Source organism: Primulina tabacum, chromosome 4 (assembly GCF_025594145.1).
Source record: "Primulina tabacum isolate GXHZ01 chromosome 4, ASM2559414v2, whole genome shotgun sequence".
NCBI lineage: Eukaryota > Viridiplantae > Streptophyta > Magnoliopsida > Lamiales > Gesneriaceae > Primulina > Primulina tabacum.
The window spans coordinates 44,342,107-44,414,195 of record NC_134553.1 but is presented as its reverse complement, the minus strand read 5'-3'; the positions used below and the strand labels follow the sequence as shown (position 1 = coordinate 44,414,195).

Sequence of the window (72,089 nt, the reverse complement as noted above, 5' to 3'; positions counted from 1 at the left end):
ACAGCAGAAGAATAAGGAATGTTTTTCATTTGTTCCCGCTCTAGAACATTCTTTGGGCATTGGCTCAAATTGAATTTATCGCCTTTCACAACGGGAGCTATACTTGGTGAACAATCTTTCATCCGATATCTCTCTAAAACTTTGTTGATATAGGTTTCTTGAGACAGACCTAGAATACCTCTAATTTGGTCTCTATGTATCTTAATGTCAATGACATAAGATGCATCGCCCATATCCTTCATATCAAAGTTTTTAGAGAGGAATTGTTTCACCTCATATAACAGACCCTTATCATTGGTTGCAAGTAATATATCATCCACATATAGAATAAGGAAACAAATCTTACTCTCACTGACCTTCTGGTATATATATTGATCCATGGGGTTCTCAACGAATCTGAATGAAGAGATAACATCATGAAATTTTAAATACCATTGACGGGAAGCTTGTTTCAATCCATATATAGATTTCTTAAGCTTACAAACCAATTGCTCACCATTGCTAGAGAAGAATCATGCAGGTTCTTTCATATAAACCTCTTCCTCTAGTTCTCCATTGAGAAAAGCTGTTTTCACATCCATTTGTTGCAAATCTAAGTCAAAATATGCAACTAATGCTAGAATGATACGAAGAGAATCTTTTTTAGATACATGAGAAAAAGTCTCCTTATAATCGATTCCTTCCTGATGAGTGAATCATTTAGCAACGAGTCTTGCTTTATACCTTTCAATATTGCCTAATGAGTCTTTCTTTGTTTTGAATATCCATTTACATCCAATGGCTTTTACGCCATCAGGCAACTGAACAAGATCCCAGACTTCATTAACTGCCATAGAATTCATCTCTTCTTTCATAGCATTAAACCATAGTTTTGACTCATTACAACTCATGGCTTGTGAAAACGTTTCAGAATCATTTTCGGCTCCAATGTTAAAGTCTGATTCTTGTAAATACACAAAATAATCACTAGATATTACTGATCTTCTTATTCTAGTAGATCTCCTAAGGTTGTTTGGTTGATCAACAATTTCTTGTTGTTCTTCATTAACAATTTGATCTACTGGATTTTCATCAGCGATTTGTGGAACTTCAGTAACTGGTTGACTAACACCCATTTGGTCTTGAGGGGTGTGAATAACGACCAATCTGTCATTTGAATAAGAGGGTTGTGCATTAATGTGATCATTCTCAAAAACTATGTCATGATCACTCCCACTAATCAAGTCATTTTCAAGAAATTTGTCATTTCTTGATTCCACAATTCTATTGTTGTGAGATAGACAATAGAATCTATACCCTTTGGATTTTTCGACATACTCAATGAAATATTCACTTATAGTTCTTGGGTGCAGTTTCTTTTCATGTGGGTTGTAAACTCTTATTTCAGAAAGACGACCCCAAACGCCTATATGTTGCAAACTTGGTTTCCAACCTTTAAATAATTCAAATGGCGTCTTTGGGACAGCCTTAGTTGGAACATGGTTTAATATATACACAGTTGTCTTAAGAGCTTCAGTCCACAAGGATTTAGGAAGTTTGGAGCTACTTAACATGCTCTGCACCATGTCCAGTAATGTTCGGTTTCTCTTCTCAGCTACGCCATTTTGGTCCGGAGAACCAGGCATAGTATACTGGGCAACAATCCCATGTTCCTGGAGAAACTTCGCAAACGGACCAGGTGCTTGTCCATTCTCAGTGTATCTACCGTAATATTCTCTACCTCTATCAGTTCTCACGATCTTAATTTGTTTTCCACATTGCCTCTCCACTTCAGCCTTAAAAACCTTAAAGGCTTCAAGTGCTTCGTTTTTATTATGAAGCATGTAGATATACATGTATCGTGAATAATCATCAATGAAAGAGATGAAGTATTTCGGACTTTGCATGTCCATATCTGGACAACAAATATCTGAATGTATGATTTCTAATATTTATGTACTCCTCTTGGCACTTTTTTTAGACTTATTGGTCTGCTTTCCCTTAATGCAGTCCACACAAGTCTCAAAATCAGTCAAATCTAAAGTACTAAGTACTCCATCATTCACTAATCTTTTAATCCTCTCTATGGAGATATGTCCCAATCTCCGCTGTCATAGTATAGAGGAATCTTCATTTATAACACATCTTTTAATATCTCCTTGAACATGCATAGTTGTGTTATTATTTTGTAAAGAAATAAAGAAAAGACTATCAACCATTGTACCATTTCCAATAAGATTTGATTTATAAAACAAATTTATTGATTTATCCAAAAACTGAAATGAATAACCAAGGGGTACAAGTTTTGAAACTGAAATTAAATCCCTAGAAAAACTAGGAACATAAAAGGTCTTTTTCAATTTTAAAATATAACCACTATTCAATACTAGGCAGCAGGTCCCAATAGCCTCCACATGCGAAGACATCTTGTTTCCTGTATAGATGCTCCGCTTATTTTCTATTGGTTTCCTTAGGTTTTGCATACCCTGCAAGGTATTTGTAACATGGATTGTAGAACCAGAATCAATCCACCATGTGTTATAAATCATATCAACCATATTAAATTCATAATAGACAAATGAAGTAGGAATACCTTTCTTTTCAAGTCAATCCTTAAATTTATTGCAATCCTTCTTAATGTCTCACGTCTTTTTACAGAAGAAACACTTGGATTCTTTCTTGATGTCAGATTGGGGTGGAATTATTCCTTTCCCTTTTCCCTTGACTTTGGCTTGCTTCTTATACTTTCCTTTTGTAGTCATAAATACATTATCACTTGTTTCCATCAACAACCTTCCTTCCTCTTGAACACACATGGTCATTAATTCATTAATTGACCATTTATCATTATGTGTGTTGTAGGAAATTTTGAAGGGTCCATATTGCTATGGAAGAGTGCATAAAATGTAGTGCACAAGAAAAGTCTCAGACATTTCCACTTCAAGTGTCTTGAGCCGAGCCGCTATGTCCCGCATCTTCATGATATGCTCTCGTACACCTCTCACACTGGTGAACCTTAATGAAGAGAATTCCATAATTATGGTACTGGCTAGTGCCTTATCTGAAGACTGAAACTGTTCATCAATAGCCTTCAGTAATTCTTTGACATTGTTATGCTGGTCGACAGAACCACGCATACCAGCAGAGATTTTGGTCTTTATGAACATTTGGCAGAGTCGATTAGATCGCTCCCATTTTTCATAAAGATCAACATCATCCGGAATGCTGTTTTCAGTAATAGCATGTGGTTCGTCTTTCCGTATAGCATAATCAATATCCATCCACCCCAATTGAAGAATAATTCTTTCTTTCCATATTTTATAGTTATCATCCTTTAGTTCGGGAATATCACATTTCATATCAGAAAAACTCGCAGGTTGCATAACTGCACAAAATATCATATGCTTAAAATTTTGAGACAATATCATGTTTTACCAATGTAATTCATGCTTTAAAAATCTAGTGACATAAAAATTGCATGTGGGCTAAAATTTTAATTCAATAAGATTTTTTCTATAACTTTATGATAAAACTATCAAAATGTATTTTCCTTAAGTCCTGTGGGTAAATTAAGAAAAATATAATTTGATATTTTAACCTAATTAGTTATATAAATATAATAAAAATCCATGTGGGGTAAAATTTTATTATGTTTATATAATTAATTACAATTGATGTCCATTATGCGATCAAATCCACTTAATGCACAATTTTTTATAATTAAGAATGATGTGGCTATTCCTCAATTATTTAAAATTATACGGTTCACCGGACAAAATTTTGGCTTTACTTTAATACTTTATATAATAATTATTTAGTAACATAATCAACATTTTTCAAGAGTGCTCCCAGGAAAGATAGGTAGTGCTAAGGCCCTTTAAATACCTAACTCCTAGTCAAAGCAACATTCCTCAGGGAGACCAGTGGCTAGTCAAGGCAGTTTAAATCGATCTATAAAAAACTCCCCCAAATCATGTTTTCTCATGTCACCTTTATAATTATTATTCACTTTAATTATCCACATTTATGTGAATCTTTATAAACCAAAATTTTTTCATTAAATAACTTTATATTCACATTTTTTACTTAATATAAACAAATACGTTCTCCATCAGTTTTTCTCTTCAATTAGAGTAGTGATAAAGTGAGGATCACATTTATGTGAAAATGCGGGCTCCTCATCAATTTTTCTCTTTTATCAGAGTAGTGATAAAGTGAGGATTATATGTTCATTTGTGAACATCTGAAATATTTTATTTTATAATATTATATTCACATCTTACTTTATATGTTCATTTCAAAGTATAAACAACTTAATATAATTTAATATGAACATATTGTGAATATTGATGTACGAATTATTATTATTATTTTTAATATTATTTGCATTTTAAATTTCAAGAATAAATGCAAACATAATATTAAATTTGCATGTATACATCAAACACGTATCCATAATATTTGACATTATATCTAACATGCAAAAAATAATTTCTAAACATGTATTAGAAATTACATCGAACTTGAAATTATTTTAATGTGTACAAATTATTTGACCAAATACTATATGTATACCGAATTATACATATAACTTAATAACACATTAATTATTATTTATTTATTATTATTAATATTATTAAATATATATATATATATATATATATTAACCGACAAGCAATCAAAATATGTGGGTCCCGCATTTAAATAAATTTTTTTTAAATAAAAAAATTTCAATACCGGCCATCCCTTTGATTATCTGAATTCAATTGCAATGTGCTCCAATCAATTAGCAGCAAGCTTTAATGATATTCACGTGATATGTTTCATTGATATTAATTATTTGAAATTGAAGGCAACTCATTGTATATCTGCAAATAATATTAAATTTGCATGTATACATCAAACACGTATCCATAATATTTGATATTATATCTAACATGCAAAAAATAATTTCTAAACATGTATTAGAAATTACATCGAACTTGGAATTATTTTAATGTGTACAAATTATTTGACCAAATACTATATGTATACAGAATTATACATATAACTTAATAACACATTAATCATTATTTATTTATTATTATTATTAAAAATAATAAAATAAATAAATATATATATATATATATTAACCGACAATTGCAAGCAATCAAAATATGTGGGTCCCATATTTAAATAAAAATTTTTAAAATAAAAAATTTTCAATACAGGCCATCCAATTTATTATCTGAATTCAATTGCAATGTGCTCCAATCAATTAGCAGCAAGCTTTAATGATATTCACGTGATATGTTTCATTGATATTAATTGTTTGAAATTGAAGGCAACTCATTGTATATCTCTTCGTCTTCAACCTCTCCACTTTCAGAAAAAAGTCACGACCTTCATGGTCTCATCCAGATTTTCAAAAAATTTACTCCTCTTATCAAAATTTGAGAATCAAATTTCCAAAGAGTTCGTTATATATGAATTTCAAGAAAAAGAATATCAGATATTTTCAAGGCAGAGGTATCACGGCTCTAATACCAAATGTCAGAAATTTTTTCAAAAATTCATGTTTCTAAGTATATATGAACATGATAAACAATATGCGGAAGCAGATCGAGCATTACCTCCAGCCATCGAAAATTTGTAAGTTTTCTGATTTTCCTCCCGGTTGAAGTCTTCTAAGCACTCCACCCTTTCGATAGATGATGTATATTTTTCTTATGAGGTGTGTGCTTAGGGAACTCAATCGTCTCTATTATAGGCGTTTCTCATACCATCGATGAGTGTATCGGGAGCCAAGATTCAGAAGAAGAAGCGTGTACGCATCTCAGTTTCTAAAGTTGAGACGGTGCATGTATTTTTGTCAAAAGTTGTAGGCAATGACCGTCCCCATTTCCTACAGGTCTTTCCTTCTTCTGATTAATATGGGTAATTTTTCTTACAAATGTAGCTACTATCGGGCTTTGGAAGCAACTTCATGCACAGATAATTAAGCAAGATCTGCAATAAGTCGTATCCACTACAACATAACTATTTATAACTGCTGCACTGAAGGGGAGAAAATTTAGTCACATAAAGTACACTCGCACTATTTTGATCATGGTAATTTCAGCTTTAGTCATGTAAGTTGGTATGTTTTGTATTTTAGTCTTGTAACTTGTCAAAATTCGATTTGCATCCAGTAAATTGGTTTTTTTTTGGCTTTTTTTTCTCGAAACCACTAAATAAACCAAATATTGTTTATTTGACACTGATGTTCTCTTATGTGGCACACGTGACGAGAGTAAAGCTTATATCACACATATTAAAGTATATATAAACAAGGAGAGGAAAATGAAAAAACTTTTTCTTCCTAATTTAATGTATTGAAGGTCATTTTGCTTTATTTTTTCATTTTATTTTTTCTAAGATGAATCTTAGCATGAGTAATATAAGTTCAATAAAATTTTTTTAAAAAATTAAGTTAAACGATAAAACTTGTTAGGATCAAGCGCTTACCACTAGGCCAAAAGCTATAGCTGTTAGCCAAAGTGCAACTTTATTTCCTTATATTTGTGAGACAGCGCATAGTGCACTTACTTGGGTGAGCGCGGGTCGGGCTGTTAGGCCCATGAGTCCGGTGAGGTGTGTGTCTATCTGCCGGTGCTATCTTATATCCGTTAGAGTATCATTTCTCTACCGTCGGCTCTGTACCCAGCGGAGACGGTATTACTCGTTAAGATCTGATGTCACTCTTTTACGGTCCACATAACCAACCAGATCAAGCGACGCAACGTCAGCAGCTTGACGCATGAGAACTTCCAGTAGGTCACTTATCTCAGTACTCTCACTCATGCACGTTTAACCCATCTCCTCCCAGAAGTATAGAAATATGCTCTTAGAAGACTTGAACTCATGACATCGCTCCGATACCAATTGTTAGGATCAAGCGCTTACCACTAGGCCAAAATACTCTCACTCATGAGTTGGGTTAAACGTGCATGAGTGAGAGTATTTTGGCCTAGTGGTAAGCGCTTGATCCTAGCAATTGGTATCGGAGCGATGTCATAAGTTCAAGTCTTCTAAGAGCATATTTCTATACTTCTGGGGGGAGATTGGTTAAACGTGCATGAGTGAGCGTACTGAGATAAGTGATCTCCTGGGAAGTTCTCATGCGTCAAGCTGCTGACGTTACGCCGTTGATCTGATTGACTAAGTGAGCTATAAAATAGTGACACCAGATCTTAATGAATAATATTGTCTCCGCTGGAGACATGGTCGACGATAGGAAAATAATAAGATTTATCTCTAAGAGATATGAGACCGATCAACCCCAATTCTCCTACCTCTATTTCCTTAATTTCCAAATCTCTTTCTCCATTCAGTATTTTTCAATTATTGTCCGGCTTTAAAAGTGCTCGTGTTTGAAATTTTTATAATGTCATATTTTACATGGTACCAAAATTAATTTATAAGACCGATACCTTATTGCTTAACATATAATATTATAATATATCGGCTCTGTCATTTTTAAATATTCTATTTTTATAATAATGTATATATTATATATATATTAATTTGAAGCTAACATTTTTTACCTTGAATACTTTTTTTTTTCAAAGATTGCGAAATATATATAAATATAGTAATCATAGTATGCTATTGAGAAAAAATAAATATTATGAAATTTTAAAAATCATTATTAATATTTCGAGTGAAAATAGCCCGTTAAATATTAATATTTGAATCATTTTTATTATTTATATGGTTTCGTATATTAATGAAATATTAGCGTTCTTGCTCATTTTTTTTATTTATTCACGTCTTGTATTAATTTATGTGTCAAATTTTATTTGTTGCCATGAACACGCTTGTTATCTTATAATAAATAATTAGATGCATGTTTATCATTGAAAAAACTATAGTTTTCTTAATGAAGAAATGTGAATTAATTAAGTCAAAAACTTGTGTAAGACAGTCTCACGGGTAGTATATTTTTGTGAGACGGGTATCTTATTTGGGTCATCCATGAAAAAATATTATTTTTTATGCTAAGAGTAGTACTTTTTATTGTGAATATCGGTAGGGTTGACCCATCTCACATATAAAGATTCGTGAGAGCGTCGCACAAGAGATTTATTAATTAATTACAATGTATGAAAATGCAGTAACGCTTGTGGAAATAATAAAAGTTTATATATCAATTTGCTATTTAAATTCATAGTTTATGCGCCATGTTTTTTCGTTCTTTATAAAAGTATAAAATTTTGTTTCTGATAGAAAGATAAAAGAGATCATATGGAATCTGCATGTTAATTAATGCCTTAATTTGAGAAAATAATTTTTTTGTCCATTAATGTGCATAATTTTAGGTTTTAGTTCATTGAGATTTCAAATGTTAGTATTAGTACTCTAACTTTTAACTATAGATTATTTTGGTTCAATTACTGACGTAAAATAAAACAAATCATTTCTAATATATCTCCGTAAGTGTATATCATTATTTTCTGATGTTATATCAGCACTCCATATACCCGCGAATTATGATCGAAAGCAAAAAGAAAAAATGAAAGTCAGTGTGCCTAAATAGACTGAAACCCAAAAAAAAGAGTAGGTCTCTTGTAAGACGGTCTCATAAATCTTTATTTGTGAGACGGGTCAACCCTACCGATATTCACAATAAAAAGTAATACTCTTAACATAAAAAATAATATTTTTTCATGGATGACCCAAATAAGATATCCTGTCTCACAAAATACGACCCGTGAGATCGTCTCACACAAATTTTTGCCTTAAAAAAAGTTAGTTGGACAAAAATGTTAATTTCTATAATTTTTTCTTAAAAAAAACATGAACGAAAGCCTAAATACCACCATTCAACCCCCCACCTACGGAAAAAACGCTTTGTTTTCAGCCCTATAAAAACTCAAACAAAAACATATGAAAAATATAGTAACATTTCCCCTTTCATTCTCGTGTCCAATCTCCTCGGAGGAAAGGAAATTGAATTCAAGAATTCATTTCCTCTCCATTTCAACGTCCAAATTATAAAAACCGCTATGGGTTGTGGAGAATCGAAGCATGCTGTTGCAACAGCCAACACAACTGTTGCCAAAAGCAAGAGCAAAAGATCAGAATCCAACAGCAACCCACCTGTTCAAAACGTTGCCGCGAATGAATCTGTAAATGCGAAGGAAAATGAAATCCCAGAAGCCATATTCGAGAAAAAAGAAGGCGAAACCTTGGAGGATGGAAAGAAAAATACCCTAGCAAAACAGGAGGATATCGGAAATGGAGCATCCGGGGAAGAAGGAGAAGGGAACGCGCAGACGTCTTCGGATTATAAAACGAAAGAAGACGGTGCGAAAAATCAAGAACTGGAGAAGGGCTGCGCAAAAGATCCGGAGAATGTTGTTGCAGGTGGCGATGAAGAAGAGAAAGCAATGAATTCATGTGACCATTCGCACGATCCCCCGACTAAAAATGGTCAGTGTTCGAATTTTTCTGGAAAATATTTTTTTCCCTGGTTTAATTTTACATTTTGATTATTAAATTTCCAAATTTTAGTGATGGTATACTCATTTTTATTTTCCGACTATTTTGATCTAATTAATGAGTTAGATAGAAAAAATAATTTTATATGAGAAAATGCTGACGTGAGATAAAAAAATCTCGACGTGACATTGAAAATTGTTGACTGTCATATACCACATCAGCAACTAAATCAAACTAGTCGAAAATTAAAAGTTAGTGTACCAAAACAAATTTCAAAAACTTAATGAATCAAAACCCAAAATTGAACAAGTTAATAGATGATTAAAAAAATAATTCTCCAGAATTTTTAAGAGTTTTTATGATACAATATTTATCTTTTGTTGCATGGATTTTTTATTTTTTTATTTTTAGTAATGTTGCATGAGGTTTTAATTATATAATATAAATATATTAAATCCTTGGGGGAGCTGTATCAATTTAATGAGTTCGTTGTTTCTGTATGCAGAGGAGGGACTTCAATTGGAGTACAAAGAGTCTACCTCTGTAGGAGAAGAGGTAATCTCATCTAATTTGTTTTGTTCAAAAATTAAACTTTTTTTTCTAAATAATTGTAACAAATATTTTCCTCGATTAAAACATATCATAAATCGCGAAAAAATTAGTTCAAGTTGGTTAAAATTATATTTAATTTTGTGGGTCGTTACTTATAACGGTTCCAGTTGATATTACAGGAAAATGCTAATGCGGCGGATTCGAAGACAAATTGAAGAAATTGCTAATGTTCCTAAATTCCAGTTGTCATTGAGAGGACATGGCGCTAATGAGCAAATAAAATGTCTAGTACTTGAAAAGGGAGATTTAAATCTTTATATTTGTTTGGTTATGGTGTTCTAGAAAATAGTATGGCTTTTTTTTTTTATTGAAACGCAAAGAATGTCCTAACTATTATTTTAATTTGAAGAATTAAAATTTCTTTTTTCTTATATTTAATATAATTATATGAAAATTTTAATTTATTTATTCCTTGATTAAATAAATTAAATAGAGACATGCATGTACATCCTATATCAATCTTAGGACTTCGATTACTCCATTGAAATTTGCAAAAATATAATAATTGAGTTGAATTAATGTACATTGAATATTTAAGAGTAATATTCCTGCTTCATTCTTATTTTTATTTTTATGAAGTGAAAAACCGCAACGGCTAATCTTGGATAAACCCCAAATTAAATAATCATTCTTATTTTCTTCGTAAAATCGAGTGTTAGAGAAATAAGTAGATTAAGAACAAATAGTCCGAGACCGAGGGCTTGGCCCAGTGGTCTTACCGGAATTCTCCATGTATTGACTCAAGTTCGAGTCTTCTCCACCCCTAGATTAGGATATAAAAAAAAAGAACAAATAGTCCTATTTTTATATATATAATAATAACAATAATTGTTCTAAAAGATACCTACCGCCTATGATTGTATTAACTTTAGAATTTTTTTTATTTTTGTAAAAAATCGTTCGAATCAATTTATATGAAAGTGACATTGATTTTCTTTTTAAATTCGATCTATAAGAATTATCGGAGAAACATAGAGATGAACAAGAAAAATTAAATATTTAGATAAAAAAAAACCCTTAGAGACCCTTCAAGCGTTAGACGGTAAGTGTCCATCAGTCAACCTTTTATCGCCTTTCGAAAAATCGATAATGATAATAACTTTAAAAATCTTTGCAAATGAAAGAAGCATGTACTCAATACCTATTATCCACGTTGGAAATTATTTTTCACTAGACTAGATCTTGACCGTATGGATCTTTTGATATGAAAAATAATGAAATAGTATTGAATGAAAATAAATGTAGTGTTCGGCACAATTGCAACGATGGTAATCTCACTTTTTAAATTATCATTTTCAATTCAAATTCAAAATCATTTGAAGGCAGTTAGGAAGAGATTAAGTTCACACATACTGATCTCAGAATATATATTTAGGTAGTAGGACAAATATCATAATCGGATAAATGATCGAACTGATCTATTTTTTTAAAAATAGTTCAGTCAGTTAGACCAGAATATTTTTATATTATATAAATATTAATATAAAATAAATAATAATATATTTAAATTTTAAAACCTAAAATATATATATACATAGACAAAAAAATATATTTACCAAAATTAAATAACTATATACATATATTTAAAATATCAATTATAATTATATATATTTTTAAAAAAAGAAAAACAAAAGATTAAGTAAACTTAGACTGCTAAAATAATATTTTTAAATAATCATATATATATATATATATAACAAACTATTAAATTTAATATTTATAAAATAAAAAATAAATTTTTTTCAAAAAAAAAATAAAAATAAAAAAGCGAAAATCGGTTCAATCACTTGAACCAGTTTTATGATTCAATATCGGTACGATCGGTTTTTGATTTCGGTTCGGCTACTGACTGAACCGAATTAACCATAACCGAACCGAACCGAAATATTTAGCCATAACCGAACCGACCGAATTAATTTTCATAACCGATGAAACCGACCTGAATTAAAATCGGTTAATTCGTTCGGTGACCGAATTAACCGATTAGTTTTAAAAAAATTTGTGATTTAATTTTAATTATATATGTAATTTTTCTTAAACACTATAATCTATACAAGTGCATAAAAATATAAAATCACACACATCACAAATGTAGAAGTTTTGTTTGAAGACAATTAACACATATTATGTCGATTTTAAAATTTAAAAATATATAAAATTTGATAAATAATAAAAATTTATTAAATAATAATATTTATTATATCGGTTAATTCGGTTAACCGATTTCAAAATTTTGAAAACCGTAATCGAACCGAATTAATCGATATAACCGAATTTTTTTAATTTGGAAACCGAATTTCCGAATTGACTCGATTCGATCGATTAATTCGGTTTAACCGAACGTTTGCTCCTCCCTATCTAATGCTACCAAGTTCTTTAACTTGCATACGTCATTCGGAATGGATCCTGCCATTTGGTTGGCCGCAAGAGATAAACCCTTGAAGTTTCGATAACCCTTGAACCGCACTCGCTTTTAGCCCATTCATATAAATAAGTTCTTTGCTCCACGATTTATTTTCTACGCCCACGCCCTTCGTCTTGTTCTCCCGGCCAAGTGTTCCTTTATCGAATCGAAGTCTTTCAAAACCTCGAATGGCGAAATCCTCTCGAGCGAAGTACTCCTCGGACGAATCTACGTCCAATTCTTCGGAGGAAGAAGATGCTGCCAAGGATCAGCTCAACGATGAGGATGATGAGGAGGAGCTAGAGGCCGTAGCTCGTAGAGCCGATGATTTTGACGAGGAGGAGGAGGACAACTCCAACGCCGCTGCTCAAGAAGAAGAAGACGAAGAAGTGGTGCGAAATTTACGCCTTTTGCCTTAGCTATGTGAAGCGGGTGGTGGTTTACATGTGACACTGAGGTCTACCTGAAATATGGGTGTCTGAATTAAGAAATTGTGTGAATGAGTACTTTGTCCCAGTTGGTAATTTTTTTTTGGTGGCGATCTTTTAAGTGTGCTGGTAGGCATGTGAAACATGTGCTAAAATGCTATTTGGGTCTCTAAAGCGCACCAAGATATGTGCTTTACACCCAAAGCGCGCACATCTCATTAAAGGTTTGTACCTTGCATGTCTCTGGGCGCAAAGGGTTAGCCAAGGGACGCACCTCGTGAACTTTTAATTACTGTGGTTTAATGTATTCGATTATTTATGTTTGGGTCTGGGAATTTAGGCCTTTCATTTGTTGGTGACGTGAATACAAATTATTTAATTGTTTTTTTCTCCGTCAGCTGGTATTTGAGCTTCTTGCATGCCTGAGAGATTGAGAAGATATCTTTGCTAATTCTTTGGGTATTTTTACTAGTTTGTTTATGGCTTCTATGGTTATACAGGATGAAGATGTTGTAAATGAAGTGTCCAAACGTGAAAAGCTCCGGCTCAACGAAATGCATCGGTTGAAGAAGCAGAAGATAAGAGAGATGCTAGAAGCCCAGAATGCTGCTATTGATGCTGACATGGTTTACTTTGTGAAAATAGTTGTTAAGTAGTGTAATCACAATATTGGTTAATCATCTAAGATTTTCAACTGGTCTGTTTTGAGCAGAACAACAAAGGAAAGGGTCGATTGAAATATCTATTACAGCAGACAGAGTTGTTTTCTCATTTTGCTAAGGGTGATCAGACCTCCTCTCTGAAGAAGGCAAAAGGAAGGCGAGTGCCAAGCTCATATTTCTTCAGAGCGTTTTCTGGTGTACCTGTGCAATATAATATCTATAACATGATTTACGTGAGATATATAAAGTGGAAAAATTACTACTTGAGCAGTACGTTATGGGAGAATGAACGAATTCTCTTGTTCATTTGAAGCTCTCTTTGAATGGAAAATTTACTCAACTCCTGGATTTACTCTGAATCATTAGGTACCAACTATCTAATCAAAATATTTAGTTGACTCCGACACTTCTCTTAGTCCAGAAGTTTAGGACTTCTAACATGCTCATTAGACAAACTTTCCTATCGAAAGTGCTGTGTATACATACATGTCCCCAACTTGGTCAATAGCGCCACAAGAGATCGCCTTGGTGCTGCCATTAGCTACCAGTTTCTCCCTCTGAAGGGTTGAAAATTCTAGTAGGAAAGCCGTGAGACATCAAATTTATTATATTTGCATGACATGCATAATGTATAGACTGATGATATATCAACTCATTGCTAGAATTTTGCATTCAAAAGATCCTGACGGCTGACACTTTATGGAGATTGCTTTATAACACTTCCAGAAAATATTGCATGATTTGAGGTTCCATGTCGGATTGAGATTTGACATTCTGTGTTTGATGCTATCAAACTCATTTTATTAACAGATAAGTGGGGATGTTCAATTAGGAAATCGTGGAAGATCTTGTAAATCGAAAGAACATATTTGGATACACCACTGAACTATCATCACAGTGGACCCCCTACAAAATATTTTAAGTCAAGGACTGGAACAAGCCATAATGTGCCTGCGTTCTTTGATTGTTTTTGCAGAGGGCGCCATGCATCAAAGATAACTGAAGAGGAGGAAGATGAAGAGTGTCTCAAAGAGGAAGAAGAAGGTCTTTCTGGCAGTGGAAATACAAGACTTGTGGCACAACCATCTTGTAAGACTGTTGTGCTTCATGGGGTGGTATTCCTCGTTTAATTTCATGAATTAGTGTTCATAACCTTGTCACTCTTTCTTGCAGGTATTCAAGGAAAGATGAGGGATTACCAATTGGCTGGCTTAAATTGGTTGATAAGATTGTATGAGAATGGCATTAATGGAATACTTGCTGATGAAATGGTAGGAACTGAACATGAGTAAGTATGTGCCCTCACTAACTGCTGTAATATTTTTTATTCAATTGATAATGTCCTTTTTTCCTTTCAAATTTAGGGACTCGGTAAAACATTACAAACCATCTCTATTATGGGATACTTGCATGAGTTTAGAGGGATTACGGGCCCTCATATGGTTGTTGCTCCTAAATCTACACTGGGTAATTGGATGAATGAAATCAAACGGTTTTGTCCCATTTTGCGATGCTGTGAAATTTCTTGGAAATCCTGATGAAAGAGTATGCCTACAGTACAATTGAGATATTCGATTCTCTTATAGATGACCTAATTTACATAATCATCTCACTAATGCTCAATTTCCAGAGATATATACGAGACGAGTTGCTAGTTGCTGGCAAGTTTGATGTTTGTGTGACAAGTTTTGAGATGGCCATTAGAGAGAAGTCTGCTTTGCGCCGATTTAGTTGGCGATATATCATTATAGATGAAGCTCATCGAATCAAGAATGAGAACTCTCTTCTCTCCAAAACGATGAGACTTTATAATACCAACTATCGGCTTTTAATAACAGGAACACCACTTCAGGTACTTTTTATTTATTTTCTAGTTCTTTAGGTCCCTTGGTAAATTTTTTGCCCTATTTGTCAATTTTGATAAGTATTATGTGAATTATCTGATCTATTGTAGGTTTTTATCTGGCATAGCTCCTACGATCAATTTTTTGTTGATTATTTAATATGATTTTGTAGTTCTGTATCCCCATACGTCTCTATCTCAAATTTCTCGAATTTTTTTCCTGAAGGGGATTTGTAAATCTTATGTAACTTTTACTATATTTCCAATTCTTGAGGTATATCACATATAGGTAAAGAACCCTACAATACATTGCAAATCATCTCAAACTGCTTTACTCTTTGGGGTAAACAGGGATATTATCAGTCTTTTATCAGCTCCTTTGTTTTTCATACTCTGTCATTTTTGTTTAATTTTGGAAGTCCGTGGTGTGCATCAAGTGTATTTATGTACTGACGTAGGTTCTTCATTTGTGAAACTGTATTTATATGCAGAATAACCTTCACGAACTCTGGTCCCTTCTTAACTTTTTGCTTCCTGAGATATTTAGCTCTTCTGAAACATTTGATGGATGGTTCCAAATTTCCGGTGAAAATGATCAGCAAGAAGTTGTCCAGCAACTTCACAAGGTATACCCTCAATTTATTCTTTAATAAATTTCATTCTATAAAAAAGTTTGTGCTCAGGTTTGATGAGACGTGAATTGTGAATTTTGAATTTGTGTTGAACAGTGTCTTGTAAGACAACATTTGATGATTTAAACCTGAAAATAACTTTTTTATTTTTATTTTTACTTTTTATTTTGTAATACCAGGTTCTTCGGCCATTCCTCCTTAGAAGATTAAAGTCTGATGTTGAGAAAGGTTTGCCTCCGAAAAAGGAGACAATACTAAAAGTTGGCATGTCTCAAATGCAAAAACAATACTACAAGGCATTGCTACAGAAAGATCTTGAGGTTGTAAATGCTGGCGGAGAAAGGAAGCGCCTGCTTAATATAGCAATGCAGCTTCGAAAATGTTGCAATCACCCATATTTATTTCAAGGAGCTGAACCTGGGCCACCTTATACCACTGGAGAACATCTTATAGAAAATGCTGGTGTGTTCCTATCACTATCTTCTTAAGAATATATGTTTTTCCCATTATGATTGCCTCTTTCGTCTTTGTCTTCATTTCATAAGTCATTTTATCAAAATATTTAGTGTGTTCCTTGCAACGTCATTGGAAAGAGTGTTTCTTCCATTATGACCGCCATTTTTTTGACTGTCTTGATTTGTGAATTGTTTTGTCATTGCAGGAAAGATGGTTCTTCTTGATAAACTGCTTCCAAAATTAAAGGAGCGTGATTCCAGGGTTTTGATATTTTCACAGGTGACCACGCATAAAAATATATATTTTTCTCTTCCGGTACTTTTTAATGTTCTAGTTGTGTTTTATATGAATTTTTTTTCAATTTTATGCATGTATTCACACAACTTATGGTAGCTCATTTAAAAAAAAAATCTCCTAAAAAGATGTGTGGTTTATTCCTGATTGATTATGAGGTTGTGGCGTACCAAAATTGGGTTTAAGCATTGACTATCAGTGCTATGAGGAAGAAATCTGTATCTCATGTCTCAAATGGTGTTTCAGTATATACTTTTTAATGTCATATGATTCTCCATAAAGAAAATGTTTGACACTCAGCTATATAATGAAAAAAAATGTGTCAGTCACATAGTATGTGAAGTATGATACAGCAATGCTATTTGTAATGTCAGATTGACTCAAAAGATTGTTAAATGGAAAGGCCTGAAAATTTTGCTCTCACTTTCATATGGTTTTGTAAAGAACTCAAGAGCTCGACATGTGTGAGCTTCATCAAATATTTTGATTTTTCAATTACAGAAACAAATATGTTGAGGTGGTAAAAAACTAGATGGAAGAAGCATGTGTTTGTAATGGAGAACAATACACGTAGTGTGAGGGAGTTTTCTTAATCAGCACTGTTACAGAAATTGTTGTGGGGGGTGTGAAAACCATAAGATTTTATAGTATACAAGGTCTTGGTAAATCGGTCATAGTTATTTGGGGCGCAAGGCTCACTAAAGCGCTAGGGCGCAAAGCGAAGTGCAAATGAACATCACAAGCTTGAATCTTTGGGAAACTTTCTGCCCATAATGCTTTGCAGATTTTATTTTTTTTGCTTTCTCACATACTGTTTTGCTCAAATATGCTGCACAAACAATCTTTCTGCACGTGTTGCACATCAGTCAACCCACAAATATTCATGCACAGCTCATGCAAGGTTTGCCAACCACCAAATCTTTCAGTAGTTTGTATTCTTTCCTCAATTTTGTTGGATTTGCTCCCTCTTTATTCTTTTTAACAACATTACAATGTGATTTTGAATTTGTTTACGAAACTTTTATCAGTTACTGTTCAAGAATTTGTCCACTACGTCATTTTCATCAGCAAAGCATTGTGGGAGATGATAATAGGTATATTAAACAGGTATATGACAGAATTCAGAAAGAATATTACCTTTGAGGCGTGGATCTTAATTGAATTGAGGAAGCAGCGCTGCACTTGGAGATGGAAATAGGTATATTAAATAGGTATATGGCAGAATTTAGAAAGTGATATTACCTTGAGGCTTGAGACGATCTTGAATTTGATTGAATGTTGAGGGCGAATAGCACTGCACTTGGTTCTTGGGAGATGAAAAATCATGCATCCAGGGTTTTTTTTTTAATGTTAAATAGGTTTGAGCTTGCCAATTGCGCTTTAAAGTACTTGGGATTGAGTTAATGGAGACCCATTTGCTCAAGCGCGCGCTTCTGCGCCTTAGGGTTTCTTCTCGCCTTGGCAGAGGCGCGCGATTGAAGAGATGACCCAGGCGCAATCGGTGGGCCTGGCTGTGCCTGTCTCAGCGAGCGCCCATTGATAGCTATGAAACCGGTGTCTCATCTTGTCATGTTTTTTCTGTTCTTTATTTTTCTGCAAATTCCCCTCGAATTCATCTTTATTGTACCAACAGATGACAAGGCTGTTGGACATTCTTGAAGACTACTTGATATTACGTGGATACTATTATTGCCGAATTGATGGAAATACTGGTGGAGATGATCGAGATGCTTCCATTGAAGCCTTCAACAGTCCGGGAAGTGAGAAGTTTGTCTTTCTACTGTCAACAAGAGCCGGAGGACTTGGTATCAACCTTGCTACTGCTGATGTTGTCATTCTTTATGACAGTGATTGGTGAAACTTAGCTGCTTCCCCTGTTTGTTTTTACGTCATGACCTATTCTTTTACATTTAAACATTTCAAGCCTTGGTCGTGTTGAATGGCAGGAATCCGCAAGTTGATTTGCAGGCCCAGGACCGTGCTCATAGAATTGGACAGAAGAAGGAGGTGCAAGTCTTCCGTTTCTGCGCCGAGGTTTGTTTCTGTACCTACTTGGTTTTTAGAATGGGTCTTCCTCGAGGTGTAATCACTCATAATTTTCTCAAATTATTTGCAGTACACCATTGAGGAGAAAGTGATTGAGAGGGCCTATAAAAAACTTGCACTTGATGCTTTGGTTATCCAACAGGGACGATTAGCCGAGCAAAAGAGTGAGACTTTCTTTTTCGAATAGGCTTGCTTTGTGGGCCATGGCACAATTATGCATTTGCTAGAAATTGACAATTTTTTGTTCTGTTGCAGCTGTTAATAAGGATGAGTTGCTGCAAATGGTGAGATTTGGTGCTGAAATGGTTTTTAGATTCGAAAGACAGCACAATAACGGATGAAGATATAGATAGAATTATTGCCAAGGGAGAAGAGGCTACAGCTGAACTTGATGCAAAGATGAAAAAATTTACTGAAGATGCTATCAAACTCAAAATGGATGATAGTATGGTCCTCTTTTGTTTAACCCCCTTCCCGGTTAAGATGCTATCAAATTCAAAAGGAATGATAGTATGGTCTTCTTTTATTTAACCCCTTTCCCGGTTTACTAATCTAAATGTTGTTTTCTTGTTCAAATTCTGGCATGTTTTTTGTTGATAAAGCTAATTTATGTCTTTTGCCTTACTGCAGATGCTGAGCTGTATGCTTTTGATGATGAGAAGGTATATCACAAGCTTACGGCTGATTATTGCGGTTTTTCATTTACTTTCCTTGAGTTCAATTTTTTTTCTGGTCCTTTCTTCTTGTATGTGTGAAGGATGAAAAGTTTGACTTCAAGAAAATTGTGAGTGAAAATTGGACGGAACCACCAAAAAGAGAAAGGAAGCGGAAGTATGTTTCCTCTATTCTTGAAATTATGCACTTGAGTAATGTATGCTGTCGGTTGACGTAGAATTTCTTTATTTTCTGTCAGTTACTCTGAATCAGAATACTTCAAGCAGACAATGCGTCAAAGTGGTCCTGCAAGACCTAAAGAGCCACGAATTCCTCGCATGCCTCAGCTGTATACATCTCGCCTTCATTATGTTTGTAGATTTTATCCATTAATTTCTGTATCTGAATGATTTTATCCATTAATTTCTGTATCTGAATGTTTTTTTATTAGTCATGATTTTCAGTTCTTCAACACTCAGCGTCTTAGTGAACTGTATGAGAAAGAAGTTCGTTGTCTGATGGTGGGTTTGTCTTTCTGTTTGGTTTCTCTTTTGTATATCTGCTTTTGGTATCTGTCTAATTGGTTTCATGGCTTCAGCAATTACATCAGAGAAATCAGGTAAAAGACACAATTGATGTGGATGAACCTGAAGGTATGTTCTTTTATCGAGATGCCATTGTTCTATCAGGTTTTGTTTTGATATTCTCATGGTATGTTGTTCTCTACCTAGATGTGGGGGAGCCGTTGACTACTGAAGAGCAGGAAGAAAAGGAGCGGCTGCTGGAAGAAGTAAGTTTTCATTATATTCAGTGACTTCAACCTTCTATGCATGTCATAACCTGGAAACTGTGGTATGCAGGGATTTTCAACATGGAGCAGGAGAGACTTCAATACTTTCATCAGGGCTTGTGAGAAGTATGGTCGAAATGATATCACGAGTATCAATTCCGAAATGGAAGGGAAAACCGAGGAAGAGGTTGAGAGATATGCCGAAGCTTTCAAAACCCGTTATAAAGAATTGAATGGTATGCATTAAGTATTGTTCTATTTAAAGCTAATTTTCGAATTTTGACGAACATTCATTTCTGGTTTGTTTTTCCCACCAAGAGTTGATAATTCTCTCAATTGTTTTGCTTTGTAGAATATATATATTTTGAGGATAGGAAAAATTTTATAGTGATGATGGATGATTCATTTTTCTTATGAGTTAATGTGGAATATAAGATTTTTGTTGAAATGATAATTACCTGCAAGGGGGTGGGTATTATATGTAAGTGATAGGCAGGTTCAACATCCCCTATGAACTGTTGGCAGGTTCCGTTTGGGGAATTGTAAATGTGCTTTTGTTGTTTAGGCTTTCTTTCTCGACTTGAGACATAACACCCATTTCTTTTGAATTGGGTTCTAGATTATGATAGGATTATTAAGAACATCGAAAGAGGAGAAGCTAGAATTTCGAGGAAAGATGAGATCATGAAGGCTATCGGGAAGAAATTGGACCGCTACAAGAATCCATGGTTGGAACTGAAGATCCAATATGGCCAGAACAAAGGGAAGCTGTACAATGAAGAATGTGATCGCTTTATGGTGAGGCTTCCAATCATGATATCAGCTTATTTGAATTACATCTTGGATTTGATCTTCCTTTTTAATTGTTCCAAAGATATGTATGGTTCACAAGCTTGGATATGGGAATTGGGACGAGCTGAAAGCTGCCTTTCGCACTTCTCCATTATTTCGGTTTGATTGGTTTGTAAAATCTCGTACCACTCAAGAACTTGCGAGGAGATGTGATACACTTATCCGGCTGGTAGAGCGGGAAAATCAAGAATACGATGAGAGGGAGAGGCAAGCCCGTAAAGAGAAAAAGTTAGCCAAGGTATTCACTCTTCAAAAAAGTTAATCTTCACGCGGCACCTATCTGATCTATAGCCTAGAAATGTGATTTTTGTGGATGCGACTATTATGTCAATATTTGAACTGGTGGTGATGCTTTAGTTTTTTGCAATTGTGTTACTTAGTTATTAAAAATAAGCAATGCACACGTCCATACTCGAGGGTTATTGATACTTGACCTTAGCGTATATATACATGTTAAGGTGCAGCCAATTGATGAGGCACGTGTCGTGGGTGGGTTTTAATAACATATAGGTGAGTCTTAATGCCAATGTGCGCTTGTAGCGTGTCTCAGTTGAAAGAGTCGTGTATTTTAAATGAATCTGATGTTATAGTCATTTGTATTTACTTTGTTTTTGAAGAATATCTATTTTATCATTGTTCAGTTGCTTGTAAATTATACTTTGTATTAAATGACCTTTTTTTAATATAAATTTTAAAATGTTAAGTTTCACTTCAATAACACATTCATCTCTACTTACTCCTTGAGCCTATTTTCTACGATACAAGCGCCATAGTATGGCATGCATCTCTAGTAACTATGATTCTTTTGTTTCTGGCAGAACACAACCCCCTCTAAGCGTTCCGCTGCTAGGCAGGCTACCGAGAGCCCTCCTTCCAATCAAAAGAAACGAAAGCAATTGTCAATGGACGATCATGTCAACCCGGTATTCTTTTACATCGATTTCTCTTTGGTTTCCTCCACTTCATTAATTGATCTGCGGCTGAGTTATAGCTGGTTCATATTTGGCAGGGAAAGAAAAGAAAATGACGACAGATTGCATATTTTGAGAGAATTTTTCCTCTATCGAAATGGGAATGCAACTTGCTCCAATTTTACGTACCTGTTTGGCTTTATCCCTACATCTTGAGGGGTTATATCAGTTATGCATAACAGATCAGCAAGAGATTTATGAATTTAGCTTAATGGTCAAGGAAAAATCAGCATAATCTTTAGTCTATTACCAGTAATAGATAGCAATCCTGGTGCCATAATTCTTAAGCACATGCAAGATTTTTTCTGTATTAGTATCTAATAGATAATGAATTTGAGTATATTCTTATTTACTTAGAAATGATGTATTTATTGGTCAAAAGAAAGAAAGAGAAATGATGTATTCATGTTTGTATGTATGTTAATTACTTGGAAAACCAATCCAAGGTTAGAAATCTACGCAGTAAAAACTGACGTGCTGCATATTTTATTTATTCTGTACTTAGAAATTATGTATTTATGTTTGTACTGCATGATTCAATGGTATAACCCACTGCATATTTTATTTTTTTTTTAAAAAAGAAGATTATTTCTTGCATTACTGATTTACTTGAACCCCTTGTGATAATCTGACTTGTATATATATTTTTTTTCCCGAAAAATGAAGTCAATTAATCAGATGTTTCAACTGTATATTATTATTATTGTTATTGTTATTGTTATTATTATTATTAAAATATAATAAAATGTCATAACCATGATATTAGCAATATTTGCTTAGTTAGTTTTATATTTTTACCTATATTTTATGAAGATAAATATAACATACGTTTTATTCGTTTATTTGAGTTAAAAAAATCAATCAAGCTAGAATATATGTGTTTTCGTGACAGTTCTAATCTAAATGAATATCATTATATTTTTTATTAAATAAATAAGTTAATAATAAAACAAATAATTAACTATTGCTTGGACGTGCTTATGGTTGGTTCCATGAGAGATATTTATAGAAAATGAAAGAAATAAAGGACAGAATTGAAGATGACAAAATGGAACAAACTCACAAAATGATTGATTATATAATTACGTCGATTAATAATACCATTTGCACCAAAAATAAATTATTAGCTAAGAAAATGTGAATGAAACCCAACAAATTAGAAAATATTTTAGGCTCTTTGGGGTAAAAGATTTTGAGCGGTTAATTGTTTGAAAGATTGGCCAAGTCTTTAGACTCTTGAAACTGACAATGAAATCCAATTGCAACTACGGATGTAAATGAATCAAACCTCGATTCGATAAAAGCTCGTTTGAGCTCGTTTAATGAGGCTCGTTAAGATAAACGAACCAAGTTCAAGCTCTACAATATTCGGCTCGTTAGCTTGTGAACATGTTCGTTAGTAAATTTATAAGTATATCTTAGATGAAAAATAATAATTTTGATATTTAATTTATGATTTAACACATTAATTATGAAGTATGTAGAAAATTCTATTAAATTTATTTATTATAATAAATTTGACAAATTTTAATAAGAATATTATATTTTTTTCTAAATGTATAATTTATCTTTTAATGAATTTAATGAATATTTAAATGTACAATTCATATTTATTGAGCTTGTTTAGGTTCGATAAAAGTTTGAATAAGCTCGTGAGCCATGAATATATTTGTTAAATAAAGCTCGAGCTCGGCTCGATTATAAACAAGTCAAGCTCAAACATTCAAGAGTTCGGCTCGGCTCGACTCGATTACATCCCTAATTGCAACAACGTGAAATATTGGAAATTGTGAGAAATAAGTGCATGGAGCTGGAAACCGCAGGCTGAACAAAAGGAAAAGATCGACAGAAGATGAAAGACACAACTCAATATATAAAACTCAAAAAATGCTCCAGCAACAACTCTACAGATTTTAGTTAGTAATTTCAAGTATTTTCATCATTTTATTCCATACTCTAGCTTTTCTAATCTAATTTCATTCCAATTTCCAGCAAACTTTATTATAATTTTTATGTTTAGTGAATTCCTTGTGATTTGTAGATACATAATCATGACATGAATTTATTTTTTCGATTTTCATATTAGTTTCATTAGTTTTTAGTATGGACGTAAATGAGTCAAACTGTCTGTGAGCTATTTTGAAACTCTATTCGATAAAAGCTCATTTAATTAGGTTCGTTAAGATAAACGAACCAAGCTCAAACTTTACAATATTCGGCTCGTTAAATCGTGACCATATTGGTTGATAAGTTAACGAGATGATAATAGTTTTGATATTTGATTTATTAATTTTGCACATTGCTTATGAAATATATAGAAAATCTATTAAATTTACTTATTAAAATTTACTTATTAGAATAAATTTACAAATTTTAATAAGAATGTTATATTTTTCTCTAAATATATAATTTACTTTTAGTGAATTTAATGAAGATTTAAATTTATAATTTATATTTATCAAGCTCGTTGTTAAATAAATTTCGGGCTCTGCTCGATTATAAACGAATCAAGCTCAAACATTCAAGAGTTCGGCTCGCCTCATCTCAATTACATCCCTAGTTTTTAGCGTCATATTTTCATTGAAAATTAGAACTAACGATCAAGTTTGGGATTCACTTTAGTTTGATTTTTAGAAGTTAGATTTTTATGTTCTTTTACACAAATTGGTGCTTTTAGCTCTGTCATGCCCGCAACATCGAAAAATTGTGCAAACAAAATTGACAACGCCCAGTGGGACCAAAATATACTGCCAAGAAGAACGGTACTTGACTAGGGAATGGGAAACTCGAAGACGGGTGACTCTCACCTCCCAAGGTTCACATTCCAGACAAACATGGGGAGTTGGATCAAAAATACTTTTGCACATGTAGAAATGTATGCGGAGAAAAAAGTCCAACTGAAGTATGATACATGCAAATGGTTGTATGAGATGGGGAAATGTGACTCAATTGTGATGCATTTGTCTTCATATGATGGATTCCTCTTTAAGGTTACCGATTTTTTGGTCAAGCACCATGGGGGAGTATGGTTAGCATATGGCTTATAGTTGTCACAGATAGAAACCCGCAAACATAGTATGCAAAGAAATATGCATGAACACAAATGGCTGAATGAGAAGAGAGATGTGACCTTGGTGAAATGCGGCATGCAAGTTTAAATATAAATCGGACACAACATGTTTTAAAGACGTATTGGCTCATTATAAAGCTGTTATGAGGAGTTCGGCAAAAATAAGGTCTGTCAAAAATTGTCCCGGTAATACTTGCCACCAACAAAAAACGTTTTTGTCAAGGGCGTATAATTTTTGTTTGATTGTGGCAATGATGTTTTCAATTACTCTCTGATCTTATGAAAGAATTTAGCATATGGTGAAGGAGTTTCCAATGTTGTAGGCTGATCAATAGCTCGAAATAGCTGCATCAAATGTGGTAATGCATCAAACTACCCACCCCGTCAGGTAAATGGCAAGTACAAATGCAAGAATCCTTACGGGTTGACCCGGCCCGAATCCTATGGGTCAACCTAGATCGTACGACCCGGCCCGAATTCGTACTGTAAATTTTTTTTTTTAAGAAAAAATTTAATCCAAATTTTTGATTTTCTTCTAAAATATTTTTGTTGATCAAAACTGGGAAAAATCGAAATCTTATACCAAATCCTTAAAATTTACAACCAAATCCTTTTACCAAAACTGCAACTTTAAAAGATTTGATTTTAAACCAAAATATTTTACAGATATGAAAACATATCAATATATTTTCCAGATATGAAGCCATATCAAAAAGTTTTAAACAAAATTCTATTTTTCAGATTTGGATCCAAATAATATCCAAAAACTTTAAATAAATCTAAATGATTCAAGCATGAGTGGCTCTGATACCACTTGTTGAGGAAAACCCATAAACCACATAATCCATCACGTTAAATCATTAAATATTTGACTGAAAACTTAAGCGAAAGCGTAACCGAAGCCATAATCCTGAATCCTTTAAAACGAGTCTTGATCTTCCAGATCTACGCGCTCTTTACTTGAGAGAATCCTTTAGTTTCTCTTCAGAATCATTTTCTTAATGGGAGATAGAATAGAGAACGTGACAACGCGAGATCTGGGGGCCATGTCCCATATATATAGATAATTTTTATCATTATCTTATGATATTTATGTTTTAGCCCATCATAATTACATTTATGCTTCTACACATTAAAGACTCACAATCTATTAGATACATTAAAGCCCAATAACCCATAACCTTACTTGATCACTTTGTTTTGGGCTTAACTTAATAAACAACCCACAACTGATAATTATTCACGTATAAGCCCATATAAATAAAATTGATCCAACAATATGTATTGCTCTCCATAACGTATTTTTCGCTTTAAGAAGTGTTATTATGCGCCAAACCTTTCCAATCAAAGTTCACTATCGAATGTTACTCCTCAATCGGCGCACACAAAATATTATAGCAATTTTGCCCAAATAGAATCCATTCTTATCACCACCCCATACCCATTTGTCTTCCCACTGTTATTGTGGAGCGGTATGTTAAGAATTAGCTGTCTATTTTTGGAGTGAACATCTGCCCACTCTCAGTACGGCCTATCATCCTCAAACTTATGGCCAAACAGAGAGGACAATTCAAACTCTAGAAGATATGCTGAGAGCATGTGCTCTAGACTTCAGTGGTAATTGGAGTGAATATATGCCCTTAATCGAGTTCTCATATAATCATAGTTACCACAGCAGTATCGGAATGGCACCGTACGAAGTTCTGTATGGACGAAAGTGCCGATCACCACTATATTGAAGTAGGGGAAAAAGTCATCGTTGGACCAGAACTGATCCAAGAAACAGTGGATAAAGTTAGTATGATCAAGGATAGACTAAAAACTGCACAAGATCGACAGAAAAGTTGGGCTGACCTGAAAAGAAGACCAGTGGAATTTGAAGTCGGAGAAAAAGCATATGTGAAAGTGTCACCCATGAAAGGTGTGATCCGATTCAATAAGGCTGGAAAACTGAATCTCAGATATGTTGGACCTTTGAAATTCTAGAGAAGGTGGGAACACTTGATTACAGATTAACACTTCCCCCCGATATGGCAAGGATCCATAATGTTTTCCACGTTTCGCAGTTAAGAAGAAATATTTCCGATCCAATTAATATTCTTGAAGCTGGACCACTGTTGGTTGAGGACAATCTAAATGAAGAACTGAAGTATGAAGAAATTCTAATTCGAATTGTGGATAACAAAGACCAAGTACTGAGGCGACAAACTATTGCATATGTCAAAGTACAATGGTCCAATCACACTGAAAAAGAAGCTACTTGGGAGTTGGAAGAAAAGATGCGAGAACAATACCCTTATTCTCTTTGAGGATCATGTATAGCCAAGTTTCGAGGACGAAACTTCTCATAAAGAGGGAGGGATGTGAGAACCCGAATTTCTAGCAGTAACTAGCATTTTTTTCAGTAGCTAGCAATATCCAGCAGCAGTGCAAAAAGTTCAGCAGAAGCTAACAATTCCAGCAACAACTAATATTTCAGAAGTTGGTATTTTTCCAGCAGATAGAATCCAGCAGCAGAGGAGTTCAATAACGTGAGATTTCAGCAGACAGCTACTGATTCTGCTTATGACTTGTAACTGAAGCAATTAACATGGAATAAAGGCTGTTAAAATCAATTAATGACATATTATGGCCGTTAATTGAGAGGCTAACAGTAAGAATTTTGCCTATAAATAGCACCCTCAAATATTTGAAATGGTGTTACACAAATCTTGAGTTATCACTTGAAATTCGAGCTAAGAGAGTGCATTTTCGAGCAGAAAAAAATCCAGTAGCGAGAACAGCAGATTTCAGACTTCAACCGAAACTCCTAGCAAATTACTGTAAGTGGACTTATGTATAAATATCTTGAAATCAGGTTTGATAACGTCTGTTTTGAAGCAAAGTATATGTATTTTTTATTTCTGATCTCTGATTTTTGAAGCACTTGAAACCTAGTGAACTAATGGTAGGAATATATATTCTGAAACATTCCTGATTCCTGATTACTGATTACTGGCCTCACCCCTTAGAGGAGAGAACATATAAGGGATTGATATCAGTGTAACAATGAGATTCACAAACGTGCTCAATGCTTGCTTGCTAAATTTTAAGTTCTGATTTCTGAATACTGATTCCTATTATTACTGAATACTGATTCCTGTTCTGAAAGTAAGAGTTTATGTATATCATTCGTATTACTGTTTCTGTTTGAAAATGATTTTGAAAACGGGGAGTTATTCCCGCCCCCGCTTACTAAGTGACGACCATATTACTCACCCACCAAACCCATATCAGATAAGAACGAGGAAGAATTATTAGAAGAAGAAGAGCAGAATCAATTCTGGGGCTGGTGAAGAAGACTGTTATTTCTCAGTTTTGATTTATGTTTTTGTATTCCGCTACATCTGTTAAGACAGTGTTATGTCTGATTTTACAATTCCGCTGTAAAACATTAGTCATTTGAGTTTGTATCAGACATTGAAATATTCAGTATTTATGAATAAAAAGACTGGTTTTTGAATTTTGAACTTCTGAGGCTTGTTGTTTTCGAATGTAAATTTGAGAGCAATGTCGGTGTCAACCAACACGGTCCCTGAGGGCGTGACAGAGCATCAAACGGAAATTAAAAATGAGAAATATGAAAAAATATCACCATTAGTTACACGAAATAAAAAGAGAAAGAAGTGTAACAAATTAAATTAATTGTTTAATTTGTATTAAAATTTATATGTATTTTTATAATACAATTAAAAAATTTAAAATAAAAAATAATCATAATTTTAAATCCTAGTAATTTAGGTTTTTTTGTAAATATATATTAATATATGTGTATATATATATATATATTAATATTAATTCAAATATTTAACATATGATGAATTATATCATTGAAAATTTCGAAAGAAATCCCAAAACCTTTTTTCAATTATAGATCAATCTCTTGTCAAAGAAATGGTTGTTTTTGCGGTTCTAGCTACCCAACACATCAAAAGTAAAAAAAAAATAACATTTAAACATTTTGAAAACCCAAAACTACTACTATCTCCATCTCAATTACATAAACCACATATTTTTTTTTTTGTCTCAAATATATAGACTCGCACCATATTTAGTAATATATTTTCTAATCTTTTACTAATTTATCCCTATTAATTACGTCTTGAAAAATATTAGACTATTTTTTGAATGAATAAAATAAAGATAAAATATGAAGTTTTAATTTAATTTATTTTTCTTAATTCGTGTGAAGAAAAAAAGACTATATAATCGGGATGGAGAGAATACATCATTATATATATAGAAGAAAATGAAATATAAATTTTGCCTCAACGGTTGAAATTATTAGGATCGAAAATGTGTTTAGAGGAGATAAATAAACACGGTTTAAAAATTTTAGAGCTCAATAGTCCGTTCTTGAAAGGTTCAAAAATGAACCAAATACGAGAGATTATATCAAGTTCAAATTTCAAATCGAGCGAAAGTTACTCAAGATACATGTGTAATGATCAATAATACTTCTATTGTTTTATCTTATTTCTTGAAATTTTTTCGTTTAAGATAGAATATGAATTGAGTTTTCAAATAATTTCAAGCACATACGAAGATCCAGTATTATTCACATAAAATAAATAATTAAAATCTCGTATTTTTATTTTGTTATTTCGGTGATTTTTTTGTGTGTAGATGAGTTTAATATCATATAAATATCGATAAAATTGAAACAATATAACTACTTCAATCCACTTAGAATGCTATACTCAAAGTACCCTACATAATTTTCATAACAATCTACTTTATTCTCATACACGTGCATTGTTAAATATAGTCTCTTTGGTGATTATTGTAGATGATAATGGGTTTGAGTAAACTAAATATAGCTGGTCAGTATAAAGATATGTGGCAAATTATAGAATTTAAAGGGCGCGATAAACAATAATGTTGGAGAAATCGAGCACTACAAGCAGGGAAAACAAGGATTTTTATCTTGTAAGTTTATTTGTTTTGAATTTTAGTCATGTAATTTGTCAAAATTTGGTTTTCATTCAACAACTTTAAATTTTTTTCTTTTTGTCTTTTTTTCGCCTGGAGCCGCTGAGTCATTGAATATTGCTTATTTGACCTTTATGCTCTTTTACATATCTCATTATGTAAAACTGGTAGGAAAGTCCATTTCATTTTGATTATGTAGGTTTTAATATATGTAATTTAAGTTTTATTATCGTCACATGGGCCACATAGAAAATCATCGATGTCAAATAAAAAAAATAATCGCTAGCTTTAGTGATTTCAGACACAAAAAATAAAGACCAAAATAAAACAAAATCAAGTTATAGGATGAAAATTTTGACAAATTACATGATTAAAATTCAAAACAAACCAACTTACCTGACCAAAATACTAATTTTCGTTACAAACACAACATAGCAAGCATAAAGATGTGTGACTAACTAGAGAGAATTTCAAAATTCTTATGTGTGAATTTCGAGTTATGGGGCCTCCTATTTATAAGCGCAGGATAAAATCCTACCATAATTAGATTGATACACATTCCCTATTTACGGGATAATCTTTCCATATACGTAAGATTATTATTCCCTAAATAAAACATTTCCAAAATTCAAATTTATGGCTTCTGGACTGGATGGATGAACGTAGACTGTTTTCTTGTACAGGTTCGTGATGTATCTGGATTGTATTGCAAATTTGTTAGCTTCCTTATTGAGAAAACATCCTTATATACGATATATTCTTTCCAATTAGGTGGATATCCAGCCTTAATTTACTGTGTATCTTGCACTGGATTTCAATTTCCATGTATTTATTGGCTTGGAAGATTTTTTGCATACCATGTATTATTTATATTTTCGAATTTATTATAACTCGAAAATAACTTCTTTTACATGTCTATATTTCATTAAATAATTACCTGCCAAAAAATTTGGGTCCTCACATCTCTCTTTCTTTATTGGAAGTTTCGTCCTCGAAACTTGAGTCGACTTGACATTCGAAAAGGTAGGGATATTGCTTGTGCATTTTCTCTTCAAACTCCCAGGTAGTTTTCTCGTTCTGTGTGGTTTGACCATTGAACCTTGACGTAGGGAATGATACGTCGTCTAAGTATTTGGTCCTTCATGTTCACAACATGAATAGAATTATCTTCATATTTCAGCTCTTCTCCCCATGTTACCTTTGATCATGAGCAGTTCAATTTCCATAACATGGCCTGGGTTCGAGGTGTATTTCTTTAGTTTGGACTTGTGAAATACATTGTGGATTCTAGATATATCTAGTGGCAATGCTATTCTGTAAGCCAACTGTGCCAATCTATCCAGAATTTTGAATGGTCGTACATATCGAGGATTCACTTTTTCATCTTTACTGAATCTAATGATTCCTTCAATAGTGATACCATTATATAAGTTTTTTTCACCCAATGTGAATTCCATTGGTCTCCTTTTAAGATCAGACTAACTCTTTTGCTGGTCTTATGCAGCCTTGAGTCTGTCTCTGATGATGACCACTTTTCCATTTTCTCTTGGATTAGTTCTTGCCCGGTTATGTACTGTCTCCTCTATTTTGTCCTAGTACAGTGGTGATCGATACTTTCGTCCGTAAAAGACTTCAAACGGAGTCATTCCAATATTGTGTGATAACTGTTATTGTAAGCGAACTCTATCAGTGGTAGATGTTTATTTCAATTACTACGGAAGTCTATGGCACGTGCCCTTATCAAATCCTCTAGGGTTTGAATCATTCTCTCCGTTTGACCATCATTTTAAGGGTGATAAGTCATACTAAGAGCAACTCTTGTTCTCATAGCTTTTTGAAAGCTCAACCACAAACGTGACACAAATCTTGAATCTCTATCCAACATTATGATTGTAGGCACTTTATGTAGCCGCATAATGTTATCCATGTATAGAGTTTCTAACTTGTCAATATTTTAATTTCTTTGGACGAGCAGAAAGTACGCAGATTTTGTGAGCCTATCTACGATTATTCATATCATGTCGTGTCTTTGAATTGACTTTGCCAATTCTACTACGAAATCCATGGAAATATAGTCTCATTTCCATTCTGGGATTCTAACTGTTGCAGTAATTCTACATGTCGTTGATGATCGACTTTCACTTGTTGGCATATTCGTCACTTGGATATAAACTTGACGACGTCTCTTTTCATTCTGCTTCGCCAAAAAATTTCTTTCAAGTCCCTATACATCCTTGTACTGATGGGATGGATTGAGAATGTTGACTTATGCGCCTCTTACATCATTTCTTATCGAAGATTGTGGATGTCTGACACACATAATCGTCCTCTCATCCCTAGGATTCTGTCTGGGTCCACTTGAAAATTTGACGACTTTATTTCCTTGGCTTGTTCTTTGAACTTCTCTAGTGTCATGTCTCGATTCTGATTTAACTTGACTGCTTCTCGAAGGAATGGTTGCGCAGAGAGTGATGTTAGATTATCTTACCCATGTTTTTTTTTTCACTCAAAGCATCGACTACCTTATTTGCCTTGTCAGGGTGGTAGCTTATTGTCAATTCATAGTCCTTGATTAACTCTATCCACCTTCTTTGCCTCATTTTTAATTCTTTTTGCATTAACAAATACTTGAGGCTTGGTTGTCTGTGAATATTTTACACTTGACATCGTAGAGATAGTGTCTCCAAATTTTCAAAGCAAAGGTCACTGCTGCCAACTCGAGATCGTGAGTATGGTAGTTTTGCTCATGCGACTTTAGTTGACTAGTCTGTCTTCCATGAGCACGCCTCAGAGATCTTTCTTTGATGCTTCGCTGTAGATGGTAAAATCCTTGTCCTCCGTAAATACTACCAACATTGGTGTAGATGCTAGCTTCTCCTTTAATATTTGAAAGCTCTTTCACATCTTTCTCTTCAGTTGAATTCATAGTTATTTTGTGCGCGTCTCGTTAGCGATACGACTACTGAAGAGAAGCCCTCGACGAATTTTCGCTAATAGCCTAGTAATCCAAAGAAGCTTCTAATTTCGGTTGTATTCTTTTGCCTCGGCTAATCTAGATTTGCCTCTAATTTCTTTGGGTCTACCGATACTCCTGATTTCGATCTTACATGACATTATTCTGAATGCTGACATTGGGGTGTCTTCTGCTTTGACTTATAGCTGATGATAGGATGTCCTCAGGTCAAGCTTGGAGAAGACTGTAGCTCATTTAAGTTGATCAAAAAGATCGTCTATTATTGGAAGAAGATATTTATTCTTGATTGTGATCTTATTGAATTCTCTATAATGTATACACAATCTCATACTTCCATTTTTCTTCCTTACAAATAGGACTGTCGCTCCCCAAAGGGATACACTTGGCCTAATCTGTTTTTTTTTTTTGTCTAACAACTCTTGGAATTATTCTTTTAGCTCATCGAGTTCATCTGGAGTCATTCGGTACAGTGCATTGATCATCAAATACCGAATTTATTTCGAAATCTAATTCACAGTCAGAGATCATTCCAAGAAGCTTTTCTGGAAAAACATCCGAAAATTTCTCCATCTCATACTTTGTTCACCATTGCTAGGTAAACTTCTTCTCCTGATATTATGGCTTTCCAAGTCTAGCAAACAGAAAAATGTATTTTTGTTCCTTGGCATCGCTATGGTACCTGATTTTTTCTTGGTTCGGGGTTCAGAGTTTGACATTTTTACTCTGGCCATCTACTATTGCTCTTAGATAATCAGTTCACCCCTAGTATGGCGTCGAAATCTACCGAAGTGAGTTGAATAAAATCGGCACTGAATATATGCGAATTGATACTTATTTTATCTTATCTTGAAATTATCTCAATTATTATCTCAAAACTTAAAACTCAAATAAAATATTGAAACTTAACTCAATATCGATCTACATCTTATTGACTTAAATCCCAAAAATTATAGTCCTAGTCGTTACCTCAAATAATTATTATTTTAATAAATCTTACTTTCGTCAAGACCATGAGCTCATCACGCTCTAACACGAAGGAGTTCATTGAATGTCATTCTCTTTGAATCATTCTTAGTACGACAAAATTCAAAACTTATTGTACTATAATTTTCTTGATTTCCACCAATATCTCATAACTTATTTTATTTACGTAAGATCACAGCCTACTTGTTATCTCAAAATAATATAAATTCCTTAACCTGATGATATTATCTTACAAGATATTCCAAGGTCCTATATATTTATAGTTAGCGCTTAACATTCTTAATAACCCAAACATATTGCTCACACAGTTAACTATCGACACAAACTCAACTTTTATATTGAAATACCCAAAACTTATTATATACTTCTTATATCAGATTTTCGCATGCTAGTTTTTCATAAATAATTTATCATCCCGAGTCAAATCTTTCATCTTAAGTCAAAAGCTTAACTCAACTTATCTCTGATAGATATATTCCCAAAAATATAGACAAATATTAATTGTCCCCATAATACAATTCCATAAAATTTCGACAAGTAGTTCAAGAAACACGTTGAACATGATTTTTTGAGAAAGTTTCCAATAGTAGAACGTTTGAACATTGACCCATGGATAGAAAGAATACGTCGAGATAATTCTATAACAGTTGATGGAATTAAATTCTGAGTTTCCTACGAAAAGTTATGAATTCTACGAAACTTTCCTAAAATAGCGAGAACGCGATTTCGGAGGTCTAAACGAAGGATTTTCACGTTTTCGGACTATGCCTCACAACAAAGTTGTGAATATTACTCGTTGGGCCGTTTCAGAGGGAACTGCATTGGTCGATTTTAAAAATTCCATCGAAAATTTTTTTCCGAACAATTTCCTTCCCCAACCGGATTATGAACCTGGCTGCTCTGATACCACTTAAATGTCACGCCCCGAGACCGGGGTTAGTCGACATCGGCATTGTCTCACAATCACATAATTGCAAAACAACGAGCCTCGTAGTAAATCGCAATAACCAGTCTTTTTCATAACACGTAATCGTCTTTACAATGTGATGGAAATAAAATGCGGACGCGAAATACATGATGATAAAATTAAAAGACAGAATAAATTCGACTGGTCTCAAATGGATTTGCTTCATCACCATCCCCAAAAGTAATCTTGCTCTTCATCCTCGATTTGTTCCTCGTTCTTATCTGGGTGGGAATGTAAGGGGTGAGTATTTTGGGAAATACTCAGTAAATGGGGGCCGATCGTGCATAACGAATATCGAGGATATACATACGAATAAATTATCGTAATTTCAATATTAAGCATGTTGAATCAAATACTAATAAAAATGCGAATATAGCACTGAAAATCATATCATTTTCTATGGTTTTTACTGATCAGTCCCCTATATGTTACTCCTCTAAGGGGTGAGGCCAAAGGAACGGTTATTATAACCCACCGCATCAGGGCCTAAACAAAGCATATCAAAGTTCGGAATTTCCTTTACCATTTCTAAATCAAATCATTTCAGTGCATTTCAAATAATTCAAACATGCTTTCAAATATTATAACTGATATCGAACAACGAATAATTCAGGGAATTTCATACCAAATGAAAATGAATATATCATGCCGATCGAATTTTCAAAGTCATATTTAATTTATTTTCGAAATATATATCATGCTCACTTAAAAAGAAAATAAGTGTGCTATTTTGTATAATAATATCAAAAACCCACTTACAAGAACAAGTGTGGCAAACAAAAACTAACTTACGGAAGAATATATACATAACAAAAGCACACTTACAAAGGACAAGTGTGCAAATTATAATATAGCAAAAACACACTTACGAAGGACAAGTGTGCCAATTATAAGATAGCAAAAACCCACTTACAGTGTTTTGAATGCTAAAGAAAAACGTGGATGGTGTTGCACTGGGTATTCGAATTTTCTTCCCAGTCCGGATTGCGGCAGGGCTTCGCTACTTGAGGATGAAAGCTTCGAAAATATGGAGGATGCTAGAGAGAATTTCAAAATTCTTAGGTGTGAATTTCGAGTTATGGGGCCTCCTATTTATAGGCGCAGGATAAAATCCTACCATAATTAGATTGATACACATTCCCTATTTACGGGATAATCTTTCCATATACGTAAGATTATTATTCCCTAAATAAAACATTTCCAAAATTCAAATTTATGGCTTCTGGACTGGATGGATGAACGTAGACTGTTTTCTTGTACATGTTCGTGACGTATCTGGACTGTATTGCAAATTTGTTAGCTTCCTTATTGAGAAAACTTCCTTATATACGATATATTCTTTCCAATTAGGTGGATATCCAGCCTTAATTTACTGTGTATCTTGCACTGGATTTCAATTTCCATGTATTTATTGGCTTGGAAGATTTTTTGCATAGCATGTATTATTTATATTTTCGAATTTATTATAACTCGAAAATAACTTCTTTTACATGTCTATATTTCATTAAATAATTACCTGCCAAAAAATTTGGGTCCTCACAGTGATTCAGGACATATTCCTTCATTCGGGCTTACCCTTGTTAGCCCCATTCTTTTCATCAACACCTTGATTAAGAATTTTAGAACTCATTTCTGATTGCACCCATCGGATCATGGTAAGAGCGTCTAGTAGCATCGCCCCATGATTCCCTAGGTATCACTGATAGTGCCTGCAAGAACCAGTCGATTATGATTAACGTATAGTACGGTCCCTTCATCTCATATATCCCGATCGAATCTGCAACCATTGGTTCATCGAGGGTTGCATATTAATTTGATAACTATGTGATAACTATAATAGTGGCATCGCATTACTATTTGAGAACTCCTTCTCTAATGTACATCTCATACTCTGGCCAGAGATTCCATGCACTATTATTTTATCAGATCACACAAGATATCCACACCCGTAGGTGAGCGGTGAATTCCCGACTACAATTCACTGGCTCCTATATGTGTCGCAACTGTACCCAACCTCGCCACCTGATGACTCTCTTGGAGCCGATAAACGAGTCAAAGCACAGCCCTAGCATATAGAGCCTCAGTGTTGTCCCGGGTCGTAAGGACTAATGGTGCACAATCATAACCACGGACTTATCCTCTCGATGAATGATAACCACTTGGAAAGTTCGAGGGAGGGTTGTTCGGTATAATCATCATATGACTACCCATCTGCATGTTTGGACATCTCCATGCCCTTACCAAGAAACGCAGTACATAACATCACATATGCTAGTCTCGAGCTCAAGCGACCTTTATCCCTGTTTTAGGCGGCTGAATCGACTAGGAACCAATTTAGAATATGCAGTGTTTACAAATGAGTTTCAACATCGAATTACGATTCATTTGTATTAAAGCATAATCAAGGACTTTATCTATGCTGTTTGCATGGGTAAACAGATAAAGTATAACAAGACCATAAAAAGTTAAATTATATTAAAATAAAGATTGTTTATTTCACTTGAGTTAATAAATTTCCTAGCCAACTGTTGGCTTGCAGGACATCTACTCTAACAGGTAATCCAGTTTGGTAAGTAAGAGGCAGTAAAATCAAGACGCAGCAAGTTTGGAGATGCTTGTAGAGCATCTATTACTCCAAACCCCTCCACCTCTTCACACTCTCTAATGTCAGGTGTTGAATAAAGCTCTTATTTTTCAAGTCTGCTTTCTTAGCCTCAGACACAAAATCATATGCATCATCCAAGAAGATTATTGTAATTGTTAGAGATCCTCCAAGTTGGTTCAAGTCCTTCAAATACCCGAGCTTGTTGTCATATCCTCTGATACAACCAAAACGATCCAGTGTTTGAAGATTGACTAGTTTCTCCAATCCTTGGGTGAACTCGAACCTTGATGGAGTTCCTTCGACCAATAGATGCCTCAAGTTCACAAGTTTTTGGATTCCTTGAGGAAGTCCATGGAGAGACCAACAATTCGTAAGGTTCAAAGTTTGCAGATTATACAAATCACATATGGACTCTGGAAGCTTCTCTATCGAATTTCGACCAAGATTCAAGTATCTTACGTGAATTAAATCTCCAATTTCCATAGGAACGTCTTTCAACTTGCAATCATTTAAATTTAGCAACTTGACTCTTTTCAAATGGCTAAATAAGAACAGAGGAATCTCATTTTCTGTGCACATAAAACTGCACAGTTTTCTTGTTTGGCTATGCGAAAATAGATCCATGCTGATCTTTGCTTCAAACTTCAGCAAGTTTAAATGACGGATATTTTTGTCCCACACTCCATTCTGCGTTTCGACATCATTTTGGGCTATTAAACATTCATTATTGGTCAAGGATTGGGCAAAATCGTGCACAAGGTCGTGCATTTTGCACCATTCTACACGATTATCTCCAACCGAGGCATCAAATTCAAAATATTGAAAGAATGAACGCATTGCTAAATCCTCAAAATACTCTCGCCCTTTCAGCTCCATCTCACCCACAATGCCACTTGAGGTGAGAAACCCATGAGCCATCCAAATCCTTATCAAGTCATCTACATTTATGAGGAAATCCTTGGGGAAAATGGCGCAGTAAGAGAAACAACGTTTTACTGCAGGGTGTAACTCGTTGTAGCTCAACGCAATGAAAGGGAAAATATTTGTCCTTACTTCATCCATTTCCCACACCTTACTCTTCAACACATTTTTCCACTCTTGAGGACTACTTTTGAAACGCAAAAGACCTCCTAAAGTCTTTGCAGCCAATGGCATACCCTTGCATTTTTGGGCCATCTCCCGACCGATTTCTTTAAGCATCTCACAGTCACCTTCTTGCCTTCCATCAAAGGCAATTTGGCTCAATATTGACCAGCAATGCGGATCTGATAACGGATCCAACAATTGCATTTGAGCGCTTCCCATTATCTCCGCAACCTTTCTATTTCTTGTAGTGACCAAAATTCTACTCCCAGGGGCACCATTCTCCATCAAAGTGATATGCAGTGGTTTCCACATGGTGTCATCCTCTGTCCAAACATCATCTAAGACAAGAAGGAATCTTTTTCCTGAGATGGAATCCTTGATACTTTGAAGCAATGATTCAAACTGAGACAGATTAGGAGAATTCCGGTCTACGGCTTCCAAGATTGCTTTTGCAATCTTGATCTCATCAAAAGGATGAGAGACGCATACCCATATCTTGATTCCAAAGTGATCCTTCATCGTATTATCATTAAACGCAAGTTGAGCCAGAGTGGTTTTTCCCATCCCTCCTGCCCCTACTATGGATACAATGTGGATGTCATCTTCTAGCACACTACCCCTCTCAGGCAATAATTTCTTGATCAGTAATTTCAGATCATCATCTCTTCCATGTACTTTAGAAACATCCACAATTGACGTAGATATAATTCGCAGAAAATCCTGAGTCTCCCGGCTCAAATTAGGAATGAATTTGAATTCATCCTCATTTTCTTTAGAAATCAAATCTCGTCGCTTATTCAGTTTGTGAATATTTCGAGCAACGGGATGACGCACAACACTTTGTTTGAAACGGTAAAAACCAGACTGGAGAAAGGAACTCACCTTCTTATGCAGTTGATGAGATGACTCAGAAGCATCCCGGGATTCTTGTTTGAGATTGTAGAGATCCCATTTGTCCAAAACCTCTTCGATGTCGTAGGAAATATCTTGAAGCTTATCTAGCCAACTTCTGACTTTAGGATCCACGATCGCCTTTTGTTCTGCATCCATCAGCACTTGCTGGATTTTCTTCAACTTAGAGGATAGCTTTTGAGCCTCGTCGTTGGGATTGAGCGCCAGGCGAGCTTCTTCCCGGACTACCTTCTCGAGTTTTGGAGCCAATCGACTCAACAACATCAAAACAGCAGCATCAGCCATGCTTGCTTTCACCTTTTGGTTAACAAAAATTGGCAACAAAATTCAAACGGAACAATGCTCAATCAATTATCAGACTCTAGACTATTTAAGACATAGGCAAAACATTGACTATGGATTTGCATGCTAACTGCCACCTGTTATTGCTAATATTTTACGATAAAATTGTTATCGGCTATTTGAATTTCTAACTATTTGATCAGATATAGATTTTAGTAAAGTTTTTCATTTTGGGAATCTTTAGTTTTAGAAAGTTTTGTGAAAGCTTCTGAATATGAAGACAAGGTCCCAAGCCTATATATAATCTATCATTCGCCGGGTCTTAAGTTCCACGTTAATACTTGTACTAAACGATATCACGAATCAATTTTGTGACACAATTTTTAACCCGACCTAACTCATTAAATAATATTAGTTTTTATATTATTTTTTATTATAAATATTGATAGTATATAGTACAGTCTGTTTACTCATTTTAGTTTTTGTTTTTTTTTTTTTGGTTGCATGTGAATAGTGGAGCGGGAGAGGGGGAAACCCCCACAAACATTTTTACAATTTGACTTAGTTAAATTTACCAATTGCCGCCTATATATCATGATTAATAATGTTTTATATATATGTAATACAGTGAAAAGTAATTAGGTATATGAACTATTGAATAAATGTCAAATTGATACATGAACTTTTATTAATGGTTTTATTAGTACATATCCGCGGGATTCGGCCAATTTCCGATGATATTTAACTAAAATGTCCAATTTGCCCTTTATTACAAAAAAATACAAATTTATTTCTTTTTTTAATTAGGAATATTTGTATATTATATTTATTATATTAGATAGGTTATATCCTTTACAACAAAATAATTAGATATATTATATTAATGCATTCAATATGTAAATATTTTTAAATAAATAAATTGATAATATAGAAAATAAATTATATATTTAGCTAAAATTTTGATTTATATATACGTAATTTTCTCATTAATAATTTTGAAAACATTTTCAAATAAATAGTGGTTGTGATAAAAAAAAAAAGGTAATATTTTAGTTACATAATCATTTATTGAATATGATATTTTAACAAATTCTTGACTAAAAATTAATTTCAAATTTTATTTAATATAACGAAACCCATCTAAACAATATCAATCAAACCACGATAGATTGTGTCCCGTGCTATTTAACTAACAACGTAGATTATTTAAGCACAACAAAGTACATGAGTAATAAATAAAATTTTGAAAGTTAATCACCCTATATATCATTGAAACTTTGAACAAAAATACAAAAAAATATCATCGTGAATCATAGTTTAATTTTTAAAGTTTACCAAAAACAAGTCATTTCCCAGGAATAGCATTGATATTATCTACCAAAAATATCATATTATCATTTCCAAAACAATCTACCAAAAAAAAATCATTTTCAAAACATATAAAATATCATCGTGTAGTTTAATTTTTAACACAAAAGCTATCCTTGCATTTCCAAAAGTTTGAAACTCTACCATCATGCTCAATTTTGATGAGATTCTTGCGCATCTCCTGTCAAATAATTACAAAAAAAGGTGAGGAAATGACGATTATTTAACAACAAAAATTTGACATTTAAAAAAACATTATGAGTAAGAATTTTTGAATTTAAACAACTATATTACAACAAACACTAGTTAATTTTACATTCTCTATAAGATCAATAATAAATATTTCAGTGTCCAAATTAATATAAACTAATACAAATTATATTACCTTTCTCCTTTTTTTTTCAATTTTTTACCAAAATTCCCAGGATTGCGAGGACACGTGGCTTTGTTGTGTCCAAGTTCTTTGCATATGCTACAACTCGAATGAACAGATCTCTGATTTTCTTTCTCAGAAAGTGATTCATCTGCTCCTTTTATTCTTTTAACTTTGGCCTACCACGTTTGCTTTCTTTCCTTCTCACGATCATCTTAGGATAATTCTCATCCTCCCACATAGATTCATCAGGAATAGCATTGATATTGCTCTCATATGTCCTCAAATAGGCAGCTTTTGTTAAAAAATTATCAACATATTTCATAGGATCATCTCTTATATGATTGATACAAAAAATTGCATGCTCGCATGGAACTCCACTAATCTGCCACTCTCCACATTCACAAGTCTTTGAATTCAAATTCACAACAAACCATTTGCCATCACTAATTTCAAATAAGTGCTCAGATGATTCAAATCCATGCAATTGTCTACTTTCTCGAAAGTTTCTGCTTAATTTGCTTTCAACTTTTGGGGGCACAATTGAGTTCCAAGTCATAGCATTTTGTTGTCTTTCACAAAATCTTTTCATTAGTTTTCTTCTTATATGCTCCAATAATGTAAGGACCGGTTTTTGTCTCATCACCCTTAACTCACTGTTAAATGACTCAGACATATTATTTGTCACATGGTCATTCTTAACATGTATGTCAAAAGCATGTCTTGACCAATGAAAAGGTTCTTCTTGTCACGCCCCTAAACTCGGTAATGACACCGGCGTTGTTTAACAATCACACGATCGCAACAACAAGCCTCTTGTAGCACAGTATAAACCGAACCAGTTTATATATCATAATCTCAAATTAAATAACTGATGTCTTTACAATTACCAAAATAAATAAGACGACAGAGTTTTATTGCGGAAACGTAAATCTAATCAATAATAACTTAAACTAAATTCCTTGAGCGTTCACCATCCCCAGAACTGTTCGGACTCCTCATCCTCGAGTTCTTCTTCGGGCTTATCTGGGAAGGGTTGTAAGGGGGGTGAGTATTTTGGGAATACTTAGTAAATGGGGGAAAATCGAGCACAATAAAGACAACACGCATAAATTTCGAGAATAAAACATGACTTGCATACATACTTCATAAACATGCATAACATTGACACAGCACTGCGACTCATCTACTTTCTATGGTTAGTGACGTCAGTCTCTAATTTTTACTCCTCTAAGGGGGCGAGGCCGTATAGCGGTTATGTCCCCCACCGCTTAAGACTACGTCGTGGTTGGGATTCCCTCCCGTATACAGTCGACTTCTCACAGTACTTTTGAAATCGTATGACAATTACACGAAAAGAGTAGAAATAAGATTGTACTCGACTATTTATTTTTCTTGTAAAAATCGAAAACATGTATGCATAAATTCGAGATTTTTAAAGTTTAAAAAAAAATAGCCCACTTACTGTATATTTTGATGCTAAAAACGTGGGTGCTTGGCTTGGAAATAGGATCGCTCCTTGCTCCTACTTCGGACAGAACTTCAGCTTAATTTCTAGGATGATTTTCGGCAGAGTTTCGGCTTGGGAGAGCTGCTGAATTTCGAAATTTTAAGTGTGAGAATGAGTGGGTATGGTGTGGTATTTATAGGCCAAGGGGTGGGAGTTTGATATGGCATTCAAATCATGCCTAAACTTGTACCAAATCCCATAAGATTTGACTCCAAGTATGCCTTCCATGGTTGATGATCTTGCTCCCAAATTGAGCTCTTAATTTCCTAGTCTAGCACCTTCATTGGCTCGAAAATTGGTGCAAGGGAGGGGGAAAGATTTTCTTCCATCTTTTTAACTCAAGTTTCATATAATACACTATTCAAGCAATCTTATTTTTAGGCACATTATGCTAATTTTGGATTTTATTTTATTTGGCACTCACATGCCTTGATTTCTTGTATGCTATATCCCAATCTTGCAAAATCTCCTTCCAATTTTCGAAATTGTGCATGCCTTAAGGTAGATATTATTGTCTAGGCCACAAAGATTTCATCCATAATTATTTCCCATAAGCATATCTCATTTAATAAAAAAAAAATCTTATACCCAAATTCCTTACAAATTGTCATTGAAAATTTCGGTTTTCACATCCCTCCCTCCTTAAGAGAAGTTTCGTCCTCGAAACTGGAGTTGACCTGGTCTTCAAATAGGTAGGGATAATCTTTTCGCATCTTCTCTTCGACTTCCCAAGTTGCCTCTCGCTCGGTGTGGTTGGACCACTGCACCTTGACGTAGGGAATGATACGTCATCTAAGAACTTGTTCTTTGATGTCCACAATTCTGATAGGAACTTCTTCGTATTTCAGTTCTTCTCCCAAGTTTCCTTCGGTCAAGAATGGTTCTACTTCCAAAACGTGACTTGGGTCTGGAATGTACTTCCTTAGTTGGGACACGTGGAACACGTTGTGGATTCTTGACATGCTTGGTGGCAGTGCCAGTCTGCATGCTAGCGTGCCAACTCTTTCCAGGATTTCAAAGGGTCCAACATATCGAGGGTTCAGTTTCCCTGCCCTACTGAATCGGACAACGCCTCTCATAGGTGAGACTTTCACATACGCCTTCTCGCCCACGTTGAACTCTACCGGCCTTCTTTTCAGATCTGCCCAGCTCTTTTGTCGGTCTTGAGCTGCTTTGAGCTTTTCTCGGACAATTTTAACCTTGTCCACTGTCATCTGTACTAGCTCGGGTCCCACTATGGCTTTCTCTCCCACTTCATCCCAATAAAGTGGTGACCGACATTTCCTTCCGTAAAAGAGCTTCATATGGGGCCATCCCAATGCTGCTGTGATAGCTGTTGTTATAAGCAAACTCAATTAAGGGCAAATGGGTGCTCCAATTGCTACTGAATTCAAGAGCGCATGCTCGCAGCATATCCTCTAAAGTTTGTATGGTCCTCTCCGTTTGCCCATCGGTTTGAGGATGATAGGCCGTACTTAAGGTCACTTTCGTTCCCATGGCCTCTTGAAAGCTCTTCCAAAAGCGCGAGACGAAACTCGGATCTCTATCGGATAGAATGCTCACTGGCACTCCATGCAGCCTCACAATGTTGTCCATGTACAGAGAAGCCAACTTATCGAGATTGTAATTCATGCGGACGGGTAGGAAGTGCGCAGTCTTTGTGAGTCTGTCCACGATCACCCATATACCGTCGTGGCTTTGCCTAGACTTTGGCAATCCTACCACAAAATCCATGGAAATATGCTCCCACTTCCATTCGGGAATTTCCAAAGGTTGCAGTAATCCTCCAGGCCGCTGGTGTTTGCTTTGACCTGCTGGCATACCTGACATCTGGAGACGAATTCCGCTACGTCCCTCTTTATGCCATTCCACTAGAAACTATTCTTGAGGTCCCTGTACATTTTCGTACTGCCTGGATGGACTGCGAATTTTGACTTGTGCGCCTCTGCCATTATCTCTTGGCGAAGGTTGTCGCTGTCAGGCACACACAGCCTTCCTTTCATCCACAAAATTCCCTTGTCATCAATATGATGATCCTGAGTCTTCCTTTCTCTGACCTGCTCCTTAAGTTTAGTCAGTACCGGGTCTCGATCCTGGTTTAACTTGACGGTCTCCTGCAGACATGGCTGGGCCGAGAGGGATGCTAGAGTTACCTTGCCACGGCCCTTCCGACTTAGCGCATCAGCCACCTTGTTTGCTTTACCCGGATGGTAACTTATGGTCAAGTCATAATTTTTCAGAAGTTCGATCCATCGCCTTTGCCTCATATTAAGTTCCTTTTGGGTGAACAAGTACTTGAGGCTCTGATGATCTGTGAAGATTTCACATTTAGCACCATAGAGGTAGTGCCTCCAAATCTTTAAGGCGAAGACAACCGCTGCTAGTTCCAGATCATGCGTAGGGTAGTCCTGTTCGTGAGGTTTCAACTTCCTTGATGCGTAGGCGATCACTCTTCCCTCTTGCATCAGTACGCATCCTAGACCGTCCTTAGAGGCATCACTGTAAATAGTGAAATCTTTATTTTCTGCGGGCAGGATCAATACTGGCGTGGATGCGAGTTTCTCTTTCAGTGACTGGAAACTCTTCTCACAATCGTCATTCCAGCTGAATTTAGAATTCTTCTGTGTGAGTCTCGTCAGTGGCACGGCTATCGAGGAGAACCCTTCGACGAACTTCCGGTAGTAACCTGCCAATCCAAGAAAGCTTCTGATATCAATGGCGTTCTTCGGTCTCGGCCACTCAGTAATCGCCTCTACCTTCCTTGGGTCCACTGACACTCCTTCTCTAGAAATCACGTGTCCCAGAAATGACACACTCCTTAGCCAGAATTCACACTTGTTGAACTTAGCATAGAGCTTATTCTCTCTTAAGGTCTGCAGAGCAAGGTGAAGGTGCTCTTCATGGCTCGTCTCGTCAGGAGAATAGACGAGGATATCGTCGATGAATACCACTATGAACTGATCCAAGAATGGCTTGAATACTCTGTTCATCAGGTCCATGAATGCTGCCGGTGCATTGGTCAAACCAAAAGGCATCACTGTGAATTCGTAATGCCCATACCTGGTTCGAAAGGCTGTCTTGGGGATATCTTTAGCCCTGACCTTCAACTGGTGATAACCTGTCCTCAGATCCAGTTTAGAAAAGATGGCGGCTCCTTTAAGCTGATCGAACAGATCGTCTATCCGAGGTAGAGGGTACCTGTTCTTGATTGTGATCTTGTTCAATTCTCTGTAGTCGATGCATAATCTCATACTACCGTCCTTTTTCTTTACGAAGAGTACTGGAGCTCCCCACGGGGACACACTCGGTCGAATCTGCCTTTTATCTAGCAATTCTTGGATTTGTTCTTTTAACTCCTTGAGTTTGGCTGGTGCCATTCTGTAAGGCGCATTAGAGATTGGGGTCGCACCGGGAACCAGATTGATCTCGAACTCCACTTCGCGGTCCGGGACTGTCCCCGAGAGTTCTTCTGGAAAAACATCTGGGAACTCTCTTACTATAGGTATGTCCTCCAGTTTCAGCTCGGATTTCTCTTTTATTTCACTGACCATTGCTAGGTAGATGTCTTCTCCGGATTTCATGGCCTTCCAAGCTTGAGACGCGGAGAGCAGCAACTTCCGGTCCTTGGATTTGCCGTGGAACACGACTTCTCCCCGATATGGGGTTCGGAGTTTGACTCTCTTCCCTTTACAATCTACTATTGCACTGTTTCTTGCTAACCAATCCATTCCTAAGATTACGTCGAAATCGACCGTGATCAACTGTATCAAATCGGCGCTAAAAGTCTGATCACTAATACTGATTTTACAATCTCTGTAAATCTCGTTCGTTTCAACGGCTCTATTAGTAGGTGGCGCTATTCGGAAAGGTTCAGTTAGTTTATCAGCCTTACGTCCTAACTTCTTAGCAAACCTCTTAGACATAAAGGAATGTGTAGCACCACAGTCAAATAATGCGTAGGCAGGTACTGATTGAATTAGAATGGTACCTGACACGACTTCAGTTGCGTTGTCAGCCTCTTCCTGAGTCATGGCAAAGATCCTAGCATTGGGTTTGTCCTCCTTTGGTTTACTAGGGCCTGCTCCCGTATTTGGCCCAGTTCCTCTGTTTGGCCCTGCTGGTCGGTTGGCAGCGGTAGGACACTCTGCAATTCTGTGCCCCGACTTTCCACATCCAAAGCATACACCGCTGGCCCTTCGGCATTCCCCGGAGTGCTTGAAGCCACATGTTGAGCATGGCTTAAGTCCTTGATGGTTATTGGCGGGGAATTTCCCTGAGGGAGGTCCACCTGACTGATTGGGCCTCTTGAACATTGGTTTCCCTTGAGAGGGCTGACTGTTAAGGGGTCGCTTGTTCCTGTTTTCCCCTTCTCTTCGACGAATATCAGCTTCGGCTCGGATAGTCGCACCCATTAGGTCTAAAAATTTGATAGGTTGGTAGACTGCTAGAGCAGATTGGATCCTTCTATTCAACCCCTTCTTGAAACGATGCAATTTCAGAACATCGTCTACCATAATCGCTGGAGCATATGATCCAAGGGCATTGAACTGAGAGGTATATTCTACTACTGACATGTCTGGAGCCTGACTGAAATTTTCAAATTCACTTAACTTCTGCAGTCTGACTTCTGCCGGGTAGTACTGTTTCAGAAATGTTTCTCGAAAGATTCGCCACGTGATTGGTCCAGCAGCGGTCATAGCTGGCGAGACTGCTTCCCACCATTTAGATGCCTTGTCTTCCAAGAAGGGCACTATCACGTCCACTTTTAGTGCATCCGGGACTTCCAACAGTCTCAACTGAGTTTCCATGCTTTTTAGCCAACTCTGGCTAACTTCGGGGTCGGCAGCGCCACTGAAAGTTGGGCACATGTTCTTGCGCAGTGATTCATAATGAAACTTGACCCCATGCTGTGGTGGAGGTGGTGGTTGATTGGCATTCGGGTTCACTAACCCTTGGAGTGTTGTCGCCACGATCGTGGCTATAGCCATCAAATCTGCTTGATTAAGGCTGAACTGAGGTGGAGGTGCGTTGCCTTCTTCGTTGGCATTGTTGTTGTTGTTGCAGTTGTTGTTAGCATAACGGGGGTTGCGATTTTGTCTTGGTGGTCTACCGGCCATTTCCTACAAGTTAAACGCTTCTAAGAATTCGTTGTATATATAACAAGATTGAATAGATAAGTTATGCTGGAACAACTGAAGTTAATAAGTAAGCATAACTTGAATATACATGAACAACTGAGATTAATAAATAATCATAATTTTATTAATTTTTTTTGAATGTAAAGAAACAACTAAATGAACAAAGCGTGCTGAATGGAAATAAATCATACTGACTGAAATAAAATAGCAACTAATGGAAAGATAAACTCCTAGTAATAGGGAAAGGTAACTAAGAACTCTAATCATCTATCTCTCCATCTCCTATGGCAGCTATAGGCTCGTCGATCTCTATCGACTCCTCTTCTTCCGGCTCCTCCTCCAGCTCCTCCTCTTGCAGTAGCTCCACCATGTGGGTGAGCTGGGCATTCTCTGCATTAAGCTGGGCCACCTGTGTCTTCCACCCCTGAACATCTGCCTCTGCCTCGTCCAACAGATCTATGGTACTCTGGTGGTGTAGTTCGTACCCCTTCTTATTCTCCTTGATCTTGTTCTTCAGCGCTTCACCCTGTTGAGTCAGCTGGTAGTTCACTTTGGCAATGCAGCTTATAGCCTCACTTAGATTTTCAAGTCTCTTTTTGCTCCTGTCATTCAGCTGTTTTTCTTCCTCCAATTCTTTGAGATAGCGCTCCACATCCTCTCGCAACTTTCTATTTTGATATTTGCACTGTTCTATGACATCTCTGAGGTCCATGTTATCACTCCTAACTAGCTCACCTTGATAGATAGACTGATTAAGGCAGGACCTGAATCTCTTCTTTCTCAGCGGTTAAGGTTTCGACCTCACTCCTCCTCTCACTCAATCGGGCTCTAAGTCGTCGAATCTGACGGGACTGATAGTGAAGGGCAAGCTCCTTCATACGAATGGCAGCTTGGGCACGGGTGTGGGGCCGCATAGGGGTAGATGGAGCCATTTCCTTAAATCAAAAAAATGGAAATGCTCAGAATCCGAAATAGACAGTCTATAACAAGTGAGAATATGCAATATATATGAAATTTTCGAAATTTAAATAAATATATATTTTTTTTCCAAAAATGGAAAGTTTGGAATTTGACATATGGGTTCGAAGAATATGTCGAGAGGATTCCGGGACAATTGACGGAATCGAATTCGGAATTTCCTACGAGAAGTTATAGGGTCTACGAATATTTCCTAAAACGGCAAAAACGACGTTTCAAAGGCCTAAACGAAGGATTTTCGCGATTTCAGCCTGGTGCTCATGACTTTAGGGTGGTGAGCCTTGCTCGTTGGGCCGTTTCGGAGGGGGTAGCATCGGCCTCCAGTTAAAATTCCACCGAAAATTTTTAGGGTTTTTTTTTTATTTGAAAATCGATTTTTTTTTTCCACTCGGATTACGAACCTGACGGCTCTGATACCACTTAAATGTCACGCCCCGAAACTCGGGAATGACACCGACATTGTTTAACAATCACACGATCGCAACAACAAGCCTCTTGTAGCACAGTATAAACCGAACCAGTTTATATATCATAATCTCAAATTAAATAACCGATGTCTTTACAATTACCAAAATAAATAAGACGACAGAGTTTTATTGCGAAAACGTAAATCTAATCAATAATAACTTAAACTAAATTCCTTGAGCGTTCACCATCCCCAGAACTGTTCGGACTCCTCATCCTCGAGTTCTTCTTCGGGCTTATCTGGGAAGGGTTGTAAGGGGGGTGAGTATTTTGGGAATACTCAGTAAATGAGGGAAAATCGAGCACAATAAAGACAACATGCATAAATTTCGAGAATAAAACATGACTTGCATACATACTTCATAAACATGCATAACATTGACACAGCACTGCGACTCATCTACTTTCTACGGTTTACTGACGTCAGTCCCTAATTTTTACTCCTCTAAGGGGGCGAGGCCGTATAGCGGTTATGTCCCCCACCGCGTAAGGGTACGTCGTGGTTGGGATTCCCTCCCGTATACAGTCGACGTACCCATACATCAGATGGCGATGTTGGGTGTAGTTCTGAAATACGTAAGATAATACATTATAGTCGGGTATTCACCGTTTGCTACAAGTGAAGATATCTTATGTAATCTGATGATATAAGAGTGCAATGAATCTCTGACAAGAGTAAGAAATTTGTTTTCTTAGTTGCACATACAATGTCATTATTATTACTCAAAGATACATCATATCGTTATCGAATTCAAATGCAACTTTCGATATACCAATGGCATCATATTTATATGAGTTGAAGGGACCGTATAGTACGTTAACTAAAATTTAAGGTTCTTGCAGACATTATCAGTGATATCTAGGAGATCATGGGCTGATGCTACTAAACGCTCTTACCATGGTCTGATGGGTGCAATCAGACATGATATCTGACATTTTTTTATCAAGGTGTTGATGAAAAGAATGAGGCTAATTAGGATAAGTCCGAATAAGAATAAATGTTATTCTGAAATGCACGAAGTTGCGAACCCACGGCTAGCTGTATCCATAAACCATTGAGGGTCACACAAGTATCGGATTATGTGTTCTCGTTGATATAGTCAAGTTCAAATAGTTGAATTTGGCGATTATAGTTTGATGAAGATAAAAAAAGATTGCTATAAAAGAGTTTATAAGTTAATTCCATGTATTGAATGATGTAGAATTAGCTTAACTGCTAATTTTGTAAGGAGATTGGAACTATCAGTTTGGTGAATGAGTTCACAAAACTGACAGCTGTCAAAAATGAATAAATAAAAATATTATTAAAATAAAGATTATTTTTATATAATAGTCAATAAAGCTCAAGCTACAAGTTGGCTCGCTGAGCACCTACTCTAACAACATGGTCTCGACAAGACCAGCTCTTGTTCTCCTTCTTGTTGGCATCAATGTATGAGAGTGTCCAAGCCCAGATGATGGGATGCGAGTCCTCTACGCAATTGTGGTGAAGAGTGTTCAACAATTTTGCCAGCAGATCCAAGGCTAAGTCTAAGGTCATGCACTCTAAACTCCACCATCAAACCCTCAAAAAAGGGCTCGAAGCATGAATAAGTATCATGTATGCATATCTAAAGTAATCATCAATGAATGATACAAAATATTCTTGACCATTCCAAGAAGGTGTTGGAAATGGTCCACAAATATCAATATGTATCAATTCCAATATTTAGGTGGCTCTATATGCACCATTTTTCTTTCTTTTGGTATGTTTGCCTTTGAAGCATTCAACACAATTTTTAAATCTGTAAAATCAATGGAGTACAAAATTCCATCTGATATAATCGTTCAAATCTAATTTTAGAGATGTGTGCTAATCGTCTGTGCCATAATGCACCAGAATTTTCATTATTAAACTTACACTTAGTACCACGTGATTCCACATTTAGGGTTTCATGAATTTAAGAAGCGTTTGTATCAAGCATATATAGACCGTCATAAATTATAAGTGAACCAGTTCCAACAACGTTAGAATTAATAGATAACCTAAACATATTGTTTTCAAAACGTTAGGGGATTGGAACTATCAGTTTGGTGAATGAGTTCACGAAACTGATAGCTATCAAAAATGAATAAATAAAAATATTATTTTTATATAATAGTCAATAAAGCTCAAGCTACAAGTTGGCTCGCTAAGCACCTACTCTAACAACATGGTCCCGACAAGACCAACTCTTGTTCTCTTTCTTGTTGGCCTCAATGTATGAGAGTGTTCAAGCCCAGATGATGGGATGCGAGTCCTCTACGCAGCTTGGTCAACAGTGTTCAACAATTTTGCCAGCATATCCAAAGCTAAGGCTAAGGTCATGCACTATAAACTCCACCATCAAACCCTCAAAAAATGGCCCTAAGCATCAAAGATTACCTCATCAAAATGAAGAGTTACATGGATGTTCTAGCAGCATGTGGGCATCATATCATAGATGAGGATCAAATTTTGTATGTCCTTTGTGGTATGGGTCTCTAATATGACTCTGTAATGGTTCACGTCACATCTAAAACTGATTCCATTATTTTCTCTAAAGTAGGCTCTTTGCTTATGTACACGAAGGTTTTCTCGAGTCATTCAATGTTTCTGGTGATAACTGAAAAAATCAATTGGATTCCATATCTCAACACACAAAAAAATCAATGAATTCTATTCAATTTTTAAGAAATCACAAACATAATAATCAGAATTACGGAAGCGTACCTGAATCCATGATTTGTAGTCAGTGTTGGGTGATGATCTTTAATCTACAGATTTCCTTTAAGCCAGAGAGTTTTGTTGATGGGATACAAAACTTGAAATGTTATTCTGCAGATTGGGAACATAACCATTGTTTTATAATTAAACAAGTTTTATTATTTGTAATTTGGCCCCTCAACAAACCAGAAATATTATATATGGTATCCACACAATAATATCATGACATTTAAGTCCTCAAGTCAATTCTTATTCTAAATTAGACCACATAAGTTTACGACTTATTTAATTGATGACATACAAACATTTATAACTACATTTATGACCCCAAAAATTTCAACAATCTCCCACTAGGTCATATGTGTAAACTTATAAATGTGTTAAACTTAACGAGCTCAAAACTTTTGTCATCACAATCATAGGATTTCCTAAACAATTTCGTCCATTAATTATATCGACATAAGATAAATGCAGTCTTTGTTCTATCTATCACAATTGAACCATCAATGGTCACACATATCAATACAATAAAATGACATAGATCAATCATGAATGTGTGGCATGAAAATTACATGCAAAATGATCTATTCATGTAAGTTTTCAATTGTTCTTTCTTTACCAAAGTGAGATCAAAACCTTAACTTCAGTTAGACAAAGTGTAAAGTAAACAATCAACTTTATTTCTGATCAGAAAATATCCAAATACATAAGTTTGAACAACATACAAAACATAAAATGTATAGTACAAACTCCCGCTAGATCTAGACTTCATCAAACTGAATAACACCCATATTAGTAGTATGCTCATGGAAAACATTGGGTGGAAAACCTCTCGTAAAAGGATATGCTATCATGGAGTTTGTGCATGTGTTCTATCAAAATAGTACATGTTGTACTCTTTCTTTCACAACAAGGAACTTGATGTCGATGTGCTTCGATTTTATCGAGCTCCTATTATTGTTGGAATACAATACAGCTGATCTATTGTCACAAAACAATTTCAATGATCTTTCAACCTCTTCTAAAATACACAGCCCAGTGACAAAATTCTTCAGCCATATTGCATGATTAGATGCCTCGTAACATGCTATAAATTCAGCCGTCATGGTGGAAGAAGCTGTTAGTGCTTGTTTGGCACTTCTCGAAGAGATAGCTCAGCCAGCCAATAGAAATAGATAGCCTGAAGTAGATCTCATGCTATCTTGGCATCCCACGAAATCGGAGTCCGAATATCCCATGAACTCAAGATTATTCGACCTCTTATATGTGAGCATGTAATCACAAGTTCTCTTTAGATATCTCATTACACGTTTGGCTGCTTTCCAGTGATCCATTCTTGGTTTGTTTAAATATCTGCCTAACACTCCAACAATGTACGAAATATCCAAACACGTACATACTTGAGCATACGTAAGACTTCCTATAGCCGAAGCATAGTGAATATTTTGCATATCTTGAATCTCGAGGCTTCCTTTAGGGCACTGTTTAAGACTAAACTTGTCTCCTTTAGCGACCGGGGTGTTACCTGGCTTACAACCTTGCATGCCAAATCTTTTAAGCACCTTATTGATATAGCTCTTTTGCGATAATCCAAGAATACCTCGAGAACGATCTCGGTGTATTTGGATTCCTAGTACAAATGTGGAGTTACCAAGATCTTTCATTTCAAAATGTCTAGAGAGAAATTTCTTGGTATCATTCAACATAACTATATCGTTTGTGGCAAGAAAAATGTCATCCACATATAAAACCAGGAATATATGCTTACTCTCACTGAACTTATGATACACACAATCATCTACTACATTTACCTCAAAACCGAATGAGATGATTATTTGATGAAACTTGTGGTACCATTGACGAGAATTTTGCTTTAACCCATAGATGGACTTCTTAATTTTGCAAACCATATTCTCTGGATATCCCAATACAAAGTGTTCTGGTTGCACCATATAGATTGTTTCCTCAGTGTCTCCACTGATAAAAGTTGTCTTGACATCCATCTGATGAAGTTCCATATCAAAGTGTGTGACAAATGCCATGATTGTCCTAAAAGAGTCCTTCGATGAAACTGGAGAAAATGTCTATTAAAGTCAATCTTATACTTTTGAGTACACCATTTAGCTACAAGACGTGCTTTGTACCTCTCCACATTACCTTTTGAATCATGTTTGGTTATGAAAATTCACTTACAACCAATGGGTTTCACACCTTCTAGTAATGGGACAAGTTCGCATTTACTTATACTCCTCACTCATTTCCTCGTCCCACTTTTGAGAATTTGAATCTTGCATGGCTTGACGAATGTTGATTGGATCATCCTTCGCCACACCATCATTTTCCTCATGTTCTTGGAGTAGCAATATTTAATCATCTAGAATAGTGCTCTTCTTTTCTCTAATGGACCTCCGCAAAGACCTTTTTTCTTTAGACACTGGTTCTTGAGGTTGTTGGGTTTGTTCGATTGGAACTTGATTGACAATGTCTGGTTATTCTTGCATCATATCCTGATCAATGACATGAATATGATCATGAACTTTGAAACGTCTGCCCTTTTTCGTTTCCTTAAAATGTGTTAGATTTTTTTTTTTTTAAAACCTCACTTAGTATCGGCCGAACCATAAAATATTTTTGACATCATTTTAAAAATAAACATCCAACTGTCATTTACAAATCCAAAGGAAAATATTTTAAGGCATAAAATCGTCAAACATTTTACCAACCTAAAAACATTATTTGAAAAGTATAGCCCATACTATAACCTCTCAAAAATCACTCATAAATAAATTTTCGTAAAAATATCTTTAACATCACGTAAAATCATAAATCATAACTAGTGCGGAAAACTAGCGTAGGTCCTCGGTTTATGTGCACCTCCAGTCCAGTCAGATCAACCATCAAGACCTCCATTTACATTATCATAATCACCTGCATCAATCACACCTAGTGAGTCTAAAGACTCAACACGTCATATCCTTGATAACAAGTAATACATAATACAGTTAAATATAACAGTGAAAAATACTTGTACTTAAAATATCGTTTTCATGAAAATGCATAAACATAAATATTTTCGTAAACTTTTTCATGATGCATAAAACCTTTAAATAAAAACATTTTCATAATCTTATGCGTAAACATTTTCATATAAACATAAACATATTCATATTCGTATCCATATTCATATCATCATATTCATATTCATGTTCATATTCGTGTTTGTAGAATTCAGATCGTGATTGTGACTCGTATTCTTAAACGTATTGGGCGATGGATCCATCTAAAGAAAACCACAGTACTGGGCGGCGGGGACACCAGCAACACTCTCACCGGTCAACTGAGCCTTGGCCTACGTATTAACATATTCGTATTCGTATCACGTATTCGTATTCGTATCCGTATCCAAGGAAACACGATCGTCGGGCTCCCACTGGGACCATAACCCTCACGATATTTCCAACATGTAGTAGTCACAATCCCTTCACGTCCTTCAACATGTTATCATCACTTAATAAAAACATGCATAATATCATTTTTATTTTGAAACCAAGCATGCAACATATCTTTTAAATGTCCAATTTAAATCATAAAAAAAATCATAGACATTTAAAAATCATAACTTAACATATTAAAAATCATAAACATCCATCAACATTTTAAAAATCATATATCAACGTATAAAAATTCATAAGCATGTGAAATAATCATATTAGCATATTCAACAGCAAATAGGGCACTGCCATGACGTTTACTAATTTTTAGGTGTAAAAAGACCGTTTTACCCCTGGACGTAAAATTTCACGTTTTTGACTTTTTCTTAATTTCATTTACTATAACATGTCCCAAATAATTATTTAAGCTTAGATGAATTTTCTCATATTTTTATTTAGCTTGAATCGAGGACTTTTAAATTAATCTCTAAATGTGACGTATTAATGCGTTTTAATCCCGAATTAAACCAAACCTTAATATAAAATTGCCAAATTAAAAACTTAGACTTACAATAATTATTTAAGCTTAAACCTAATTTTTCATAATTTTATAAAGCTTAAAACCAGGCGTTTCAATTAACTCGTTAATTAGCGTTTCGTGCGCCGATTAAATCCCGAATAAATCCAAAATTCGTTATTTTGATCCCAAATTTTTAACATAACCTTTTTATGATTTATTCTACCCTTCCAAGTCGTGAGACACACCCATGGACCCATGGATTCAATTTTAGTTCTTTAATTTTCGTTTTTGACCCTTCGACGAACACACCGAGCCATCTCCCAATTTACTCGAGCCGCGCCCGAGCCACCTCGAGCCAAAACCTAGCAAACCCATCTAGGGACCCTCCTGACCAAGCCCAAGCCCCTGACCAGCCACTTAAACCCTCGAAAATCCTGCTGTCATTGAACCCGATTGCATGTGGGTGTGTGTGTGTCTCTCCTTGTGTGTCTTGGACTCCTAACCCAACTAGGACTCTCCCAGCCAAGCCACCACCGAGCCCACCTGTCCCTAACCTTCCCTGGACCACGTCCAGACCATGCCCAGACCATCCCAAAGCCTGGAACCCAGCAGCGAAGCTTCTGAATCCAATGGCAGCAACCATCGCGCTCCCTAGCTAGCTTGCTGTTGTAACTCACGTTTTTGTTGCTAGGGCCCCAACCACCGAGCCACCCCTTGAACCAGCCCCTCAAGCACTCTCCTAGGACCCTAACCACTTGACCTAACCAAGCCCAGATCCCCCAGGCCGAGCCCTCTCTTCCCTGCACAAGCTGCCAACGGGCGCCACCTTGCTGTAACTCACGGGTGGGAGTCCTTCTTGGATAGGACTCCTCCCAGCCCACTTATCTCGAGTCCTAGCATGGCTAGGACTCTTCCCCTGACTCACACATGACCCTAGCCCAGCCTGGTCCAGCCCCTGCCAAGCCAAGCCACAAACTCCCCAACATCCGAGCCCTCACAGTACACAACACCATGTTCAGTTCCAGCTTCACGTTTCTGTTTTGTTTTGTGCAGCGTTTTGTTGCTTTTGTGTGTGATTCTAGACCTTTAAACTTGTGTAAATACATGCTTATTCATATCCTAGTTCATGGCAGCCCCTTAAACATCATATAAACATGATTTGCATCCAATAACAAAGGTTTAAACACAAGCATGAGCATAGTTACGAAATTGTGAATTGTGTGACTTGTTTTCATGCAAAAATTCAATAAATAAAATACTATGGTGTGATGATGAGTAAAAGGAGAATATGGCGTGCCTTTGCGTAATTTACGCACGAATATACGTTGACGAATCGAAGAACGGCGACGAGAAAACGACGGCTTGAAACCCTTGCAAACTTTCAATTTTTTTCTTCAAAATTGTGGTGTGTGTGTCGTGTATATGGCTGATGGGGAGTGTTTTGAGTTGGTTGGAGTGTGTGGCCGTGAGTATGGTATAGGTTGGGGAGGGTTCCATATAATTATACACTAGTTAACTCACCAATTAAGGCTTAGGCCTAATAAGAAAAGTTTAGGCCCATTAAGCTCCTTAGTGTTTAATTAAAATATTAAAAATAATATTTGTTTTATAAAGTTTGTGAATTTATTAGCCGGGTTGCCAAAACATCTACATTTTTGTTGAAAAACCATCACCGATAAAATTTACGTCCCGGCGTATAAAATCACCTCAAAACCCCTTATTTTCAAAAATACTAAAAAGGCATCATCCATATTTTAAATAATTAAAATCAATTATTTAATAAAAACATTTTCTATTTTTCAGCCATCGGTCTCCGTTCCTCGATCGCAACTCGAATAACCTTTTAAAAATAAATTTTAATGCAACCATGTAGAAAAATATATTTTAAACATGCAAATATGCACAACATAATTAATTTAATGCAATTAAAATAATTAATTAAAATACAAGAGAATTTAATAAATCATATGTATGTGGTTCGCGTGGACCTTTAAATTTTCGGGCGTTACAAACTTTATCAATTTCAATCATAGGAATATGAACTATTTCCTCTTGAAGATTAGTTGGAACACATTCTTCCTCGAAAATAAAGTCTGTTACTTTATTCTTCCCTCCAAACTCAATATCCTCGAAAAATACTGCAGTTCCCGTCTCAAATGTTTTCTTTACTTTGGGATCATAAAATTTATAGCCCCTCGATCGCTCAGAATACCCAATAAAGTAGCTACTGACTGTTCTGGAGTCCAGTTTCTTTTCATATGGTCGATATGGTCTAGCCTCAGCTGACATCCTCAAATATGAAAATGTTTTAGACTTGGCTTTCACCCTGTACAAAGCTCATAAGGTGTTTTAATAGCTGCTTTAGTTGGTACTCTATTTAGAATGTAAGCTACTATTGTTAATGCTTCTCCCCAGAGTGACTCTGGTAAGGTTGAATGACTGATCATACTTTTTACCATATCCTTAAGAGTCCTATTTCATCATTCAACTGCACCATTCATGCTTGGTGAGCCTGACATGGTGTACTGCGGGACGATTCCACATTCCTCTAGGTATTGAGTAAAAAGTCATAGATGTTGTTCCCCTGAACCATCATTTTTACCGTAGTATTTACCACCACAATCAGATCTGACTTTCTTAATTCTTTTGTCAAGTTGATTCTCGACTTCAGTCTTGGAATGACTTGAAAACGTCCAATGTCTGTGATTTTTCATGAATAAGTATCAGGTATGCATATCTAGAGTAATCATCAATGAATGATACAAAATATTCTTGACCATTCCAAGAAGGTGTTGGAAATGGTCCACAAATATCAGTACGTATCAATTTCAATATTTTGGTGGCTCTATATGCACCATTTTTTTTTTGTTTTTGGTATGTTTGCCTTTGAAGCATTCAACACAATTTTTAAATCTGTAAAATCAATGGAGTTCAAAATTCCATCTAATACAATCATTCAAATCTATTTTTAGAGATGTATCCTAATCGTTTGTGCTATAATGCACCAGAATTTTCATTATTAAACTTACACTTAGTACCACGTGATTCCGCATTTAGGGTTTCAATATAAGAAGCATTTGTATCAAGTATATATAGATCGTCATAAATTATAAGTGAACCAGTTCCAACAACATTAGAATTAATAGATAACCTAAACATAATGTTTTCAAATGAACAACAATATCCTAATTTGTCCAAACTAGAAACATAATTTAAATTCCGTCTAAACGACGATACAACAAAAGTATCTATTAACTCCAAATAATAATCAGTACTTAAAAACAATCTAAAATGCTCTATTGCTTCCACTTCAACTGACTTGCCATCACCTACATAAATGCATCTTTCAGCATCATTTCGCTTTCAGCAGCTCAGGCAACCCTGAATTGGAACTCTTATATTTGTAGTAGCACCGGAATCTAACCACCAAGTGTTTCTTGGTACTAAAGCTAAATTTACATCAGAACATACCAAACTTGAAAATGTACCTTTCTTTGCACGCCATGCATGGTACTTAGGACAATCTTTCTTGACATGATCATCCTTATCACAGAAGAACAACCTTTCTTGTCCTTATCTTGCTTGTTCTTCTTTGCATATGGACCTTTAGTAGTCTCATTCATTCTTTTCTTGCCCTTATCTTTAGAGGTGCTTGCATAATGGGCACTTTCAGCCTTGTCTTGCTTCAATCTCTCTTCCTCTTGAACACAATAAGAAATGATCTCATTAAGACACCATTTCTCCTTTTGACAGTTATAACTGATCTTGAACTGAATAAATTGGTTTGGAAGAGAAATCAACACTAAATGAACAAGCATGTCTTCCGACAATTCAAGATTAAGTGCCTTCAACTGCGATGCAAAATGGGACATTTCCGTAACATATTCTCGGATATTTCCCTTGCCTTTATACTTCATGGAAATCAAGCTCTTCAGAATCGTGCTTGTTTCCGCCTTATCGCTTTTGGCAAAGCGCTTCTCAATTTCATCGAGATATTCCTTAGCTTTAGTGACTTTGTCGGACACTGCACCTCTAAAAGCCTTAGGTATGCCGCGTTTGATGATCATAAGACTCATGCGGTTAGAGCGATCCCACTTCTCATATACAGCCCTCTGTTCAGAGGAACTAGAATCCATAATAGCGGTAGGTTGCTCTGTCCTTCAAGATCTAGATCCATGCAGCCAAGGACAATAAGAATGTTCTCATTCCAATCCTTAAAATTTGTCCCATTAAGAATCGTCACTACACTTAGATTAGCATATATAGTAGCAATTTTTGCTGAAAAGATAACATAATAATAATAACATAAATAACATGCTCATCTCAAACAAATTAAAATAAATGGAAAATCTCATCTCAAGATACCTAGTGCAATATCAATATGAAATCTTTGGACAATAATATTATATGCAAGTGGTATTCTTGTTGCAATAATCAAATATTAACAATAATGTATGACAAACAAGAAACCTATATTTAGGTAGATTTAATATTTTCAAGGAAAATAACTAATAAAACCTTATAATTATTACATATTTATTATCACAAGCAAATGAATCACTTTGTCAAGTACAAATCTGCCTTTGGCTCGATCAAAACTCACATAAATATACTCATTTGCACTTTATTTAAAACCTTAATAATTCCTAATATCTCAAATAGAAAAAAGTAAATAACATCAGTCACTTTGGCGACATATAATTCAAATTTAATTTAATTTAAAATATTAGATATGAATAGATATATGATATTAAATCCAAAATTTTAATCAATTACGGTAAAGCAATTAAATTATTTTACTCAACATGAATAAACACAATGAATTTTAATAAATTTGAGGCAAAAAATCAGTGCAGTTATCAGAATAAAAAAATTAAAAAAGTCAAAACGGTTTCAACAAAAAACGTGTCCATTGATTTGCAATTCCCAAAAGTCACTTGTGGCACACCACCATACCAACTTTCAATAAAACACATATGACAAATTATTAAACCAACTTATAACAAAATTATTATTATTGTAAATAACAATCGTGCCCTTACTATCAAATGCATGTGGAAAAGCCGATTCAATCATTTGGAGGGGAAAAAAATTGTTTCCACTGATTATTCCCTTAGTAATTATGTATCGATCTACTTAATTTTGGAAATAAACAAATAAAATAATATTTGTATCACAAATCACCGCACAAACCATGAATCATGATAAAATTCTTAATGTAAAATATTGAGATCATGTAACTAAGAGAACGATACAGATTCATCAATATTTACTTCACCAAATAGATTGACCAATCAACATAATTTTGGAAAGGAAAGGAAAGGAAAAAAATTGTCTCCGATTCGAGAATCCATGATCGGATATTTCAGATTATAATCATACGCCGATTGGAGTGAAATCGAAACAATACAATCCATGAATTCTATTCAATTCTTAAGAAATCACAAACATAATAATTAGAATTATGGAAGCATACCAGAATTCATGATTTGTAGTCAGTGTTGGGTGATGATCTTCAATCTGTAGATTGCCAGAGAGTTTTGTTGATGTGATACAAAACTTGAAACGTTATTCCGCAGATTGGGAACATAACCATTGTTTTATAATTAAACAAGTTTTATTATTTGTAATTTGGCCTCTCAACAGACCAGAAATATTATATATGGTATCCACATAATAATATCATGATATTTAAGTCCTCAAGTCAATTCTTATTCTAAATTAGACCACATAAGATTACAACTTATTTAATTGATGACATACAAATATTTATAATTATATTTATGGCCCCGAAAATTCCAATGATAACCCTCAAACACTACTAGCGCACACAACCACATTTCTACCAACTCAAAAAAATACTACCTCCTTTCAAGCTCCTTCATTTCCACAAAGGGGTATAGGACGTGCCTGAGACTCTCGTGGTCGACAAAAGCCATGGTCGGACCCAAGGGGAGGCCCCAAGAGGTAAAAAAATTTGGCCCCTTCCAAATCATAAACTATATAAAAAGTAAAAATATGTTGAAAAAGATGATACAATATAGTAGTGATATGGTGACAATACGATATAGCTGAGAGCCAATGAATTTTAAATTTTTATCTTGAATTTTCATTCATTATATTTTGAATTTCATTTTTATTGATGAATCTTGATCTGTAACATTCGAAAAAAATCATTAAAAATGTTTCTAGAATGTTGTTTCAATGTCATGGTAATGGATAAAGCTTACTTATAACTTTGTTTTGGTTTGCGTATGACATCAACATCTCTGTCACGCCCCGAGACCGGGGTTGGTCGACACCGACGTTATTCAACAATCACATAATTTCTAAACAACAAGCCTCGTAGTACAGTATAAACCAAAACCATTTTATATCATAAATACCATAAAAATGGAATCGTCTTTACAACATTAACTCTGAAAAAGATAAAAATCTGCGGAAGCATTTACAATTTGAATTAAAACTCAAAAGAACATATTCTTAATTAAAATTCTTCATGCATCTACTATCAGCCCAAAAACTAGCGTCTGATTCTTCTTTCTCTATTTTTTCTTCTGATTTATCTAGGGATGATAGAGTAAGGGGTGAGTATTTTGAGAAATACTCAGCAAGTGGGGGTCGTTCGAGTACAACATAACAAAATGCATAAAAATTTCGAAACACACACCTTTCATAACATGACTCATACCACGTGCACATCATTAACCAGACATTGATATTCATCTACTTTTAATGGTTTACTGATATCAATCCCTAATTTTTACTCCTCTAATGGGGCGAGGCCGTATAGCGGTTATGTCCCCCACCGCGTAAGGGTACGTCATGGTTGGGATTCTCACCCATATCGAATTGAATTCTTACAGTGTCAAAACATTTACTCATGCCAAAAATCGTAACCAGAAAGGGGTAGAGGAAAAATTTGCACTCGACCGAATTTTAAAACATACGAAATGCATAACCGAAATTTACACATTTAAACAAGCCCACTTACCTTGATCCTTGGAGAAAATGTGAAAGTTCGAGAAACATAGAAGAATCATGCAACCGACACTTCGAAAAGGCAACCGCACATCGCCCGAAAAATCAGCGGTCTTGAAAAATTCTTTGCGCCTTATTGAACCGTTGGATCGGGCTCAAACTTTGACAGTACGTTACAAAATACGTTAAATAAATTATGAACGGTGGAGATCGGGATTAAAAGTCGTTTGGACCTGTTTATGGACAAAAAACCGTAGGTATACTGTTTCCCACCTAGAATCGGAGCAGTTTTCTTGCGAAGGCTATAAATGAAAAACTAACCGTCGGATTTAGCCGAAATTTGGATATGTTCTTCGAAACATATTGAAGCATATTCTGAACAGTGGAGATCGGATTCCGAATACCAGAACGAGAGAAATGAATTTCTGAACATAAAGAAAATTTTGATGACTCGTGCAAAATTTTTGGAGAGAAATTTCGAAAATTGGAAAGAAATTCCAAAATTGAGGTATAAAATTTGAATGGGAGGGTCCTCCTATTTATAGGGGTTGGCTGTTATCCTGATCGTGTTTTATTCTTGTGTTTGAAATTTGAATCAAACTTTAATTCTAGGATAATTATAATATCAAATCTTAGATCTTTATCTGGTATCAATATCATATCAAATTTTATATCTTTATCTGGTATCAGTATCATATCAAATCTTAGATCTTGGTTTATCCCAAAATTAGGCTTATCATAAAAATTCTTATCTCCTGAAAAAAACCGGGGTTTCACATCACTCCCACCTTATGAAAAGTTTCGTCCTCGAAACTTGGGTTGGCTTGATCTTTGAATAGATAAGAATATTCTTCTCGCATTCTTTATCTCGCGTGGCTTCCTTTCAGTATGATTAGAAAATCGTCTAAAATTTCTAAATCATATCTCAATGATTCTTGTCAGACATCTTAATAACTAAAGTGTTGACTTACTCATACTTTCAATTATAGTTGTAACATCATAATTTCTTATTATTACTTCTATTACTGTATCCAATGATATGACTTCTATTGAACCATAATTATTAGAATCATTGGTTCTATAAAAACCTATTGTAACCCAATAGTCGCATATCTCATTATCATAATTTGATAAACTATTTGTCTTATAAGAGAGGAAAACCCAAATAAAAATCTTTTGAATCCAAATGTAGCCCAATAATGTAACTCTAACTGAAATTCAAAAAATCAATATCAACTTTTTCATTGAACTTTTAATATAAAGACTAGCCTCATAATCAATCCAATATAAATCCCAAAAATCATTTCTTAAATTTTATATCAACCATGTAATGCAAACACTAGTTCCCAATTATTTTTATTGTTTCATATCCAAACTCTTGTAGTAATGTAAAATTCCCAAAGCTCAAACTATAACCCAATACGGTCAACCTTAAGTAAACCTCAAAAGTATTATATTAAATGATAAAAATCAAAATTCAAATTGATCATTTCAAATAAACTCTAATCTCAAATTTCTTTTCTTTTTCTCATATCAAATCTTAATTTCCCATCAAGACCATAAAACTGGTTTTTGCTTCACGATTTCTCAAAGCACGATTGCCCTCGTAGTGAGGCTAGAATCATCTTACCCATGTTTTTCCGACTTAAGGCGTCAGCTAGCTCATTCGTCTTTCCTGGAATGTAGCTTATCGTTACGTCAAAATAATTCAATCCATCGTCTCTTGCTCATGTTCAATTATTTCCGCGTGAACAAATACTTGAGGCTCTGATAGTCAGTGAAGATCTCACACTTGGCGTCGTAAAGGTAATTCCTCATATTCATTAATGCAAAAACTACTGCAGCTAACTCAAGGTCGCGAGTTGGGTAGTTTTGCTTATACAGTTCCAATTGCCTTGATGCAAAGGAAATCACTCTTCCTTCTTGCATGAGCACATATCTTAGACCTTTTTTTGATGGATCTCTGTAATTGAAAAAATCATTGCCTTCATCAGGCAACACTACCACCATTGTGGTTGCAAGTTTCATCTTTTAGGTTTCAAAACATTTCTCACACTCTTCGCTCCAATTGAATTTAGAGTTCTTTTGTGAGTTTTGTAAGATGTATTGCTATTGAAGGAGGACCTTGGACAAATCCCGATAATAGCTCGTCAATCCTAAAAAGCTCTGAATTTCTGTCATTGTCCTTGGTCTTGGTCAGCCTGTGATTGATTCTACTTGCTTAAAATTCGCAAATACTCATGCTTCACATATTATGTGACCTAAGAAAGTGACCTTCTGTAGCCGAAACTCATGTTTATTGAACTGGAATACAATTCTCTCTCCATTAGCCTATGGAGAGTGAGACGAAAATGTTCTTTGTGGTCTTCTTCACTTGGTGAGTAAATAAGGATCTCCTAGGTGAACACCGCTAAAACTTTTTTGTCAATGAACGACTTTAACACCATGTTCATTAGATCCATAAAGGCTGCCGACACGTTCGTCAAGCCAAAATGCATTACTGTGAACTCATAATGCATGTACCTTTTTCGGAAGGCTGTTTTGAGAATATCTTCAGCCCTGGCCTTCCATTGGTAGTAGCATCTTCTCAGGTCGATCTTGGAAAAGTTGTAACTTCTTTAAGTTGATCGAAAAGAATCGTCTATTATTGGAAGAAGATATTTATTCTCGATTGTGATCTTATTGAGTTCTCTATAATCTATACACAATCTCATACTTCTGTTTCCTTATTCACAAACAGTACTGGAGTTCCTTATGGAGACGTACTCGGTTGAAATTGCTTATTGTCTAGCAATTCTTGGAGTTGTTCTTTTGGCTCTTGGAGTTCAGTTGGCGTCATTCGGTATGATGTTATTGAAATTGGTGCAGCACTGAGAACCACATTGATTTGAACTCAACCTCGTGGTCCGAGAATATCCTGAGAATTCTTCCAAAAAAATGTTCGGGAATTCTCGCATTATTAGGGCATCTTCCAGCTTGAGCTCAATTTCTTCCTGCACTTCGTTCATCATTGCTAGGTAAACTTCTTTGCCTGATTTTATGGCTTTCCAAGTTTGGGAAGCAGAAAGAATGTATTTCTGTCTCTTGGAATTGCCATGATACCTTATTTCTTCTTGGTTCGCGGTTCAGAGTTTGAAATTCTTACTCCGACAATATGCTATTGCACTGCTCTTAGATAACCAATCCATCCATCCATATGATGACGTCGAAATATACCAAAATGCTTTGAATCAAGTCGGCACTGAATATATGCGAATAGATGATGATTTTATTCTATCTTGAAATTATCACGATTACTATCTCAAAACATAAAACTCATATAAAATCTTGGAACTTGACTCAAAATCAATCTATAGCCTATTGATTTAAATCCCAAAAATTTATAATTCTATCGTCATAAAATAAAATCTTATTCAACCTTGTACAAATAAAATTAATCTTCAATTAATTCTTTTGTTAAATCTTACATGCATTAAACATTACTTTCCTCAAGACCATGAGCTCTAACACAAACTATTTTTATTGAATGTCTTTTTCCTTGAATCATTCTTAGTACCGTAACAAAATTCAAAACTTATTACGTTGTATTTTCCTCAATATCAAACAATATTTCGTAACTTATTTTATTCACATAAGGTCGTAATCTACTAGTTATCCCAAAATAATATAAATTTCTTAGCCTTAAGATATTGATTCTCACACTCATTTAAACAAGATAACCCAAAATCATACATATTTAATGTTAACGCTTAGCATTCTTAAGAACCCAAATTAATGTTCACACATTTAATTATTGCCAAAAATCAACTTCTATATTGTAATATCCAAAACTTATTATAACTCTTATCTCAGATTTTCACATACTAGTTTTTTTTTTCCATAAATAATTTATTGTCTCCAAATCAAATATTTCGTCTTAAGTCAGAAGTTTGAGTCAACTTGTAGATATAATGTCAACAATATAGGCCAATACTAATTGTTTCCTTAAAAAAATTTCATAAAAATGTGATAAGTACTACAAGAAACGTGTTGAACCAGATTTTTTGATATATTTTCCAAAAAAAGAAAGTCTAGAGATAAACATATGGATTGAATACGTCGAGAGGGTTCCAGAACAGTCGACATAATCGAATTTGGAATCTTCTTCAGAAAGTTATAGGATATACGAAACTTTTCTAAAATGAAAATACGCGATTTCGGAGGCCTAAACGAAAGAATTTTTGTTTTTCGGACCATGCCTTTCAACTTCGTTATGAATATTACTCGTTGGGTCGTTCTGAAGGAGACTAGATCGGCTCTTTGCAAAAATCTGGCCGATTTTTATTTTTTTCTTTTGGTAAAATTTTCTCCAACTGGATTATGAACCTGGCGGCTCTGATACCACTTAAATGTCACGCCCCGAGACCTGGGGTTAGTCGACACCGGCGTTATTCAACAATCACATAATTGCTAAACAACAAGCCTCGTAGTACAATATAAACCAAAACCAGTTTATATCATAAATACCATAAAAATGGAATCGTCTTTACAAAAGTAACTCTGAAAGAGATAAAAATCTGCGGAAGCGTTTACAACTTGAATTAAACTCACAAGAACATATTCTTAATTAAAATTCTTCATGCGTCTACTATCAGCCCAAAAACTAGCGTCTGATTCTTCTTTCTCTATTTCTTCTTCTGATTTATCTGGGGAGGGTAGAGTAAGGGGTGAGTATTTTGAGAAATACTCAGCAAGTGGGAGTCGTTCGAGCACAACATAACAAAATGCATAAAAATTTCGAAACACACACCTTTCATAACATGACTCATATCACGTGCATATCATTAACCAGACACTGAGATTCATCTAATTTCAATGGTTTACTGATATCAGTCCCTAATTTTTACTACTCTAAGGGGGCGAGGCCGTATAGCGGTTATGTCCCCCACCGCGTAAGGGTACGTCATGGTTGAGATTCTCACCCATATCGAGTTGAATTCTCACAGTGTCAAAACATTTACTCATGCCAAAAATCGTAACCAGAAAGGGGTAGAGGAAGAATTTGCACTCGACCGAATTTTAAAACACACGAAATGCATAACCGAAATTTACACATTTAAAACAAGCCCACTTACCTTGATCCTTGGAGAAAATGTGAAAATTCGAGAAACATAGAAGAATCATGCAACCGACACTTCGAAAAAGCAACCGCACATCGCCCGGAAAATCAGCTGTCTTGAAAAATTCTTTGCGCCTTATTGAACAGTTGGATCGGGCTCAAACTTTGACAGTACGTTACCAAGTACGTTAATTAAATTATGAACGGTGGATATCGGGATTGGAAGTCGTTTGGACCTGCTTATGGACAAAAAACCGTAGGTATACTGTTTCCCGCCAAGAATCGGAGCAGTTTTCTTGCGAAGGCTATAAATGAAAAACTAACCGTCGGATTCAGCCGAAATTTGAATATGTTCTTCGATACATATTGAATCATATTGTGAACAGTGAAGATCGGATTCCGAAATCCCGAGCGAGAGAAACAAATTTCTGAACATAAAGAGAATTTTGATGACTCGTGCAGAATTTTCGAAGAGAAATTTCGAAAATTGGAGAGAAATTCCAAAATTGAGGTGTAAAATTTGAATGGGAGGGTCCTCCTATTATAGGGGTTGGCTGCTATCCTGATCGTAGTTTTATCCTTGTGTTTGAAATTTGAATCAAACTTTAAATCTAGGATAATTATAATATCAAATCTTAGATCTTTATCTGGTATCAATATCGTATCAAATCTTATATCTTTATCTAGTATCAGTATCATATCAAATCTTAGATCTTGGTTTATCCCAAAATTAGGCTTATCATAAAAATTCTCATCTCCTGAAAAAAATCGGGGTTTCACAATCTCCATCTATTATTATTTGATAAATTGCTCATGATAAATTATTTATGAAATTGTCACTTCAAGTATTTAAAAAAAGAGTATGATTCATTAGTTTCTTTTATGCTCCAAGTAAAAATTTTGTAAAAGAAATTTATACAATATTTTTTCTGTCAAATAACACGATTTATAATGATTAATTTTATTTTTATTTTAAATATTTTTGTTTTTAAAAAACTGAAAAATATAGTACTTTATCATTTAAAATGGACCATTATTTCAAATTAGTCTAAAACTCAAGAAAAGTCAGGTACGACAACCTTGGCAAAAGCAAAACAACAACAATAGGCTTTATGCCAAATATGTGGTGTCTCAGGTCATGTTGCTGATATATGTTAGTTACTATCGTCATGACAAGGAGTTCGTTCCCTGAGAGTGTCCTCACACGGGAAGATCTCAATATCCACAGGGTAATACTCGATCAAATCCGTCTTATTCTATTGCTGCCTTAATAGCCACCAAATCTAGAACACCGAGTGAAGAATGGTGGTTCCGAGATTCAGGGGTCACTCACCATCTAAACAATGATTTAGCCAATATTTCCCTTGGAACCTGAGTATTCTGGAAATAGCAAGGTTCACATGGGCAATGGAGAAGGTTTTTCCATCTCTGATGTTGGAAATCATATTTTTAATTCATCTTTGTCACCACACACTTTTTTGTTGCACAAGAATATGCTCAATGCGAGTAAATTTGCTTTATAAAACTATTTTTAGTTTGAGTTTCACCCCGATTTTTGTTTTGTCAATGAGCTAACAACGCGATTAGTTCTACTTCGAGGGAGTTTGCATGGTCTTTATAGGTTTAGTCTCGGCAAGCCCACTTCCTTCTCTCATCCTTGGTCACTCTGTCTCAGTTCGACTCTTGCATCCGATGCTTCTACACCTATTGTTGTTCAGCCTCAAAAAAAATTCAAGTATCTTCACACATCTTAGATTGGTAGCACCTTATATTGGGTCATCCTACTTTTCCTATTATCAAGAAAATTTTGATTAGTTGTAATGTTCCATTTCCAAAAAATGAAAGTTTAAGTTTTGTTCGGCTGGTGAGCTTGGAAATAGTCATCAACTCCCATTTCCCACCTCTTATTCTACTTTTTTTGCTCCTTTTGATTTAGTATGGTGTTTTGGGTTAAGGTTGCTAAAACTATTTCCAGAAATGGTTATAGATATTACATCAGTTTTATTGATACTTATTCACGATATACGTTGATTTATTTCCTGAAATTGAAATCTGTAGTGCCTCAAATATTTTTCCAATTTAAGAAACTTATTGAAGTTCAATTCACTAAGAAATCAAAGTTCTACAATCTAAAATCTAGATCAAACAATATATGCATATGATGTTCTTATGTAGACTTCGATTATGTTATATGTTTTTCAAACAATATAAACACCTACAATATATTTTCGACGATCCTAATATAGATCTCTTCTCTCGAGTAATAGATCTCAATTATAAAATCATTCCGTTCATGGTCAATCAATTCCGATAACGTTTCAGCAAGAATATGTTGAAGCCCACAAGCCGGTCGAATGCACTAAGATCGAAGAATCAAGCCCATCAGAAGTTTATTCACATAGTAACAGAAAGAATATCGTGTTTGTTAATTTGTTATGGTTTGTTACAAGAACAAGACATGTGTCACATTATTTTTAGATAGACTAAATATAAATATGTGTATTTTGGATTTGTATCGATCAGATAACGAAATACAATCCTTTTATATATGCAAAGTTTCTTCAAATTTGGAAATATAGAAGGCACTAGTAATTCAAACGACCAAGATAGTTTTGTTGTTGTCGTTGCTGATGCTGTAATTCAAATTGATGGCACTAGTAATTCAAATTTGCTATTCTTGGTCTCAAGTGCGATATCTTCAAATTTGAAAATATTGATGAGTGGTTGTACGTCATAAATAGTTTTGTTGTTGTTCAATGTTCCAATTTCAAGTTGCAGACATGACTAACATAGAGTTTCTGTTGGACTAGTTTAATTAAATTTAGTGTTTGAATAAAAACTATGTCTCATGAATGTGGGAATGTCTTTTGGCTCTCCACATTCTTGAGTTAATTGAAGAGTTTTGGCTCTTCATATTCTTGAGTTAATGGGAAGATTAATTGAGTTAATTAATCTTGCATGACTCTTGGTATGCATTTTGGGGGCTTATAAATAGTGTGTTCATTTCCTCATTTCTTGTATATGAAAATCTTTTTTCTTTCAAGTATTCTCTTGCATTTCATATTGTTAGCTTTTCATTTGGCCTCCGTTAAATCTCGGTGATAAAGTAAAGGTACGTCTTCAGTTCGTCGTAGTAGTGTCTCGTGCTAAGTCACTGCTGGTTGTTCCGTTGTATCCTGGAAAACAGACGTCCGCTGAAACCTCGAAGCACAAATCGGAGAGGGCGAATCTGTTTTAAGGAAACTGTACACGCTACAGGCCTCGGTTTGGTTTTGCTTTCTTTTACACAATAGTGATACTGTAAACATCACGCTTGTCTTGGTTATTGCTTTATCTCTACAAGTTCGTTTCTACGCTACTGTTTTTAGCAATCTTTCTAACAAACTTAAAACAGATTACTCATTATGTGATTTGTTTCAGATATGACTACTGAAACCAGCGTGCAAAGGGAAACTGGTTATGTTGTCCCTCCTGTGGCTCAAGTTGTTCCTCATGTTACCCCACGTGCTGCTGCGGTTGCTGTCCCAGCCAGTCACAGTGAAAAGCCTGAAAAGTTCAATGGTGTG

The 72,089-nt window shown here is 35.2% G+C and overlaps 4 protein-coding genes and 1 pseudogene across 4 annotated transcripts; 2 read left to right on the top strand and 3 right to left on the bottom strand.

Moving 5' to 3' along the window:
• Window positions 1-8,895: 8,895 nt before the first annotated feature.
• On the top strand, window positions 8,896-10,275 carry LOC142541680 (uncharacterized). Its single transcript, XM_075648154.1, has 3 exons — window positions 8,896-9,432; window positions 9,947-9,996; window positions 10,173-10,275. The coding sequence occupies exons 1-3, from the start codon at window positions 9,006-9,008 to the stop codon at window positions 10,206-10,208; spliced, it is 513 nt and encodes a 170-aa protein (XP_075504269.1). The 5' UTR covers window positions 8,896-9,005; the 3' UTR covers window positions 10,209-10,275.
• Window positions 10,276-12,552: 2,277 nt separating this feature from the next.
• On the top strand, window positions 12,553-22,578 carry LOC142543362 (ISWI chromatin-remodeling complex ATPase CHR11-like; annotated as a pseudogene).
• A 15,033-nt stretch (window positions 22,579-37,611) lies between these two features.
• On the bottom strand, window positions 37,612-40,057 carry LOC142543361 (putative disease resistance protein RGA4). Its single transcript, XM_075650580.1, has one exon. It carries the CDS (start codon window positions 39,937-39,939, stop codon window positions 37,681-37,683), a length of 2,259 nt encoding a protein of 752 aa, XP_075506695.1. The 5' UTR covers window positions 39,940-40,057; the 3' UTR covers window positions 37,612-37,680.
• Window positions 40,058-41,837: 1,780 nt separating this feature from the next.
• LOC142542038 (uncharacterized) lies at window positions 41,838-42,353 on the bottom strand. The gene has a single exon (XM_075648487.1). The coding sequence runs from the start codon at window positions 42,351-42,353 to the stop codon at window positions 41,838-41,840; it is 516 nt and encodes a 171-aa protein (XP_075504602.1).
• A 2,705-nt stretch (window positions 42,354-45,058) lies between these two features.
• LOC142542037 (uncharacterized) lies at window positions 45,059-48,304 on the bottom strand. Its single transcript, XM_075648486.1, has 3 exons — window positions 46,604-48,304; window positions 45,537-46,060; window positions 45,059-45,401 (listed from the first exon to the last, which is right to left on the bottom strand). Exons 1-3 carry the CDS (start codon window positions 48,302-48,304, stop codon window positions 45,059-45,061), a joined length of 2,568 nt encoding a protein of 855 aa, XP_075504601.1.
• Window positions 48,305-72,089: the final 23,785 nt, after the last annotated feature.

Excerpts from the sequence above, each read along its gene's own strand:
- LOC142543361 (XM_075650580.1), bottom strand. The coding sequence starts at position 39,939 with ATGGCTGATGCTGCTGTTTTGATGTTGTTGAGTCGATTGGCTCCAAAA.
- LOC142541680 (XM_075648154.1), top strand. The coding sequence starts at position 9,006 with ATGGGTTGTGGAGAATCGAAGCATGCTGTTGCAACAGCCAACACAACT. Across the intron at positions 9,433-9,946 it reads CGATCCCCCGACTAAAAATG|AGGAGGGACTTCAATTGGAG; the intron begins GTCAGTGTTCGA and ends TTCTGTATGCAG. Across the intron at positions 9,997-10,172 it reads CTACCTCTGTAGGAGAAGAG|GAAAATGCTAATGCGGCGGA; the intron begins GTAATCTCATCT and ends TTGATATTACAG.
- LOC142542037 (XM_075648486.1), bottom strand. The coding sequence starts at position 48,304 with ATGGCCGGTAGACCACCAAGACAAAATCGCAACCCCCGTTATGCTAAC. Across the intron at positions 46,061-46,603 it reads TGGAGTTCGAGATCAATCTG|ACCTTAAGAGAGAATAAGCT; the intron begins GTTCCCGGTGCG and ends CTTGCTCTGCAG. Across the intron at positions 45,402-45,536 it reads TTCGCCTTAAAGATTTGGAG|TTACCATCCGGGTAAAGCAA; the intron begins GCACTACCTCTA and ends CTTGACCATAAG.
- LOC142542038 (XM_075648487.1), bottom strand. The coding sequence starts at position 42,353 with ATGTCTGAGTCATTTAACAGTGAGTTAAGGGTGATGAGACAAAAACCG.